At 29.7% G+C, this 72,089-nt stretch overlaps 3 protein-coding genes and 2 long non-coding RNA genes across 10 annotated transcripts in view; 3 read left to right on the top strand and 2 right to left on the bottom strand.

Moving 5' to 3' along the window:
* The window catches only part of LOC148234507 (uncharacterized), a 7,284-nt gene extending 3,952 nt beyond the window's left edge, over positions 1 to 3,332 (top strand). For both annotated transcript variants that reach the window (XR_015810046.1, XR_015810045.1), the window contains exons 2-4: positions 1,112 to 1,261; positions 1,323 to 1,414; positions 1,484 to 3,332. This is a non-coding gene — a long non-coding RNA (uncharacterized LOC148234507). The remainder of the gene's footprint in view (positions 1 to 1,111; positions 1,262 to 1,322; positions 1,415 to 1,483) is intronic.
* A 1,979-nt stretch (positions 3,333 to 5,311) lies between these two features.
* LOC148234508 (LETM1 domain-containing protein 1) lies at positions 5,312 to 10,567 on the top strand. Its single transcript, XM_088188000.1, has 4 exons — positions 5,312 to 5,442; positions 7,514 to 7,876; positions 7,947 to 8,235; positions 8,881 to 10,567. Exons 1-4 carry the CDS (start codon positions 5,387 to 5,389, stop codon positions 9,190 to 9,192), a joined length of 1,020 nt encoding a protein of 339 aa, XP_088044126.1. The 5' UTR covers positions 5,312 to 5,386; the 3' UTR covers positions 9,193 to 10,567.
* Positions 10,568 to 11,629: 1,062 nt separating this feature from the next.
* Positions 11,630 to 12,997, top strand: LOC148234509 (uncharacterized). Its single transcript, XR_015810197.1, has 3 exons — positions 11,630 to 11,707; positions 11,784 to 11,993; positions 12,051 to 12,997. It is a non-coding gene; the product is annotated as an uncharacterized LOC148234509 (long non-coding RNA).
* On the bottom strand, positions 12,998 to 16,507 carry LOC148234510 (uncharacterized). Of its 3 annotated transcripts, XR_015810196.1 has the most exons (9): positions 16,354 to 16,507; positions 16,158 to 16,241; positions 15,139 to 15,195; positions 14,727 to 14,831; positions 14,492 to 14,531; positions 14,381 to 14,425; positions 13,852 to 14,037; positions 13,707 to 13,744; positions 12,998 to 13,139 (listed from the first exon to the last, which is right to left on the bottom strand). XR_015810196.1 is itself a non-coding variant. In XM_088188501.1 (8 exons), exons 1-8 carry the CDS (start codon positions 16,373 to 16,375, stop codon positions 13,125 to 13,127), a joined length of 552 nt encoding a protein of 183 aa, XP_088044627.1. In that variant the 5' UTR covers positions 16,376 to 16,507; the 3' UTR covers positions 12,998 to 13,124. The 3 variants fall into 3 exon arrangements, 2 of the variants coding, with proteins under 2 accessions (XP_088044627.1, XP_088044626.1); XM_088188501.1 differs by lacking the exon at positions 14,492 to 14,531; XM_088188500.1 differs by lacking the exons at positions 12,998 to 13,139; positions 14,492 to 14,531 and having other exon boundaries at positions 13,491 to 13,744.
* LOC148234511 (autophagy-related protein 9A-like) lies at positions 16,354 to 34,863 on the bottom strand. Of its 3 annotated transcripts, XM_088188499.1 has the most exons (16): positions 34,767 to 34,863; positions 32,967 to 33,185; positions 32,631 to 32,901; positions 30,555 to 30,675; positions 30,349 to 30,473; positions 30,051 to 30,178; positions 29,788 to 29,972; positions 29,189 to 29,367; positions 27,232 to 27,363; positions 26,859 to 27,162; positions 26,710 to 26,788; positions 26,121 to 26,305; positions 25,947 to 26,054; positions 23,140 to 23,271; positions 20,910 to 21,085; positions 16,354 to 16,383 (listed from the first exon to the last, which is right to left on the bottom strand). In XM_088188499.1, exons 2-15 carry the CDS (start codon positions 33,103 to 33,105, stop codon positions 20,930 to 20,932), a joined length of 2,244 nt encoding a protein of 747 aa, XP_088044625.1. In that variant the 5' UTR covers positions 33,106 to 33,185; positions 34,767 to 34,863; the 3' UTR covers positions 16,354 to 16,383; positions 20,910 to 20,929. The 3 variants fall into 3 exon arrangements, with proteins under 3 accessions (XP_088044625.1, XP_088044623.1, XP_088044624.1); XM_088188497.1 differs by lacking the exon at positions 16,354 to 16,383 and having other exon boundaries at positions 19,777 to 21,085; XM_088188498.1 differs by lacking the exon at positions 16,354 to 16,383 and having other exon boundaries at positions 19,777 to 21,085; positions 34,723 to 34,863.
* Between the last annotated feature and the right edge of the window lie 37,226 nt (positions 34,864 to 72,089).

The raw sequence follows: 72,089 nt of genomic DNA on the forward strand, positions 1-72,089 counted from the left end.
ATAAAAACAGTTTTTTCGCCGGCATCCTTGCGTATAAACCAGATGCTAGAAGTTAAAGACGTACAGTTTCTACTCTTATTTCATTTTCACTAGCTTCAGTGTACTCTGTTCTTACATCCACCGCACTTTTAAAACGGTTATCTTCTGATAAATTGGTCTTTCTTTATTTTCCTGAGCCATGCAGTAGCGTGCAAAAAAAATGCTTCACCTTCAAAATCATATATAAAAACTATTATAGTTTAAATAAATTTATAAATTTTTAAACTATTTAATGGTTTTTTGAAGAATTACACATAAAAATATAAATTCAAAAAATTAAAAATTAATGAAAAATATAAAAAAGGATTTGATAACATTTTTAGAAACATAAGTAAAAAAACTTTGAAATTCATTAATAAATTCAAAAATTATTTTTAAAGAAAGAAACTTTAAAAAACAACTTGCATTATTAGTAATAAGTTTTTATTTATATTTTGTTGCACCCCCTTTACCCATCAACCCTGCTAAAACACGCGACGCCGTAGAATTAATCAAGGATTCAATCAATTTATTTTAAATATCTTCGTACCAAGATTTTTCGATCATTTCTTTTAGTTTTTTACACTATATGGTTTTTGCGCTCTAATTTTCTTCTTTTTATTTTTTAAATATTTTCAATAGGCTTCAAATCGGGGTTGTTCTCGGGCCAGTCCAACAATTTAATTCCACATTTTTCCTTATAATCCGAAATCTTTTTATTAAATAATTAGTTTTATATTAATTTATAATCTCATTTTTAAGACTATTTTCGCCCAGACACAGTGCAGAATCATCCATGAAGATTCTGTAAAATTTGAGCCCAAGTGCTTTTGTAATCTGCCGTCTTTACCGTTCCGTTGATAAAGTGTATACTTCCCACTCTGAAATACGAAAAGCATACCCCTAATGAACACAAAAAAATCAGAGAATTCCAGCAAGCGATGATGGAAATATCTTATTTTTTTACAATTACAAAAAGTGATTTTTTTTGCATATTATAAACCTGATCAATTTTACTGAATTTACAAAAGGGTTAATGGAATATTTATTATGTTATAATTTTCATTAATATGTGTAAACTTTATTGTTGTAGAACCAGGCATTCAACATAATGATAAAATGTGGGATTCCATTGACACAACGAAAAGTATGGTTAAAGTAACATCCATAAAAGTAGAGATAATAGAAGACGACATAAACGAAGAGTATAATATAGACAACAAAGATGATATGCTTGAAATAGGTTAAAAATATATGCATACACATTTAGTATATTATAATTAACAAACAATATTTTTTTTTAGAAATGCATGACATTAAAAATATCTTTAATAAAAATACTGTCGCTACGAACAACTTGCACCACCAAGATCCATCTATTCATATGGAAAATCATGTAAATATATTATATAATATTTGGTATTGAACAAATAGAAACAAAAATTAATTTCATTTATATTTTTAGATGCAAAAAAGAGAATCATATGAAAAACTCTTTGGTGATGTTCAGCACAACAACAAAGATAAGGATTCACTTAGGTTTAAATGTAAAAAATGCAAAAAATCATTCAAAACTAACAGGAATCTTTCACAGCATTTAAAAAATGTACATGGTGATAATCAGAACTTTAAATGTAACATATGTAGTAAATCATTCAAATGTAGAATTTACATTATAAAACATTTGATGATGCATAATAAAGTTTCTGTATTTAAATGTAACATATGTGAAAAAACGTACAAAACTAAAGGTGTACTTTCACACCACATGGGTATTCATAATGAAACTTATGATTTTAAATGTACCAAATGTGAAAAACGGTACAAAACTAAATGCGTCCTGACACAGCATATGAAATCTCATAATAAGAGTTATAACTTTAAATGTGCCACGTGTGATAAAAAATTTAACACTCAAGATTACCTTAGCCGCCATACAAAGAATGTTCATAAAAATTATTGGGATTTTTATTGTGATAATTGTGGAAAAGGATTCAAAACTAAACATGTTTTGACATCTCATATATTTACGCATAGAAATGATTGTAGGTATACATGTGCAAACTGTGGAAAATCGTTTAAAACTAAACACTGTCTCGTAGGCCATATGAAAGTTCATAGAACATCTTCTGACTTTGAATGTTTTAAATGTGGTAAAGCATTCAAAACTAAAGTTTATCTTTCAAAGCATATTAAAATTCATAATGATAATTACAATTTTATATGTAATATATGTAGAAAAGCATTCAATACTTACAACTATCTCTATCGACATATGAAAACTCATTCAAAAAAAGATAATATTCAAAAACAAATTAAGTAAACATTTTATTGCTAGAATTTGGTTTCAAATTGAGAATTTTATAATTCTAACTAAATATGTATTTGTAACAATATGTGCTAAAAAATATGTTTTTCATTTTATTGATTATAAAAATAGACAAATAAGTGAACGATACTAAAAAAAATCCTTTGTAGTAATCCGTCCAGTTTATTACACTAATAAAAGGAGAGGTATTGTCATGGAGTTTGACGATCAAAAAGCATTTGTGGTGCAAAGATAATATTATTAAAAGTACAGAACATTATTGTTGTTATTTTTATATATAAAAGAGATGAATTGTAATCTAAAAAATCCATAATTATAATTCAGAACTCAAAATAAAATATGTATTATAAATCATAATGTATCATAGCCAGTAATATAAATGTAGTAAAAGATAAATATTAAATAATTTGTCAAAGCAATTGTTAGAGACGATTATCTATATTTTTCATAATTTAATTGACTGCATAAAAAAGTGTAAGTTTGTATGTTAATAGTCATTATATCTTTATGGCAAAATCATGAAAAATTGTTGTTCAATGTAAATATAATTCTATAGATAGTATTAAATTTAGTTGTCCTAAATGTACTAAAGGTGTGCTATACTATATATGTGCGATTAAACACTAAAAAACATTCCCATGCTGACGGCAAGGATCATGTAAATATCTTTTGAATGTTAAACAATTATTATCAATTGTTTATAATTTATAAAATATCTTTGTACACTTTCATTTTACTTTTTTAATATAAATGTATTGTCAGTTATTTTTGGTTAGTAAAATAACAAACCTTAATAGCATAACATTAATTTCATGCTGTTGTGTAAATTGTAATCATGTATTAGATATAAGTTGTTTGACAGTAAAGCTATAGTGTGATCATTATTATATTATATATATGCATATGTAAGTGCCTAATTTAACATTAATACTCTTGAAAAATTAATAATTTTTCAAAAATAAATTTGTCTGAAGTTATATCATTATATTTTATCTCTTATTTAAAACTTGCAACGTTGATTATTTATATATTGCTTCTGTTAAAATTTTAAGCTATTTCTCATAAAAACAAGGTTAAGTTTCAAATTTTATTGCCCGTCCACATCCTCTGAAGAAATTACAGAAATTCAAAACCATTTTTAAATCTTAAAAATAATTAACAACTCCAATGTAAATATAATCATCTTGGATATAACAAAGATTTGTGTTTTATAAAATGAAATTGATCTAATATGATCACATTTTTACAAAAAAAATAATAATTAAATGATGTTAAATTTTTTTTATTTATTTGGTTTAAAAAATATTTGATGTTTTTTATTTTTATTTTTTAATAATGAAAATGCGTTTTTTTATATCTTTTTCAATAAAAATATTTTGAATGCCTGGTTTCTGGAATTTCACTAATCTTCAGTCCCGACTCTCGGGATGTAAAAAGTCCTCGGATACAGTCACAGAATAGAGAATAAATAGAACGGCCGTTGCGTACAAATACGCATATAAAAATATAAGCCGTTTGCAGCGCCAATTTAACTTAGTCGTCGAAGGCCTGAACTATTACACGACAAAGCCGTATCCGTATCTATCATGTGTATATATTTTTTAAGAAAAAATATTTTAAATAAGAGTTTTGTCATATTTAAAAATTAAAATAAACAAATGTACAATCTAAAATTTATTTATTTCTGCTATATTATTATATATTAAATTTCACCCGCCCGTGCTATACCGCTTTGTTAGAGAATTTCACAAGAGAGATGGGTGAGTATATCCCTTTTTCTCTCGCACGGATTCGTTTGTACGCGTGCGAGCGAGATGTACATATGCGCATGACAACGAGATAGCTAGGGCAAGGTGCCCCCCGCTCGCATCAGAAGGCGTTTCAAACGTGCGTCAGTATTTGTTTGCTTGTCATTAGGAGAGCTACGTCAAAGCGCAGACTATTCCTGCGCATCTCAATTATTTTTCGACTTAACGTGTATATTTAATATTTTTACTTCGGTAAATAATTTTAATATAAATTAACTTTATTTTAAAGAATATTTATAGCGATGGCCGAAAAATATAATGATTCCATTGAATCAAAGCCCAAAGGTGTAGAATTTCTTTCGGATAACAAATACGTGATTGAAAAGTTCGAATGTTTTTATATATCGAAGTCGAGGCATGTTTGGAGCTTACGTTACACATACGTGTTCGTACTTTCGTATCGTGTATTGCTTGTCACAGATCTGTGTGTCAAATGCATTAAGTAACAAAAAGCCTGAATTGCTAGGCATTTAGAATTTTTTTAAATTATTTTTGTATGATATATGTTTATGTTTTATCTTAAGTAATTTAGGCTTAATTTTATAGATATGTTTTTTATTATTTATTTTTTAATATTAATATTTGTGAAGAAAAATGTAAAAAATATGTGTTTTATTGCGAAAGTTTGAAAAGTCGCGCGTACTTATCGTCATCGAGTCTGAGTAAGAAATGCGTTTGTGTGTGTGTGCATAAACAATGACACAAAGACATAGCGTGGTCTCGTTCTACGTACGATTAAAATATGTCGGTCTTTCAACAGATAAGATTCGCAAGTTTTATTAGTATTGATAGAAATAACAACAAATAAAACTGCCAAACTTCCTTAAATACAATATCTTAATAAATATACAATAAACTGTCTATATACTGAAAAAAAACAGTAATTACATTTTAAATTAATTTTACTTAATGAATCTACAACTTTATCAAGAATTATTTTTTCCACGTAATATATCTAAACTATTTTTAAATTCATATAATCTTATACAAGCATTTATTTTTTCTGATCATTGCTGAATTAAATAATTTAGTGTCTATAATATTGTTTTATTATTTTGTAGCCTCTTCATAAAAACTAGTATATTTTTATAAATTGTTTTTCCCGGTTTTCCGTCCTGTGCAAAATACTCAATTTTGGCATCACTTGTCATTAAACGGTTACTTAGTAACAGCTTCGAAGTGTCACATCACTTGTATTGATATTTTTCTGTGTTTATAATAATATCCATAAATGTTTTCGAGAAGGATTTTCCAGCAATACGAGCTGAGCAGTACAATATTAAGGCGGTTTGTAAATTAGGGTTTATTTTGACCCATTTTCGTTCATTAGTTTCATTGTCAAGTGTAAAGTATAGGTTATGTCATCAAATGTTTTTGCTCCTTTTGTGAGTTTCGCTCTATGCTGCAATTAAAACTCAATACGTAACTGAAAATAAACGTAAAACGCATTAAAATTTAAATGTTATGTACATGATATGATAATTAAAAAAAATTATTTATCCATTTGATTTTGACGTTTGACATAACCTATAACGAATGAGTATTTTATTATATACCTAATGTTCTAGATTTTAATATATTACCACATTATTAAATAAAAATAAAATGTATTTTAAAACATGGACCGGTTTCCGACAAAGCTTACTTTTGAAAATTATTGAACTTACATCTAAAATATTAATTATGGCACCAAGAAAAAATTAAAATAGCTCTTGAAAACATGACAGACATTATAATTTTCATGATGAATGATAAGGGATCATTCAGCCTATCATAAAAATCATGACAATCTGTCGGCATAACATCCTTTAATTCCTGCAAATGACTGTACTCAGTCTTAGATATTTTTTGTGGGGCTCGATGAAGCTGAGGAACATCTGACAAAGGAGATACATAAGAATCCCATAATTTTTCGCGACTATCATCCGATTCATATCTGAATTGTCGCAAAATGTCAATAATTTTCTTACAGCAATATAATATATCTAAAGATTTAGATTGTATAATGTTGTATAACACATCAGTTATTCCAAAAAGTTTTGAAAATATATGAATGACTTTTCTTGTTTGAAAATTTTCCAAAAGCTAAGAAATCCTCATGCTTTTATTACGGTGTCGGGGTCCCATAGTTTACATTTTATCAGGACGTCTCGAGAAAAGTTTATAAATTCATTTCTGTATTGTTGAAGTGTGTTACTTAAACGTGATGTATAATTCCATCTCGTAGGTGCTTCTAGCTACAAATTCTTGTAAAGCATATATTCGTTTAGAAGATTTCGAAAACAATGCAGACAATCCATTTAAAGTTTGAAAGAATGATTTGTACTCTTCTATATTAGAAAGACCTTGTTGTAATGTTAAATTCAATACATGAGCATAACAATGTGTAAAAACGGCCAATGGATAAGCTTCAAGAACTTTGGCTTGCAAACCATTAATATGTCCGCTCATTGCACTTGTCCCACCATAAGTCTGTCCAACCAATTTTTCTTGAATTTGAAATTCTTCAACTATATTCAAAACATGGCAAAATAAACCAGCAGCTGTTTTATCAGAGCTAACGTCTGTAAAGCCAATAAACTGCTCGTGAACTTCACCTTCATAAACAAAACGTAACTCTCAATCATTCAGTTCTTTCAAATGTTGAAAATGAAAAAGTCTTGTATATTCACATTTATTGTCATTATGATTCATAGACAATTTGGAAAAAGGCGGGTGTAGTTTGCCAATTTTAATTATCTTCAATTTAATCTCATAACTTATTTTTGAAAACGGAGTATTTAAAATATCTTTAACACTATTTGTCATTGTTGGGGTAAAATAAAATATAAATATTAATAATAAATACGAAAATATACTATTTTTACACCAAATTAAAAAAATAGTAACTTGTTATTGAGGAATAATTTAATATAAAAGCAGAAACGCGAAAGTTGTGAGTTCACTTGTGTGCTACCGGTCAATTTTGGCATACCAGACGAATTGCCCAATACCAATATATACTGTACACTGTACACGATAACACAATATTCAAGCGCCTACAAATGCTACTATATGCAAATATATCGCTTCATGCTCCAGATGATTTTGCGGGTGTGCGGCGCACTCCTAGCACATCCTGAATTTACACCCCTTCCTAATATTATGAAATCTTCTTTGTTTTATCATATACTATACATAGCAATCTACGTATTCAGTTTATGTAAAGAACAACTTACTGTAAAGTTAACATTTGTTAGACTTAAGGTAACTTTGAGATTATAAATTGTACTGAAAAAATGTAAACCATTAATATCCCTAGAAGTAAATTACTGTACATGTAATTTTTTTTATATCACTATTTTTTTATTATTTTTAGAAACATCTACGGTTCGCCAGTGATGCTCGAAAACAATGACAACAAAGAGAGCAAGTTGAAAGGATACGCCATGACTGGCTACATGCGATACATGAAACGATACGAACAAATGTTGGAGAAAAGGTTTCCATCCGCTATGAATATCTACCGAGTTTTTACAGATGGAATTAAGACGTTCTTTCAAGACTTAAAGGTCTTTTTCAAAGTCAGGTATATGATATTTGGCGACGAGGAAAATTTAAACACATTGACTAGGAGACAAATCGAACTTTACGATCAAATGCCGCGCGATATGTTGAAGGTTGCGCCTGTGTTGATACTGTCGACTTTACCGTTTGCGAATTATATAGTATTTCCAATTGCGTAAGTATTTATGTAAACTTAAAATATGTTTTAATGGCCCAATTAATTTACCATGTGTTATATCTTTCAGTTACATGTACCCGCAGAAGTTCTTGACGTCTCATTTTTTGTCAGTACAACAAAAAGAGAAGTTTTACGCGACAGAGTTGAATAAAAGAACCCAATATTATAAAGTTATGTTGAAATGCTTAAAGAGCCGTATGAATGCAATCAAAGACCAAAGTCTACTGTCGAGCTGGAGCGAAGTAATAAAAAATCTTGAAGATGGGCTTCCTCCTAGTTTGGAGCATTTGAATGACTGTAATTCGTTATTCGTTTCTGGTCCCTATTGTATTAATAACCTGCATATTGGGCATTCCGTAAGTTAATTTTTATTCACAATGCAATACAGGCCCAATAATTATTGAAGAGTTGGACTATTTCAGATTTTTTCTACCATTTGATAAGTTTTGCTTGCGATATGTTATATTATATTTATTTTCTTCATTTTTAAATTATATAAATTAAACACTTTTTTTCACATTTATTGCTACAAAGAGGACTGATTTATATATTTATATATATAATTTAGTTTAATTACAGTTGCAAACTAGACGTGATTAATTTGTAAAAAATGTATTTTTATAATGAAAATTTAATTTTTATACTGTAAAAATTCACAATTATAATCTAAATTCCAATAAATCGAGCTATCATATCTGTGTACAGCAAAAAAACTTGCGCAGTGCTCTTTGAATAGTGATTTTATTCTCAATTATTAATAAATAAAAAAATATATATTATGAAAATTTTTGACATCTGTTTCTTATTAAATTGTAAGCTGTTTATTTCAATCTATATAAGTGTTCATTGTAGTGTTAAAAAGAAAAGTTTTTTAAATTATTTTACTTATGTCTTGTAGATAGCAACCATTTGCATGGTTTTAAATTAAAAGTCACTACATATTTTGCGCGCATTGTTATGTTACATTACAGCTGGACAATATATTTAATTTTATATTACAGGGTTGCTTAATGAGATCGCATGGAATGACTCCATTCTTGAGGAGGGCGTCTAAGCTGTGGTACAGGGCTCTCATCTTGAAACAAATGGATGAAGCTATTCTTCGAGAGGGCGGCTTAGACCCGATTCCGTTAGACGTTTTAAAACATTTGTGCTATATACGAGGACTGGATGTGTCCGCATTAAGACAGGATGAAATATTGGCCTTGTTGGATAAGTGGGTTTGCTTGTCGCAAACAGTTAACACTGAGTCTTATTCACTGCTTTTACACGCACCGACGTTGGTGGGATTTCATTTATTAAAGACCAGCTAATATGTAATGAGAATGTAGTATTAATAGAATAATGTAATGTTAATAGAATTTCAACCTAAATGATGAATATGATCCATATATTTTTTTGTAAACACATTATTAATTTAATAATAGTCTATTGAAGAATTTTTGTAATTGTAAAATGGGATACTCAAATGATTTTTTCAAAGTCTCAGCTGTTTATGGTTGTTATAAGGTGTGGTTCATAAGTCAATTAATCATATAAAATACTAATACTTTCAGGAAAAATATCAAAAAACAATTTATAAAATTATTGTTTTATACGTTATATAAATTGATTTCTAAAATCACGACTCTGTTGTTTTAATACAATTGAAAAGATTGATACAGTCGTTGAATTGTCATAAAATATATAAGTTTTAAAAATAATTTATTAAAGATGTTCTTTACATCCATTAATGTAAGTAGTACAATTGAAATACTTTTATTCGAACCGTAACATCAATTCTGTTCATTTAAACAACCATCCTATTTATTTATTGTGAAAAAAAATAATTAAAAAAGTGATATGCGTTTGAAGTAACATTCGTAATTACACTTTAGTTTTTAGATTTTTAAATTGGAAATTTCCATACACACTTTATGATTCTACCGTTGATTGAATCAAACCAATGATCTGAATGATTTTTGTCTGTTTTTTGTCAATAACATTTTTTGTTAGATTGCTTTATTTTTGTATTGAATAGTTTTCATTAATAATGTTTTTCTGTATTGAATAGATTTTATTAACATTGCTTTTTAAAAACCAAGTTCCTTAAGCTTAAAGCACTTTATTATAAAATGTATTATACTTGATAAATTATGTATGATCCTTTATATTAATTGAACCAAAGCGTAATAAGTGTACTTATTGTATTTAAAATAAAAGCGTTCCATGTTGCAAACATTTCCAGCGATTGTTGAGTGCCAACGATCAAATGTGTACTAGTCATGATCTGTTTTTATACTAATTTTGTTAAGTTTAACTGTTAATATTAATCAAACATCTATTAATGATGACGGTAATTTAAAAAGCACTTATTTTCAAACGTTGTTAAATTTATTAAATATATATATGTATTATTTATGTGTTTAGTTCCAAATACCGATAACTCAATATCATGGTTGATAAGAAGCACATTTTTTATTATATTAATATGGTTTTGAAATTTATTAGCTATTTCGAAAATCACTCAAAATATCATTAGTTAAAAGTTATTTTATTTGCTTTTGCCATATAATTGAGTTATCATTGTTTGATATTAAAAGGTTATCAGTATAAATTGAATGCTAGCACCCTTCGATTTTACTTATTTATATACATAGGACCTACAATGTATTGCAAAAAGGAATAGTAAAGTACAAATTTAAACAATTATTTATTTTTTATTCTCTCGTATACGAAATATAAAGTGATATAAGATTTTATACTGGCAAAATTAGGCGAATAAATTCAATCTGATTTTCAATCGTCTAGATTTGGTATAACAAAAATATAAATCAATCACAATTAGAAAGTATGTGTTAAAACCGAAGGCTGTAAACCAAGAAAAAAACATTAATCATCAAAACTACAAAGATTAGCGCCCGCCCTCCTGGGGGGAGCTGCAAGAATAAGTGAGGCATAGGTGCTCTAGCAATAATACGACGGTGTGTTGTAACGACTGGTTAATGACCTTAATTTATTTTAACATTACTGCAGCGGCTCAATTTGTGTCTTATTGCCACCCCTCACCATTCCGCCGCAAAAATACCAACAAAATAATCCAAGTACCGCTCGCATGTTTCACCATGTTTATTGATTAGCAAAACCCCAAACATTCGAACACCCTGGCAATTATTGTTTCGATGTATTAAATATTCTAATTATATCATTACGATTCAATACAAGTGATAATGTTTTGTAGATATTTGTGACTTTCTTGTTTGATTATGAATTATTATTTTTTTGCAATTCCAACTAAATCTTATTAATCAGATTTTGACGATGGATGGTGACAAGTATGACAAGTACCGACACAGATTGAGCCGCTGTAGTGGTATTTAATATTGCTGTCGTAAGTGAAAGTGTGGTCGTTACCAGCTTTTAGGCTTTTCTTATGGTTCCCTTTGACACATTTTGCATCTGGACTTGAACCTACATCCGTACCATTGAAATACATAAAAAGTTGATTAATAAATAAAAAACCGTAGATATTGTTAAATTTGTGATTTTTTTTGAAAAATATTTTGAAAACTGAAATGGATCAACCTTCTCATATATTTACAATAAAATATATTTTTAACTAATTCTGTAATTCAAATTATTGCAAATATTTATTTTAATAATAATAGTTACTAAGCAAATAAATGTAAATTATCAATTTATTTAACAATATAATATTTTAAAAATATAAATTTCTGATGGTCAGTATTAACGCTGTTATTACTAATTATCAAATAAATGTCAAAACATAGAGGTTATAAATAGATGCAAATTTCGGCTTTTCTTTTTGGATGACAATATCGAAGAAATGTTAGAGGCTGGATTTTGACCGTTGTGATTAATCGTTTTTTTTCGTTTATGATAAAATTTAAATCTTATATTACAGGTAGAGGCGAAAATATGATTGTTAAAGATTACAATCATGCTATTTTTTTTCTAACAGTCAGCGCATGTATATAGTGCTCAACGCGTGACAATCACGTGCTTTTCAAAGAAAGTTTTGTGAATGGTTGTTCACTTGAACGGATGCACCCTCGCATACTATTTCAACAGGGTAATATTGGTTTGTTGTTCGCGAGGTTCGGAAATCCTTCAGGTAAGGATATTTTATCTACATGCAAAAAAATTATATTCTATTATATCTGTTTTTTAGGCAAAGGAAAGAGACTCACATCGGAAATCTCGGACTCTCACATCGGACAACGCACCGTATCAATCTAGAAAAAGTGAAAATTCCCGCTGCAGCTAGTACAAAGCTTGCTATAAAAAATTGGCTATCTTAAAAAATATTAATTTTGATGAAAATATGTTAAAAGTAGAATTTTTAAACGTAGTAAGGAAACATAAAATGGTTTGAGAAATGGAGAAAGTGTTTTAAAGATGGGCTGAATAGTCTCATAAGATCAAGTGTCCGTTAGTCAAGATATCAAAGGACACGAAAATATTTTTTTTTTGTTACAAATATCTCGCTTCCTATACTTCTTACACAATACTTGTAAAATATAATATTGTTTACAAGTTTGGTGAAATTCATTTTTGAGATATAATGCGAAGAGCGGGAACCGCGGTCCAAAGTCACAAAAACGATTTTTGTGACCTTGGACCTTTAATATCTTGACTAGCAGAAACTCGATATTATGAGACTTTTCAGCCCGTCTTAACAATGTCAAAACAAAGGTCTGTGCAAAATTTCAGCTATGTTTATTTTAAATTTAAACTTATTTTGGACTTTAAATTACTACTTTTCTTATGATCACTAACACATACGATGTTAGTAGACCGCCGCCAATAATTTAAAAAGCAGATCGCCCGTGGTAATCAAAAGTTTGGCCACTATTTTCCACTATTTCAATATTATGCTAGTAAATTTCACATAAACATCACTTTCAAGGTTTTGCAATCTATACAATATTTTCACTATTGTGGCATTTATGTATGTAACTGTGACGGCCAAAATTTTGATTATCATTATCGGGTATATAGAGTCATATTTATCTTTCTGAATTTCACCAATATAACAATAATAACCAATATGTTACAGTAGTTAAGATGAGTGGTAATAAAAGAAAATTAAGTTTTTATAAGTAAAAATAAAAAAAATACATTTAGTGTTTTATTAACTAACAAAAATGTTTGAACAAATTGCTTTTAATTTAATTTAAATTGACTGCCAACTTTTGCGATTGAATCTACATTTAGAGATCGATGTGCCTTCCATAGTATCAGCCTAAAAATCGTCATCCTGGAAATAAAAGTATGTATATAGAAACACACATATTACATATATACGTTTTAATATTAAATAAACATAATTCTTGAAAATATTTCTATGATATATGACGACTATTAATCCTTTGAGCGGTATTGCCGTACATGTACGGTTTTCTTTCACTGTTTTGCAGTACCTCAGATGGTTATATATTTACATATATAACTTAAGAAATAATAAATTAAAACTATTATATTTATATAATTTTTTTTTAATTTGATTTAACGTAAATGATTTCTATAGAAAATAATACTATTAATATTTAAAAAATATTTAAAATAAATTAACGAAGTTTAATAATAGAAAAGTGTTAAAATAAATTATTAAAAAATACTAATACAAAAATTAAGTGAAATACAATAAATCAACGTTGAAAATCACCGAATTTTTAATAACAAATAATTATGTAATAATACGTAAAATTAACTCTCCCCCAGGTGTATACTAACAAATTAATAAATATGTATAAATTATCTTACCACTCAAATGGTTAAATATAAAATAATGAATATTTTGATTTAAGAAAAATAATATAATTACCTGCATATCATTGAAATCATTAATTTGTTCAGTTAAAACTGGAAGCAAAAGTAAAATATTAATAACATATGAGAATACGAATTAAATACAACAAAAGTGTAAAGTTAGAATCTGTATAGTATTAATAAGTAGTTAAATTAATTACAAAATCTCTCCATGTTATTTGAATTTCTTATAAGATCGTAGAAATCGTCATCTCTCGGTGACCCGTTATACTCATGTACTGCAGAAATAGTAGGTAATTTATGGTTCCAATCTTCAACAAAGATCATATTATCTTCGATCTTCTCAATGTATATTTTCATAGGCCCCTTGTCACTCCATTGGATGACTATGAAATTAGAAAAACTTATTAATTTCTGTATCTTTATATTTAACATTAGGACATTAGTAGTGATGATCTATCTGAGAAACTGTTTTCGATTTTGGGAGGTGTTAATGTAGATACAAATAATAAAATAACTAAAATAGAACCTTGAAAATCTAGATTATACAAAAAAATAAATAGAAAAGATAGCAAATTTTATGAATCAGTACAAAGAGTATAAAATATTTTTGTTTAAAGGTTCAAAACTTTTAAAATATATAGACTATGTAGTTGGATGATTAGCTTCAGGATGTTTTTTTTGTACTTGTCACTCGTATGAAATAGATAAAAAACCCAGTATGAATACCTCTGTGCATGTCTTTTTTCAGGGATGATCCGAACTTTATTATACCTGTAGCAAAATAAAAATATGTTAAGGTTTATGTTATTAAAACTATAAAATAATTTATATACTAACTCGACTATCTCTTCATGCAATTGCCATTTTGGGTCAAATACTGAAATTTCACGATATATAATTAATGTTAGCAAACATTCGAATATCAAGTGGTAGCAATATGTAATGAATTTTAATTTTGGTTAGATTAATTCGGCAACGTTTATTCTTTACTGCGATCTGTGGTTCAGCGGTATCTTTTTCAGTGTTTGAGCGCATTAATGTATTAAACATAAGATTAACAAAAAGTGCTTACTGAGCGATTTGGGATCTATAATTTTTATATTTGCAGACCCTAAATCGGTATCTACTTTGAAATAACTACCCTCGATCTTGTTATGTAAAACTGTAACTTTGCTTCCTAAAAAAATAACATAATAAGATAATACATAAAATCATGTCCGACACCACAAAAGTGACAAAACTATTTTTTATAAAATAACATCAACTTTGAGTTGTTAAACTTACATAAGCTAAGATTGCAAAACACTGCATTTAACTGAAATGAAAGTTTGTAACAAAATACCTGTGACGTTATTATTACGATTAAGAATGAATAAAAATTGTTTTTTTATTTATGTATATTATATGTATATATTTATAATATTTTAGTTAAGTAACTTTTGTGGGTGTAGAGTATAATAAATTTAATTTAAGTAAAATCATACCACCAGTAGTGTAAAGTCGAAAACAGTTTTGACCTAATAGATTTATGGGGGTATTTTCTGAAAGTAAAATGTATATGTTATTAATAATTTGTATTTTAATATTTTTTATTTTAAGAATAAGAATTTAATAAGCATAGATTTATTTATCATATCTGTGATAAAACTGCAAATAGTCTGACACTTTAAAGAAAATATGCTCTACTACTGCTCTACAAATATGCATTTTATTCTTCTCAAATTCACGTCTAGGAAGTTCACAAATGTTCATGTGATCATTTTTATTTAATCATGTCGACTATCCCATTTATACTAAAAGACAGAAATAGTTACGTTACTTTTACATTAGAATTCATTACTATTCGTCTTTCACATATGAATTAGAAATAATCTTATTTGTGGAGCACATATACAACTACAAAAGCATCCATATGAGCTGTTTTTGAAGCACAGCCTTGGACCATATTAACAATACATTTTTATCAGATACACATATTGTATTAATGAAGTTAAAGTACACAAAAATCCGATTTAGATGTCAGTGTGATATATAAAATAAAACTATGATGATTCCCCTGGATGGATAAGTCCCAAACCAGGACGGTTAGACTGAAAGTCAGATGATGTCAAACTGCTCATTACACAATCGGTTAAACAGAGAACGGTCTCAGTAGAAAAAAACAGAGAAGGCAAACTGTTAGGCTGGGAGCGCACTAGGCAACTTGGCTGCCGCCGCCAGAAGACCGTAGCGTCCGTTTGCAACTCTGTTAGCCAGTGACGGACGCTACGGTTGCGGCCAGAGCAGCAGTGGCTGCCGCCTACGCGGCTTATCTCACGCACCCAATACATTTCTATGAGCTGTCTATGTCTTTTCTAGCTGCGGCAGCCAAGTTGCCTGGTGTGCGCCCAGCCTTAGAGTCAACGTAAACCGATGGTGGTATAAAGAGATTTTAATGATCAACATATCAACTTAGTATGCTTGAGTTTAATTAATTAAATTAAAGGCGATAGAACATACTGACCATCTACTGCCCCGCATGTCCAAAACATTTCGATTCTTGTATTCACAATTCTTCTCTGCTCATACAATATTGGCATCTTTCTACCTAGTGATAGAATAAATTTATAAATTATTAAACTATATGTTTTTTGATATACTCGTATGTGTACATAAATTATTTAAAACAATAGAGAATGGAAACTATTCAATTAGCTTACCTAAGTGTATAGAGTTGCTCATTTTGCTGCCTGTAACAAATAAATATAATGTAAAATTAAGATTTGAGTACACACGGCTGCCTTTAATAATACAAGTAAGTTGTGAATTTATATATTATTTTATCTGGAAATAGTGTGCAACAGTTAGCTAAGCATATCTAAAGTACTGTTAAATATGTCTAATGTTTGATATTATTAATGCAGAGACAACAATAAACATTGATATAAATTTGGCATCATTATACTTTTCATGTTACATTACTGTGCATGTCACATCAAATGGATATGAAATTATTGGTTGGGTTAGTATAATATTATGATGATCAGAATATGATATGCTTTCTTTCTGATATATTAAAATAAAATAAAGTTTAAGAGCGAAGAATTCTAATTTATTTATAAACTAAAAACTGTTTGTAAAATCTGTAAAAATACAAATAAATGACAAAAATATGTTTTAAGGAAGATTTTTTATTGCCAAAAAGAGCAGTTTTCTCCACTGTTTCTTCTCTGTGGCTCTTTCTGAGCTTCATATTTTTCAGTAATGGTTTTTGTGTGTGAGAAAAACTAGAGAAGAGATATGGAATAAGAGCAAGGGAGCATTTCTAACGCTTTTAGTTGATAAAACTGTCAAAAAAGTTCAGAAATGTACCTAAAGATGCGTCATTTTTTTAATTTATAAAACATTTTTGATCTTTGCTTTTTTCTATTATTTTTAAAGAAGCTACGATTATTTAATTTTGATCAGTCGCTATTTTGAAACAAAATTGCAGATCAGATTGATTAGACGTCTTCCATAAATTATGTCACAGGTTTTTCGTGAATTTTTTACCTCCCCCCCTATATGTCACAGAATGTCATTGAGCCAGACTCACACTATCACATTTCCGTTGACCCCCCCTTTAACCTGTGACATAAAATAACAATTTTTATGCAAATATAATTATTATTAATAATAATTATAATGTCCTTAAAATTCGTTATAATCCATATTATTAAAAACGATATTTTTAAATTTATATTGTGTAACGTTATAAATCTCATTAGTTTTAATGGAGTTTTTTAAATTGCTTAAAGGTTGAAATAAGATGGCGGTTCAGGCTCGCGATATTCATAAATTATGTAACAGGTTTAGGGGGAGGGGGTCAGTGGAATTGTGACAGTGTAAAACAAACAACAGTGGTCTGGTTCAATGACATCTTGTAACACAGAGGGGAGCAGGGAGGGGGGGGGGGTAAAAATTTACGAAAAACCTGAAACTGCTTAAGATCTATTTTTAAAACAATTCTTGTTGAGCTACATATAAAACTACACAGGGACATCATTTGCGGGAAGGGAGAAGGGGGCATTTACAATTATATACATTGCATCTGGAGACGCTGCTGGCTATGTCACCGTGGCGTCTTGGTGAGATAGCGGAATTAAGTTTGGATCTGAAAATATGTTATGATCAGTGGTGCAGTGATAAAAAAATAAGTGCCGGAGCGTTGAACTTACACCCCCCACCCAATTTTTAAAAAATAGCCAATATTGATATTTCAAAATGTTTTTATTTATTTTTAATGTTTTTGTGAGAATAAAAAAAACTTATTTCAATATTTCAGTAATGTATTATAGAATTTTCCTAATGTAATATGTGTATTTTTTGTTTCATGATCGCTACAGAATAAAGTGTTATCAAGAAATCACTGATAACTTATCAGTCTTCGCATTTGTTTTCGCAAATAAAGTTTAATAAATTAACCTAATTTATTTGACAGATGTTATTTATATTTTATCGAAGTTCGCGATCTTATGTCAACTGAGGTTGCACTCCCTTGAATACGGTCGATACATTCGGTCAAAATTTAAAATAAAAGGCAATCGGCTGCAAAAGTGTTTGTATGCCACAGAAGAAAGACACTGTGTTGTATGTTTATAACTTTGTACAAACAATCTGTAGAATTGGACTGCATATTGTTACTTTGATTTATTTGTGTTACACGAGCGCAGATAGGAACAAATTTTTTCAGTTTTGATTTTGTTGTTGTGAAATTTCCGGTACGTTTTAAAAATATTGATTTATAAAATGTACATGAGCGCGCTCTTGCCTCTAAAATGTGCCAGAGCGCCGTCCCCACTACACCACTGGTTATGATATGTACCATTCTAAGATTGAATTCCAGCAATAAATTGATTTTTATTGTTTTAACATATTATATTATTTTTATATACAATACATATTTTTTAATAGTTTTTCTGAATTGCTATTTTTGAGCCGCAGGTGTGTGCCATAATTAAATACTAAAAAAACAAGTCTTAAAATTAAAAATTGCTTTCTTGTCGAAATTGTTTTTTAGTCAAATATTCTTTCTTTGTCGAAAATTACTTAGGAGCTCAGAGTTCAAAGGGTTAAGAAATCTATCTAAAATTAAAGTTTTAATCAACGTCACATTGGACTATGAAATCTAAATATTGTTTTATAATCTAACACACAACAAATCTATAAATCAATGGCACGAGCACAAGGTAGATTGTGCTCGGAATTCATTTCCAATTTGTTTATAGAAATATATTATGATTTGCAAAAGATAAGCAATCAATTAATTTTTCAATAATTACTATGCTAGTGATAATTATATTGCCAAATTATACTTTTACAAACATTGTTTATGGTCAGTAGATTAGTTATATATTTATATTTCAATAGGTATATAAATATATTGCTCCATTTTCTCAAAATATGATGAGAAAATTTAATTTTAATATGTTATTGATTTATGTTCAAAACACATGAATATCGACCAACAAAGATAAGGTTGTGTTTATAAAATATAATATTGTGCATAATATGATTAATGATCAATGTGTGTTTGAATGTGTATATACTTATGATAACATTGAGCATGTTTAAGTGGACTGGAATCAAAACTAATTATGAGAGATAATAAGCAATATTTTATTGGCGTTTTTATTTAATGTTTGATATATTGGTAAAACAATAAATACGAGCTATTTTTTAATTATTGTATCATAGTTTTTTAGGTTGAGAAAGAAAAAAGAAAAATATTTTAATCAATTATATAGCATTTCTTTCCATCTTGTTAATAATTTCTGAATTATATATCTTGTGTGGATTTCGCATGTTGAACAGTCTTGAAATATTTTGATTTCAGTTTCGGTTTCAATTTCTTCAAGTGATTTGGCAGCAATTAAATATTTATATATGTATTAGAAATCCACCGCACAACTTTATGGATTTAATCTGTCTCAGGGTTTATCTATTGTTGAATTGAAGTTGTTGTTCTTATAAAAAAAATTAATTCGTGCGTACAGACCCCAAAGTTTTCGAGTAGTGTAAAAACGGAACACTACCTGATAAATATAATGTAAATAATATTATATTTTTGGGATTAAGGTAAAACATGAATATAAAAAGCGATATAAATGTACATAAATAAAAACATGTATTTCTTACAACGACAAAATTACAATAAATGAGAAATTACAATAACACACTTTATGTATTGATTGATAAGTTATGCGTTTAACATTTAATCAATAGTCATATAAAAATACATAGCACAATTCGAAATGTTCATAATAATATACATGTAATTGAAAACACACAAAACATGTTCTATGCCACTCATTATAAAATGCCAAAACATGTAGAAATATTTTTTTTTGGTAAAAACGTCTTTAATTACTATAATATCGACATAAAATATAATACATTTTAATGTTTTTAAAATTTTATAGTATTTGTGAGTTATTATTATTATTATATCCACGCGTTGTTTGGAGATCAAATAGTTAAGGCATATGAATATATAGGTGTTTATAATTGTGTTATAAACATAGATTTTTTTCAATTACAAGACAATAATGAGATTTCTGCGTTACTGTCTAAAGAGCAATAATCTACGAAATTATTGGCACAATCGTGCTAAGTATAAAAATAATAAAGTGGGTCTAAAGATTACAAACTAAATAGAAGTTAGAAGTTGCATAATAACTGGGTTTATAGTATTTTTTTACTACTATGTGTGGAAACATATTTACATAAACATGAAAATCCAGTGAATAACAAATTGTGTCTAATGAAAATATTAGATTCCAGTTATTTTAGAATGTGTTTTTTGTAATCCTATGACTTTTTATTATCCAAACAGGTTTGGAGTTACCCTGTGTTTTTGTATACAAACAATTAAATCTATGTAATACTATTATTACATGTCATTTCTATTAAAACAACAATAATAATTATAAAGTAAGGCCGCATTTTAAATAGTGGAAAGGATGCATTTTTATAACACTTACACTTAGAATTAGGTTTCATATACCCTGATTTGTAACTTTGTTCTAAAAATGGTGATCAAGCTTATATAACTACAACAGACTATAATTAATTCATTTAAAATCGTATATGAGACGCAATGAAAAGTATATTCAGTTTTTGATTTTAAAATACATTATTTTCAATATTTTTTAGGTAACGCGTTATTTCACGTTCAATGTCCAATATAAAAAAAGTCTCTACCCAAATGACTAGGTAATTACACGTGCAACTTAACTGGGCACTACTGCGCACAGGTCACTTGTGACGCTTTGGCAATAATGGTGTATCTTCTTTGCTGGGTGCCGAGGGCGTCAAAGCCATAGGCTGGTAGCTCGCAAACGAAGTACTTTGCTGCGAGCGAGGTTGGCACTGACTGATTGACTCTGAGCCCCTATGCGAACGATGTAACATCTGAAATCAAAACAACTTTAGTTTTTATTTGATAAGAGTAAGACTATTGATGTCATCGCTAATGAGTAATTTATTCTGAAACCAGAGAAAAATAGTCACAGTTTGACCTTTCAAAGAGGAAAACTGATAAAGTGGAATATCATTCTTATATATTCAATGTCATCAATAATCCTGTTAATATTATGATAAAATCACTAGTTATTTTATGAGATTCAAAAATCACAGAGATGTGTTTAAATATGCAGAATCTTTATTTTAAATAGATAAAAGCATATGTAGTGATAAAAAATTATTTACATGAAAAATGTCAATTATATATATTGGACACTCTATGAGTTAAATTTAGAGAATTTCGATACCATATCGTCGGTGATACTGCATTACCGCTGATCTACTACTTGAAATTCCGCATAGCTGCAGAAGAAGCAAATTTGAGATTTCGCGCCAACGGCATCATTGGCGCATTTTTGAATTTTAATAAATTAGAGTAGACGCAATGAAAGCAAAGTTTATTATCTGAAAACTTCTGACAAGAAACTGAGAGTATGCCAACGTATGTTTTTGGGAACTTTTAGTATTATGGAATGGACAGTCAGGTATTGGTTGGGTGATAGAAAACAGATGGGAATACAGGAACGTTCTATGGAATCAACAATAAATAATAGCTCTGAACAAATCACGAAAAAAAGCTCGGTATTGAATTTCTCCATGCACTGTCAAAACTTTCTTCACACTATTATAGAAAATCTAGTCAAAATCTGTACTTGGAACCTGTTATTCAATCTAAAGCTCAATTCATTCGGTTGTGGAAAGGAAACTCAAAAATCGGGAAATATTTCTTTCCAGCCAATATGCAATTATAGCAAAGGAAGCTAGATCTAGACCCATTCCTTACGATATAGTTTTACCAGATTTTATCTTTTTCAAAGATTACAGCAATAAAGATTACCACGTTTACGACTATACGTTCTGAAAGAGTTGCTAGTGACAGACGCGTTACTGATATAAGAGTCCCTAGGTATGTTACATCGATCGCACTATTGATTACAAAGTTATATTTTCTGATGAGTTTTCCCTATTACACAGGCGCCCTAAACAAATCGAATCTCTTTTGTCAGATGTTCCCCAGCTTCATCAAGTCCCACAAAAAATATCTAAGACTAAGGACAATCATTTGAAGGAATTAAAAAATGTTATACCAAAGATTGTCATGATTTTTATGATAAGCTGAATTACGACGAATGATTTCTGACTAATCATCATGAAAAATATAATGTTCATCTTGTTTTAAAGAAATTGCTGTTAAGTTTAATTTTTTCATGGTGCCATAATTCATATTTTAGATGTAAGGAGAGTTTAGTTTTTGATTGTGATTTTTTTTAGATTATTACTTAAAATAAATTGTATGGTACTAGAAAAGAGAGTAATGTTCATGTTTGCTGATAATTTTTGTTTTTCTTTGATTGTATTGTGCCAATGTATTGGCTTCGTTATTATTATGCTCTTGTAGTTGGATAGTTTTCATCATGTAGTTAATAAAATTTATTTTTGATTAATAAAATGTTTGAAATGTTAAATACCATGCTATGTTAAATATTTTGCATATTTTACTAGGTAATTCCATACGACAAAACCGCGTAAGATAAACGAAAATTAAATTTTTTGGGATTGGGCAGTAATTCGATGATCCATAAGCATTATATTTATTTTACTAGACATCTACAGCTTTCAAAATGTAGTACTTATGAAGTTTTATTCACCTCCTGTAAAGTTGTCATTTGTAGTTACGCGGTATTGCAATTAGTACTTCAACGGTAATGAGGTATCACCGATGACATATTATTTATTTTATTTTATTAATTTATTAAACTAATATAGCTAATTTTTCACTAAATATATATATATATATATATATATATATATATATATATATATATATATATAATTAATCACTTAGATATTCATCCGTTAGATCAGGAAAAACTAAGAAAACCTAATTTGTTACGATCGATCAGAATTCTATTTATAATAAATTGCAGTAGAATTTTAAATACCTTATTCAAGTGTAAATCATGAATATGAAGTGTTCCCACTGACATTTCCAACTCTTCTTGGGTCCGACTCTCCACCTTATCCACAAGCTTTTCTTCCTTCAAGTTATTATCCTCTTCAACATTTTCTTCATCCTGCGAAATTATTATAATTAAAATCATTGAAATTGTTATCTTCTTCTGTATGTATTTGACAATTTTTATATTCTACGTTAATCAAAATTCTTTGCAAAAGTGAGTTTTCTCTTACAAATAAAACCACTCCAAGGTGTAAGTTAATTGCACTTATCTATTGAGCCAAATATATTTTATAATAATGTGTTTCTTGCAATAAATATATTTTGATATTTGGCTCTATTAATTCATGGGCGTTCTTTATATTGAATTTTTTTTTAAAGTGACCAGACATCTGCAAAAATTTTGTCCTCCTTTTTTGGCAACAAATTAAATGGTCCAAATTTAACCGTTTATAAACCAAAGTGTTTGCATAGTGTGTCACCTCAATACCACCTATTTTTAGAAGTAAAAAAAAATATATGTCAGGTATTAAATACTTGTTAAGGGGTTTTATAACCCATAAAAGCCTCTGGATCATTAGAACACATTCGAAGTGCTAGGGTTGTAAGAATAAAGCATTAGAAAGATTAAATCAACTGTGAGGGTTCTTCTTCTTGAATCTTGCACACTTAATTAACGTAACCATGATATAATAAGGATGAACTTGATAATAGTGTAAAGGAAGGGACCGCACAAAGCCCTCGTACGTCCAGAAAAAAGGGTTTTACATAAATAATACGCAATTATTCTCCGATGCATTGAAAGAATATTTCTTTGTTGCGAAATGGGCACGGAAAACAATATATTATCGGATGACAAAAAACACCGTAAAGTCACATTATTCCCTTTGCACCATTCGACTTCGGAAGGATGTCATTTTTTAGAGACGTGGACATATTTCTTTGGTCGAAGAAACGAGTGCAACAATTAGCTGGGTGGTTGCTGCGTGGTTGTGATTAATCAGCAAGCTTTGCAACTCTTGATACTTAAGGCTGGTCTCTGCCACAAATATAATACAAGACTATTGAGGACCATCCACTGGACACCATCCCTCCGCCAGCTTCTCCACCACCGCTCGGATAAAAACGATATTCATCCACCATAGTTTGTTGCAATATATATAATAAATTGTTACTATATACTATTTGCGGTAACACAGTCAGTTCGAGAGCTATCCATTTAATCATTATTCATAATTTGGAGATAGCAAGTTTAGTTTTATGCCCCTACTATTAGTTCTAAAGCACACGATTTACTTATCATTACTCCGGATTATTTTTTTTATAAATTTGTTCAAAAAATAAAACAGGGTAATGATAAGTATATTGAACGTATATCTGTTTCGTGTGCTTTAAACTCAAAACTGTAAACTCAAACTTCCTATCTCTTTCTAAATTATGAATAATGATGAAATGGATAGCTTTCAAACTGACTGTGTTAACGCAAATATAGTGTAGTTTCCAACAGCGTCTTTCTGGCTGCGAAGTCGGGCTTTGGGTCAGAATAAAAATCAAATCTCAGTCAAAATTTGATTAACAGCCTGGTTATAATTATATTATTCAGGTTCAGAAAAAATATCAAACGGGTAAAATAAATAAAGCAAACGGTCAGAATAAAAATAAAAGACGATCATGTGAATTAAAAAAAATATTAAGACATTTATAAAAATAAACAGGCAATAAATTATTTATTTTAGAAATATCTTATAAAATATCTTTCTACCAAAACTGCTAAACAGGTTAGCGATCAAGCATTAGTCAGGATATTGAACACTTCATGAATAACTCTCAAAGAATCTATTTAATTGTATGTAGAATGCGAAAATTTTTAAGTTGGTCCTAAAGCACATTGATAAAGACCATATATTATTATGCTGGCCATGAACTGAATAAATATCGACTGAAAAAAAAAAATTCTGACCATCTGTCAAAATAATTCTTTCCATTTAATATACATTCTGACCAATCCAATTTAAATTCTAACCGTTTAATTGTAGCTCCGACCAATTAATATAAATTCTGATCATCTAATATTTGTTCCGGTTCCTTATATTCTGACCTTTTAATATAAATTCTGCCCGGAAAAATTCGACCCTTTTTTTAATGTCCTTTGATATTTTTAAAATCTGGTCATAATGTGAAAGAGGTTGGTAAAATATATATTTATTTACATTAAGTGTTATCCGAAAAAAATATAAGAACATTTGAGGTTATGTTTCTTCTTACAAATATTGTTAGTTATATCTAATGAAAAGTGGTATTTTACCTTAAGAAATCTCTTAGCAATGTAACTTATAAGCGATATTGTAGAATGACTGAATGAGTAGCAGTTTTAGTAAATGATTTATGTTTATGATAGTTATGAAATGTTCTTTGAACATTTCACCTCCACTTTTATCACCTTGTCAACTTTCGTAACCTTGCGTCTTTATTTATATTAAAACTTACAACAAATGGCTTCAAAAACAAGAAATCAAGATAAAAATAAATCAAAGCAATGTTTCGGTTGAAGAGATGACGGAAATTACTGTGAAAATAAGCCACCAGTTGAGTTTTTGAATTTCTAAAATATTAGTTTTAGTTAGAGCTACTAGTTTTAAATCTTAAACTGGTAACTTTATTATTCTGCTGAGGAATTTAAACTTTTCTTTAAGGCAAGAAACCGTACATGTATATTTTTAAAATTAAAAAAAAACATTGCATATGACGTTGAATAATGCAATTTAAATTGTGTTGATAAATATGTCTTCTTACCATGGTATTGAAAATTCTGGATTTGTGTCTGAGTGACATTTCGAGAGTGGCGCTCATGGCTCCGCTGATATTACACCGATTGTAGTACGAGCTCAAAAACGATTTATTCTGAAATGTTTTAATATTATTTACAGATTAAATATTTGACATAACTTTCGAATTAACGGAACACACCATTTGGTTGACTGTAGAATGCGTTCCCGAGAGGTAATTGTTAGTGGCGTTTAGTACTCCTTCTCGTAACGATTGCATGTATCGTCGCTGCGAAGCGTGAGGTATGCGCCATGCTGGATTTCTAACCGAGAATGCAACTAGTGACAATTCGGTTTTACCGTCCTCGGCTTGATTCAATTGTATCTCTGAAAAAATTGAAAAATTTAATTATAAAAACATAATGTGACATGCTATAACATTCCAGGGATATTCATCACAATACAGTAAGAAAATATTTATTTTTGTATAGCTATGGAAAAAATTATGATCAAGCAAATTAATGTATACGTTTTTTTAATACATTAACTATACATTTTTCAGGGGGTTTCAACCATTCTAATTTTTTATAGAAAAAATATTTAATTATGTAATACATATATTATAAATCTAAAAAAGTATTTTGTAAAGTGCATTTTGGCTCAAAAAGAAGTACCAGCCTTGGTCCCACTTACGCCAATGCTTTTATTGTGTTTAATTTTAGGACAAAAAGTAGGAGATAATTTTTAAATCCAGAAAGTAAAATTCATCGTAAAACATTAGTTCTTCTTACCATTACAATCAGGCTCAGTCATATCTTCTTCAATGTAAGTGGCTGGCCAATCAGCATTTCCATGTTGTTTTATATCCATCTATAAACATAATAATACTAATATAAATAACACCAACAAATCAAATACAAGCAGCAAATAAAAATGTTACCTGAGCAAAAGAGCACACGTCACCAATACCCAGTATGTTCACCGTGAAGTTCCTATAGAAGTCTACGATATCCAACGAATGAGATCTCATTTTGTACAATATGTACGGAGTGACAATCGGACTGACTAGCTCCAACAGTAAATACATGAATCTGAATTGGAACAAGTTCTTGAAGTGTGTAGTGACCGTTCTCGTGTGGGCTTTGCCCCTCCAGTTGGACGGTAAGTAGTGAACATAACTCAAAATTTGTACTAATAATTCTTCGCTAGTTTGTTGGCATTCACCCTCTTCGTGCATAAAGGCCCTGAAATATTTTTTTATGATGATTTAAAATATGAAAAATCCATAATGTAGATAAATCATTAGAGCATACCTGGCACAAGCGACCAGTATCCCCAAGCCCGTCATAAGTGTAAGCATATGTTCAACAGTTAGGACTACTTCGTTGTAAATCGATAAGATGATCAACACGCCGAGAATGCTCGCAGAAAAAAATGCAATATTTCTGTAAAACGCGATATGTATTTGATAAAGTTTGGAATTTTTAGAGATGGGTTGATAATATACTTTCTCGATAAAAAATTATATAAATAAAAATTTAACTGTAAAATTACACACCGAATTTAGCTATATTGTCAGTGATATAAGGTCGTGTATTTTAAATGGTAATGTTTTTATAAAATACTCAAATAATTATTGTTTTGAATTTTAAAGGTGCATCACTTCGAAGTTTTATTATGAATATTTCTGGGGTGGTTCCAAGAATGGCTTTCTAGGAAGCTAACACAACAAAGGTTTGGCCAAATAACACGCGAGAAATCCTCATGTAGAAACATCCAAGAATAAGATCACAATACCCACGTAGACATTTGAAAACAATTGTCATTATAAAAGTCCAACATTCCTAGAAACAACACCATGACAGGCAAATATGGAAGTCAAATCAAATTTGAATAACTAATATCCTGATTAATAAATTAGCTTACTTAGTAAATATCGCTTGCTTTCTTCTCTATTGCTAATTTTACTTAAATAATGAGTTCTTATATTTACGTATTCATCAGCAACAGCTCTAATTAAATGCAAATAATGATTACTTGTAAGGACTTGTTCAAACATATGAATTTATAATGATTTAAAAATATCTCCTACTCCTACAAATGATTTAAAAATTTTACTTACAATATAATCTTTATTATATTTAGGCAATTTTGATTAAGTAAATATGTCATTAATGTTTCACATTTTAAACAAACTGTCTTAACGTCATCAGACGGCGATAACGAGCCTCCTTGATTCTTATGATTTATAAAACTATTATTATTGGAAGAGATTTAAGATTTTTTTAAAACTCGCAGTTAAAAAATCTGGTAATAAATTTAAATTGTCAAAATTTTCATCAGTATCATTGACTTCGGTAATTCTATGCCTATCTGATGTTATAATATATTAATATGGTTGGATGAAGATAATATGCTAATATTTTCTAACAGAACGTAATTACCCCTAAACGAGTCTCTTAATTCTATGTGACGGACGTAAAATATTTTCAAGCCATATTTTCCGTAATTTTCCGAAATCTAAAAAACGTATAATATTACTAACCTTAATATGTGACAAAAATATTTACTAATGAAATATTATTTTAATCATTTATATTTAATTTGATATTAAATATAAATGCGAAGCCCTAGTTGTCACGTGTAGAGTGACGTGTTTTGCACGCGTCACTTTTAATAACTAATTCTTAAAATAAAACAAATAATTGCAGAATGTAACCTGTGAAATTATAAATTACATGCCTTCTGCTGTATTGCATTATTTTACACAAATATACAGAACAAGTAGCCATATTTTATGAAGTTCGTTGAATGCACAGAGATAAGCACCACCAGCCACACAGGCGCGCACAAGAGGTGACTGACCGAGAGACTATCTTATTAGATTTTTCTTTGCACAATTTTTTAGTAAGCGTCATCACCTCTATTTATTTCTTTACTCTATGATTATCACAGATTATGTTTTCCTAGATTTTACTAATCTCACGGATGGATATTGTGATGATTAATTTAAATTGGGCTAGATCGCACATATTAATTATAATAAGCTTTTCTAATGAGCTACTTCAGCTCACAAAGAATATCTTATATGTTTAAAAAAATCTTTCGAATGTGTCTGTTATGCAAAACTGATACAGTTATTCCATGTTAAAAATCTTTTACAATCTAAACTTATACGTGTATTGTTGTATTTCTTTTACAAGTAAAGTGATATCGAGAAACTATCGAGAACCCGTCACTGAAAATATTTCAATAATAATTTTACAATACTTTGCTATAACAGTCGAGATGGGGTCGGTCAAATTGTTCAGATACTTTGTCGCTGGCTTGTATGCCCTGTGCAGCCTGTCTTGTAGCTCGTGATCCAATTCATTGAAGTGCCGTAGAGATAATTGTGAATATAGCGACCAGGTACGAAGTCCCAGTGATCCAGGCGATCGTTTTATTAGCTGAAATTAAGATAAGACAAAATTTTTTTTTAATATATCTTATATATAATATATATGGAATTCATCGCGATGAGAACTTACTGTTTGATATTTCGTCAGTTATACTCCTGCTATGGTCACGAAACGGGACTATGGCAGGAGTATCACTGCCGAAATATCGTACAGTAGTTCTCATTGTTATGAATTCTGAGATTAAAATAATATAAATACACGCGAACCTAAAAAAAAAACACATGTATGTATATATATTTGTATCAATGATATATTCTATATCAATATATAAATATTTAATGAACAAAAATGTACAACTCATAACCACTAAAATTTAAAGGATTTAGTATAGTAAAAAAGAGATCATTTTTTAAATGATTTATAAGAAGTCAAAAAATTTTAATCCCCTCTAATATATTGTCTAATTACCTCAGCATAATTAAAGAAGAAATATAATATCTGCCATGCTTGAATGAGCGGAAACAACAGCAAATTTAGTAAAGCGAGTAATGTGAAAAGCCTTTTCAATTCCTGTGCCTGCTGAAGTCTCTTGGAAGGATCCTTAAAGGAATCACGCAGGTGCCAGCAGTTCTCCCATGGACTCCAAGGACAATCTTTAGCATAAATAAAGCAATACTTAGCTCGACATAAAACAAACAATAAATATAATACAATCCACAAAATATAATTACAAAATAATACAAGCTCCAAGTTGTACTTAAGACCCTTGGACAAATACGGGATGCTTCCGAGCCCGGGACAATTGAGATGCAGCGGTAAAATATTTTTGTTAAGCATGGCTATCATATAATTGTTAAACCTAGAATGATAATAATGGGCGTTAATACCTTATTCTTCTTTTTAATTATTCAACTTTTTAAAAACTGGAAAAGAAATAGTTTATCAGAGAGAGAGCATAAGTAAATTTGAATTTGCTCCATCAAAATAAGCCATAGTTTTCCAATTGACTAGAAATATTATAGTTTTAACCTTAATATTCTTTGGTATACGTCCAACTCGTTTATTTGATCTTTGTGAATACACATTTGAAGCCGTTGCTGAGCTTTTTTGACACGTTCGAGCACCGTAGACCAACATATCCACGATATGTCCTCCTATGAACATTTCATGAACGATTAGATGTTTGTTTGCAACAAATATCAAATATTAATATTAAGTGAATAACGAAACTCAACCTCTTGGATGCCCAATGCGTTGCTATAGAACATTTTAATATCATAAGCATGATACAGGTTGTATGATGATCTTGCCAATTTGAAAAATCCTACTAAAGTGCAAATAAAGATGACAATCCACCTGGAAAATGCAAATGTTATTCTTAAACTGGTGATGAATATATTATTAAAGCAATGATTCGACAATATAAACAGTAGCAGTATTCGAAAATATAAAAAATATATATATAAAAGGTGTCATACCTGTTCAAAACAGTACAAATTAACCATAGATAAATTATTATAAATATATAATTTAAATTATTTTTAAACTGCTTCAAAATATTGTATTATATAAAAACAAACTGTACAAATTTGTCTAATCAATTATAGCGCATAATAGTAATATTATTGTATTTTATAAATCTAATATTGTGCTTATTAACACTTAATCGATGGGTCAGGTAGTAGCTAGCTATCGTGTTCGCTGATGGTAATCCACAGGACGGGTATAACCTACCTTTATTTCGAGAAGAAATACAGACAGAGGACAATAAAGAAAATTATCCTATTATTAATGAAAGTGATGATGAAATTACGGTGGTAATCGATGGAACGTGATATTAGATGACACTGACAGTAATTAAATGCATAATTATCCGATTCAAGATGTTTAACTTTTTTTATTTCTACCATTATTGTATTTTCTTATTATAATTAATAGGTTTTTATTAATATCCTATGATAAGACATACTGCAGAAAAAGTTTAATAATTTATAATTACTTTTTATTATTTATTCATTGCATTTTAAAAAAACAACTCAAAAAACTGCTGCGTTTGACTGCCCTGGCACTCGCAAAATCAAGAACACTCTTCGCGCGCGTGTCGCAATAAGAACATAGAGCACATGCTCTTGTTTGCATACTAAATACAAGAAAATTTAATACATAAAAATGGTTGGAAAAGTTTGATTTGCTGATTTCGTTAAATTCCCAAAATACAGTTGAAAGAACCTAACCTCAAATTTTGTATGGGTGCTTAGTCCCCTATAACGTAGTATTCCTATAACAAAGTCCCAATCTCTACGCTATAGAAGGGTCGAATGTATATTAAAAAAAATTAAAGATAAACATTTGGATTGTTGAATTTTTAACTTCGATTAATCTTATTACAAGACACTACTATTATGTTTTATTAAGATCTTTTTGAACAGATTTAGACAAAAATGACGTTTTAAATAATAAAAAAAGTAATTAAAGCGAGCATATTGATTTAAGTATTTAAGTTGATTGCTACATTGAACTTGGTAGTTAAAAATTCACAATCTAAATGTTTACCTTAATTTTTTTTAACAATATATTAAAAATAGTTTTTGTCTGGAATAATCAATATTAGTAAAAATCCTATCTAGAAAAATCACCGGAACACTTAATGTGATAGGAATTGACTTAAAAGATGAATGCTTTGCTTATGTTTTGGCAGATGAAAATAATTCACCAAAAGACGTCTACAGGCAGAAAAAGGCAAGCAAAGCTAAGTACGAAATTAACACAACTGACAGGGCAGTTTTGCGAGAATTTCGCACAACCAAAGTTAAAAGAAAACATGTAACTTATAATTAAGAAAAAATAATTGATTTGTACATTTATTAAAATTCCATTGGTATTAGATTTAATCTGTGGGTCATGTGAAAATTAGAATTAAAACCAAATTAATTTATTTAAAATTAAATTACAAATATATTTGATATCATCAATTTAGTCGTCGGTGGGTTATAAACAACTAATGTGAGTCAAATTAAATTTTATATATAATTTATGGCTTTGTTATGCTGAAAAAATCACACAATCAAGGGAAAAATAGTAAATGTCTCATGGATTACCAATAGCTCAATTTAGCAGGTAGACTACCTGATTTTTCGGGTAGAATGTTATTGAAAATAAATATGTAAAAGAGCAAAAAAACAACAATCATAATATTTATAATCATGAAAAAACTAATGCATATTTATAGCTTTACATTTATTTAGTCAATCCTGAATTTTTTTTTTTTCTATGTCTTAATTTCATGTTTTGATATACTTTGATATACTGACCAAGAAAACGGAATTCTATCAATGCAGTTTGGATATACTATGTCAGCGAATGTGACGTTGTGGGCCTTGACGCTCGGATTGTTCAAATCGTTACTGAACAAAACAGGATAGTTCACACAGTATATTAGGAAAGTTACAAAGAATACTATAAACGTGTGCTGTAATAGTTGAAAGAACTCTGCTACCACCATCGGTATGAAACCGCCTTTTAGATAGTATTGATACATTCTAGCAAAGAAAGAATCTAAATCTTCTATATGAGTCCATCCACCTGAAATAAATGTTGAATCATATGTATTTATATTATTTTTTTAAAAGGTTATAATGACGAATTACCTCTGTTTTCTTGCACAACGTGTATTATTAGTCCGGTGTTTTCATCGTGTTCGACTTCGTGATAATTTTTTTTGGTGTTGACTTCATTGTCATTGTTTAGACTTTTATAACCCAAGTCCCTCATTGTATATGATGTCATAACGATAGTATGAGTCTATTTATAAAAAATATCGATTCATAATTATTAATCAATAGCTTTGCCACGATCGCTTCATGAATCTGTAATAAAAAAAAGAAACAACTTTGTATGATTTTTGCATGTTTTGTAAAACATTGTTGTAATTAATCAAAATGTATTGACGCAGTATAAAAAATAATACATATACAGTAGAAAAAAACGCATTACTTTTTGAAATCGTAAAAAAATAAGGTATTTCCATCATCGCTTGCTGGAATTTTTTGTGTTCATTTCGGGGTAAAATCTCCATTGTTTTCTAGTAGTTACCTTGTCAGTTGACTGACAGCTTTCGTAGAGAAAATATTTAAGAAATTTATAATACCGAATCACTCGCAATTAAGTGAAAATCATTGCGTTTTCAGCAATGGGGTTTACGACAAGACAAATTTTGCAGTCTGTTGGTTGTAAGTAATCGACAGTTCGAAGACTTTAAAAATAAACATCGTAACAGGTTCGACAAATCGAGTTAAGGGTAGTGGGCGTAGAAAAATCGCCTCATCTGGTAAAGATCGGCTGATACGTCAAATCTGTTTACGGATTGGCGTAAAACAGCGGTAGATATTACCAGTGAGTTCAATGATACAAAAAACAGGCAAATAAGTTTTAGTAACACTTTAATAGTATAGTGGAAATCTTTGTATATAATTAATTTTTACTTAGGCAATTAAAATCTAGAAAGCAACACAACATGGGATTTTACAAGAATTTAGATTGGTCTGCAAAAACAACACATCAAAAATCGTTTGGATTCATCAGCGGCATACAATTAAAAGTTAGAGTTTTTAAAAGCATTGTTTATGGCAAAATGACAATATTCTTCGACAAAAGTATTGTATAAAGTATTTGATTAATTTATTAAATTGTGGCAAAAAAGTGCTTTTGCATTTTGTAAATTAACTGCTGTTAAGGGGAATTTTTTATATGTTATTAAATACAGTGTCATTATTTCCAAATAAATAAAATAAAATCTAGACAATAAATAGTGTTTTTATTAAAAAATAAAATAAAGTATAAGTTTATTTCTTTTTTTTTATATTTTATTTGTTTGTAGAAACTAATGCAAAATTATGAGGATATCAAATACTAATTAACATATAAAACAATTAAGCTCATTTGGTTTTGAGGGCATCACTTTTTATTTATAAGCAATGACTAATACTAACTGATAAAAAATAAAGATATGATTATATTGCCCTACAGAACAACAATGAGATAGTAAATATAAACGCGCAGTATATAAACAAATAATGGACGTTATTATTATTTAATTTTTTTATAGATTTTCATTTTTTCAAGTATTTGTATGCTAATGTTGCAATCTATGCATTATCTTTAATAACTTACTTAAAATAATGAAAATCGTGTTGTATAAATATTTGGATTGCGTCCAAGGTCACGCTTTGTTTAGCAAATTACGCACTTGCTACAATTCGCATCAGATTCGAATATAGTCTCGTCTGATCAGAGGTTTTAACAAAGGCACAGGTATATTAAAATAGCATTTATTTTAGATTTGAGAATTTTCACGCTGTGACAAAAAATAGAGTTGTGGGAGCAAAGTAATATCAAGTGGCGCACATTTTAAAATAAATAACATATATTTCCGATGCGAAGTATCTTACGTCCGATGCTAAGCTGCCATGGTGGAAGCTGGACCGAATTTAGATGTTATTGAATGTCCATTCACGTAGTTGTCAAACGAACTGTCATGACAATACCAAGCGATCCAATTTCATTGTTGCCAGCTGCGAAGCAGTCTCGTTACATCGAGTCATGTTACAAAGTAAAGAGCAAATTAAAGAGAAATAAAAATCTTTCAAAAGAAAAATTGTGAAATCTAGTTTGGATGTGATTCTATAAGAATTAAATTAAAAACAGACTTTATTAAATGAAATCGACTATTTAACAATAATTTAGATCGCCTGGTTTAATGTAAAAGATTATTTATAAATAATTACATTGAAATTTCAAAATATGTTTTACTGCTCAAACTATAAAATGACAAAATTGTTAAAATTAATTTGACAGTTGCGAAACGTCCATTTGCTGTTCAAACACAGACCTAACCTAATAAATTTTATAACACAAATTATAATTTTAGAACTTTTATTAGGTCACGTTCAAAATACAAATTATCAGAACTCATCTCTCAGAAAAAATAAGCGGAAGAATAAGTAGACAGACAACGCATTTTACATATTGTTCCATAGTTTGTCTGTATTTCAATATTACACTATGTTTTAAAAATATGATAGCTGATTTCTAATATAAGAGAGCTGATCAAAGTATATTCATACTGAATTTTGGTGAATAAGAGAGCGCAAAAATAATTATCACTTCTCAGAAGTCAAAAATCACGTCAAAATCAATAAAATCGTGTGGGTGCCATCGCAGTGAGAACGCTCAGTAATGAGTGTTCCAAAAGGCTGACCAAAGTATTTTCAAACCAAATTTTGATCAATAGGAATTTGGCCAACACGATTTTATTGCTTTTGACATGGATTTTTGACTTCTGAGTAAGTATTATTGTTTGTTGCGCTCTCCTATTGGGAAAAATTCGCCTTACTTGTGCTTTATTTGATTCTCATTCATAATATTGTTATAAAAAGTCTTAATATAAACGCTTGATAGAGCGTTTTCACCGCGATGGCACGATTTTATTGCTTTTACCTGGACTGGAAATTGACTATATGGCAACACTGGTAAATATTATGAGTAAATATTTTTAATAATATTTATTGGCTAATTAAAATATTTAGCATACAATTTGATTTCAGAACATATGTTGCAACGGTGGCAAATTTTTATATTTATTTGCAGCACAGAAATGGCTAGCTCATACCTATTATTATTTATTACGATGGTAAAAAATATACAAAATTTCATTTTTGTAATGGGGCCCGGAATCATTGTTTTCTATTGGCGGCCCTGCTCACGACTGTCATGTTACAACGATAGATTAAGTAATAATTATAAAGAACAATTCAAGTTTTATATATAATATAATAGTATCATAAACCAGCTATAAATTATTTTGGCTGTTTGTTTTGCAGAACTGAAGATAATTATATGTTTGTTTTATTTATATAATTTTTGATAGTGAGTCAAATAAAAACCTTAGATATGCGATACTATTTAAAACTGTGAATTAGCAGCGAGGTTACTTATAGTTTTGCGAGTCACCGAAAGGTGGCAGAATGCAACACAATCTGTCTATTAAAAGTTTTCTAAGAACTTCGCCTGAAACATATTATAATCCATTATATATTGATATTTACAATTATGGTATTTTATTATTTTTTTATTTATTAATATATTGCTTTTTACAATTATGGTATTTTAATGATCATTATTATTTTTTCTAAAGTATAACATTTGATGATATGATTATAAATAACACCGGTGCTTTTATATTCACATTGATTGTTTCGAAAGATTTTTATTGAATTTTTATATAGGCGGCGAAGCAGTTGTTCTTAATCTTTTTTTGGGATTCTACATCAAACTGACCGCACTTCCGGAGCTTTCCAGTTTATGGTATACCTTCGCTAGGGGTTTGCGGACTCATTTTATTTTTGGTTCAGAAACGAATCCTAGGCACTCACCGGGATGTTGCCGAGGCGCACAAGCGTATGTGCCTTCCTCTCTTTTCCTCCATCTCCCTCTCTCCCGTGTGTTTTATATGTAATTAGATTGAATAATTCAGACAAACCACAATAAGCATTTACCTCTTTCCCCTTGTTTAAACTCGTACAAACGCGCGTTTACATCAATACAACTTGACGTTAGCCGAGCCCCGCACTTTTAATTATTCACACATAAATACAGGCTCTCCTTGATAACTTTATCTTGTTGGGATTTAGCCGACTCCCTCGCCGAAATCGCATAATCCAATTTTTCCCATCGACAGTCATGGCATTTTATCCCATGTCTCTATGAGTTGTAATCAACGTTAAAGAACCGCTACCATGAGAGCAAATCTAATCAATTATTATTTTTACGGATTATCACAATCCTTTTAGCGACAGGCGAATATAAATTGAATCGGTTTTAATCGGTTGGGGTGTAATACAAAAATTAAAAAAACTATAAGCAAATATCTACAAAATATAATAAATACATTAAAATAAATAGAAAATCGTTACACAATTAGTAAAATTCAGATATATATAAAATATTATATGTAAGTAAAAGATTTTTGACAGAAAATTGACATACAAAGGAGTAAGATTATTTGACTACTAATAACATCACAATTGCTCAGTTATCATAAATAATATTATAATATATGTCAGTCTCTATTAACGAAGGTTTGTGTCATTGATTTTAAAGGAAAAATAACCGCGAATAAATCAGAGGGTTGGTGCATAATGCGAGATTTTCAGAAAATTAGATTTTTATTTTATTTTAATTAAATTAAAGACATTGTATCAGTCGTAACAGATAATGGGTCATAGTGATAAAACAAATAAACATATAAAAACAATACACAAAAATATGGATAAAATTACAATAAAATTGTATGAACCGGACCAGCTCCTCACAGCTGACATTAAATATGTCAATGTGCAATGCCGTTCATAAAATTCATAAAATAAAGTGCGAATTATAATTCTCGATTCAAGAATACTGCGAACAAAAGTGTAATAGAGATCACGAACAACAGGATTTACGGTAATTTTACCGTGTGGACATTTTATCACATGGACAATATTTAGTGAGAAAAATTTACCCACATATCCCTTTCCACCTACCACTCCCTTTTCCACATGTCATGCACAAATAATATCACGCAGAAATAGCATGTAAACATTCGAAATAATGTAAAGGTCGAACTCTTGGACATGATTAATAGTATATATATATTTTTTATATATTTATATATATTTTTAAATAGTAAAATATATTGACAGAAAATATTATTAATAGCTATTAAGATTAAAAATTGTAAAGATTATAAAAAAATATTATTATTTTTCTAGTTTATTTAGAAAGTTAATGATACTTACGTTTTTTTAATATATTGATTTAATATGTATTTCATTTAAAATTAATTCAATTAATTTTTTTTATTATATTGTATTTAATTATATAATATTTAGTTATTTATTTAATTGTACTTTTATGTAATTTAATTTTTATTTATTATAATATATTTTTACAAATTAGTTTTATTTATGATATCGTTTATTTATTTATCTATAAAGTTGGAAAACTAGATGGTTGTGAACTAGGGAGAAACTGTTTTCATTTTTTCAGCAAAAATAATGTTTATAATCTAAGATTATCATGTTTTATTTTTTAAATAATAAATAATATATCTGCTTTGTATTGAATTTTAGATTCCATCGGAATATTTGCCTACATCTGTAAACATTGAAATTTTTATTGATGTAAAAACGCTACATTAATAAAATTTAATATTATATATACGTTTTGAGTGAATTTTTTTTCTCTAAATATTGCCCATGTGGTAATAAATTCACACGGTAAAAAGACATAAGATAAGAAGTCCGCACGGTAAAAATGATACACGGTGAAAAGTCGTAATGGTATTTTATTAAACTGTAACTGAAATATTACTACAATATAATATCAAAACTTCTATAACGTTGGAATTAAAAAACCTCGAAGCTATGCTTCCCAAGTGCAAAGAGGTCCATATAAAAAATGTTTTAATAGTATTAGTATTTTTTTATTACGTACATATGTATGTTAGAATTGTGGTCCCAATGTAGACTCGTCAGCCAAAAAGGTTGGTGACCGCCGTCGAGTATTATAATAAGTTTACCGCCGGTATTTTGGGATAGGGGGAGGCATAGGTGTAGTAGAACAAATTGGCCAAGTCGCCGCAGTACAAAAGGTAATTTTTCAGACGTCCCGCAACTTAGTGGAGATAAATGGAAACAGTTGCATAAATGGCCATTCACTTATTTTCACGCTAAAGTGTGCCGCTTTGCGGGACAAACTAAGCAGATTAAAACTTTCCTATTACTCTACCGACTATACCGACCATCGCAAATTTGAGATAGAAAAGAGAATTTTTATATATAGTATTCACGTATTCACTTTTATTATCCACGTATACGCTATTGATGAATCAATATAGAGACCACCCCCTTAGTGAGGAGAAACAGAAGCTAGAAATTATTACAAGCAATTGATATTGGCCATACAATCACGAATGGGTGAATAGTATTATATTCAAGCTAGGTATTAGTTTAAAAGATAAAAAAATATCTTAGATACTATATTCAACAAGATCTTACAAATTTAAAACATATAATAGTAACAAGAACATAGCTTATTTTTTAATATTGTCCTATTGATATCAATCGGACTACAGATTTCATCAGTATATTCTGTTATAAAAATTAATCACTGATTGCTGTAACATTTTCACTCATTATTTAATAAAAAAAAGATTCATGCACATAGCCAGAATCATCTGAAGGCGAATATAGAAGACCTAAGCTCAATAAATAATGCATATTTGTTATTACTGCTTTTATAAATGTAAAAATTACTTACTTTGTAATTGCAATAATTTTCGTCTGATTCCGGTTCGAACATTTTAAGCACTTAATAAATACTACACATTTAAATTCGAGATTCGATTCATTGGAATCATTATATCTTTCGGTCATCGTTATGAATATTATTTTTAGTAAAGTTAGTTTATATTCAAATTATTTAACGAAGTAAAAATAATTAAGAAGTGCAGAAATATTCTGCGATTCAACGTAGTTCTCTTTACGACAGGCAAACAAATAGCGACGCACGATTGAAACGCCGTCTGATGTGTGCGTCAGAGCCAGTCACACGCACTTGTGTATAGAAGTAATTTTTATTAATACATTTCAAGTGTATTCAAATTACTTCATGGCCCGCCAAAATTGATGCTCCGGAATCAATCTTATTGCCAAAGTTTGGTTCTAGTCTTTTCAAAAGCATTTTTTATAATTCTTTTGGTAAGATCCGCTAATATTTGGTAATTATTTAATATGCTGCAACAATATTAAGGTCGACAAAAATGTTGAGAATCGTCGATCAAAGAAGGAAATAAAATACAAAAACCACAACAGCATAACACTTAACACAACGAATTAACTTTTTGCTCTCGGCGAGCATTTGTTAGGATTTATCGCGCACCGTTGCCGATAAGTTAACTCGTTCTCGTAAATGCGGTTATTTTAACCTCAATGAATTCGTCGGAATTCATTTGCTGCATTTTACCCACTTGGGGTTGAAACACGAGAATAACCCCAATTAAAAAGTTATTTATAAGCTTTTTATTTTGGCTAAAAACGGTTTTAATTGATAACGTGTTACCTAGCTGCGCTTTTTGAATGTACTTAGTTTTTTTGCTTTTTATCAACGATTTATTTATTTATTTAGCTAAAATAACTAATTGATTATACAATAATCGAATTTAATCAAAACGTAATATAAACATAATCAAATTATAAAAAATAGTTTAATATTATAATTTATTTCATAAGGCACGAAAGTGTTTCTTTATTCCTTTGAGGAAACCAGCTACATTTTTATTTTTGCGGATTGTCCTATTCTGACAATCAGCAAAAAAAAATATTGTATCTACTATGACCGAAATTCTGCGAATTTCGGTCATAGTAGATACCGCTGATAAACATTGTATTCACATATGTTTATCGAAGGCGTAAAAGCATTTTTAATTGATAATAAGCGTATTATTGTGTGACATTTCGAAACAAAATTAAGGCGCATAAAGAACGCATAAGCGCTCAAGTATACTAATTGTTTCATTTTAAGATTATTTTATCATAGCTTTGTTCACAGTAATTTTTCAAGTGTTTTGAAACTGTTAATGGATACCGTTCAATATATATCCCTTTATATACCCAGTTTTTTTTATTTCGACGGAAAAATCTCCCTTCGTATAAAGTCCAAAGAAATAATTAGTATTATATGCTTTTATTATACTTGTCTTGTCCTTAATGACTTATTTCATCGTAACGGTTACAGGTGGTCCTAATTTTTATATTTAAAATAAGCATATATGTTGTACCCTAATAATAAAAAAAATCCACATAAATTCCGAATAAATTTAATCGACTTAATTGCAGCTGGTTGTAATAAAATGTATTGCTAGTTGCAATATAAACTTTCTTAAATAGAGAAACAGAGTTGGCGTATGTGCATTTTTTCCTCTGAAATTGTACACCTGAAATGCTAGTTACACATAAACGTCTTTGAAGCAGCAGTTACTATTTATCAATATTATGTAAAGTTGCTACTGCTATCATAGTATTAATTGATGTTTTTAAAGATTTTTATATCATGATAATATGACTACGTATACGTATGAATGGAGTCAACTGTAGCTTTTTCTAATGATTTTAACTTGAAGAACTTGTAGGTTTAAACTATATAAAACATTTTGGTTCATGCTAAAATTACTAAGCAATTAAACCATATATTGTTTATTTCCAGTAAGCAATCATTTTAAATATGTCCTAAAACACTAATCATAATATATACTATTCTAAATGATCAACTACATTGATCTGAAACGGAAAGTATATGAGAAATTGTAAACTCAGGATTGTAAATAAAGCTTGCAAATGAATAGATGCAATTTATAGATTAAACTAATTGCACATGCTTTGCAAAATATAGTAGATTCGATAAATATCAGAAAATTGTGTAATATCCATTATGTATGACGTTATTATTATGGTTCTATGGATAGTACATAATACACATATTTGTGTGTATGTAAAAATACAAGTATGTATAAACATATAGATAGACACACATACACACAAATACACTTGTTAGGTTCGAGCCCTGAAGGTATTTCAACGAGCGTTGTGTTCAGAGCAAGTAATTCACCCTCGCAACCCCACATACACGAACTTTGTTTAATTTCACTTTATGACTGCTATTTATTTTCGCCATGGGGCTACTAGCTACCAACGCCCCGTCAATTTCGTATTTTCTGTTTTTTTTTTTACTTTGTTATTATTATTATCATTATTATTACAAGCATCGTTCCCATTGAAAAGTCAAGGAAATTTTTTTTAATAGATTAATAACCATTTTTATAAAAATAATCATGACAAGGTCGCATTATTTAACGTTTTGGTGACGCCAACTGGCCGCCAAGATCATACGATTAAACGCCATTGATTTTTTTTGTGAGGTTACGCCGACAAAACCGAAACGTTGGAGCACATAAAAACCAACATCCGCCAAATTATAGTTGATATACTGCCCGAAATGTACATAATAGTCATAAAAAATAAAATTTAATAAAAATAAATCCTTTATATTTTACAAAAATTTGAGTGATAATGCAGCTTGTAAAAACTGCTGTATATATGCTAAATAAATGAGTTTTAAATATATTTTACTGCTAGTTGATGTCTTTGCTTATTGCATACTTAATTTTATTTAGTATCAAATTTTTTTTTAGTATTAAATTCCTCAATTACAGAGTTAATATGTTCTCTTCTGTGGCTATTTATATATTGTTCTATACGTCACACATATTTCTAAATCATGCAAGACTGAATCATCAATTTTATTATTCTGGCTTGTTACACATGAGAGTCTGGAAAATATATAATAATAATATTTTTAATGGTAACAATAAGTAGATTGAATGTTATTTGTAAAATACATGTGTTATTTTAAAGTGTCTCTTATTCGGATCCTTTAGATAGGTATGTTCTATATACTCTTTTCGCCCGCCCTTGTCTCATAAAACGTATGTAAACTGCTTTACCAATACGGCGCGGGGCAATATCGAACGTGTGCGTGCTCCACGTAATGTCCCTTTTGTATTCAGATGCGCATCGTCTTAAAAACTATAAAAAGCTTTATTTTTGTATGCAAGGGCTCATTGTGCCGTTACTGCCTCGCATCCGCACTCCTTCGCCCGAGGCGAAATTGCTTTTCGGATACGGAAATTACACTTTTTATTCGCGGCCCTCCGAGATAGAGAGAGATACACGAGCCGCTCTGACTCTTAACTGCTCTCCGAAGATTAAAAATAACGGCTGCAAATTGATACACTCAGGTATACGCGATATGGCCACTTTTGATTTCCAGCCGGCCCTGTTCTTTAAGCACTTTTTAGAGCGATACAAGAATTCTTCCTCGCCGTTCCCTCGTAGATGAGGATCGTGACTAGGGAATACAATAATTTTCTTTCCTGGTACAGCTTAGACTCATTTTATTGTGAGTGAGGTATCAACTATATGTTTGTTAATATAAAACTTGTGGGCTAACTCAGAAGTGTGCTCCCCGAGAGGGTCGCAATATTAAAAAATACATATATAATTAAAAGAAAATAATACCAATAAATTAGATCTTAGGCGTAAGCCCAATGCGTTACAACGGGCAAATCTGTACCAACCGAGTAAGTAAATCAGACATAATGAATATCCACAAGTATTAACCACTAGACTGAAAAAGTCTGGGAGTGGTGAAATATATATTATTAATTATAAATTATTATGTGCTGTACAATTTATAATCAATAGATGTTACTACCCCTGGGGTTCATTTTTTTTTAAATAAAATCGCATTTTTATAAATAAAATTTTGAGTCCAACTGCCGGGGCTCGAACCCGCAACTTCAGAGTTATTAATCTGAGACGTTACGTCCTTAAATAATATGAAATAAATGAACATATTAATTTTATAAAAAATATTGAGAGCCTCTGAATAATATTAATATTATATAAAAAATGTGTAAAATAAATTAACGAAATTTAGTATTATAAAAGTGTTAAAACATATTAAAATAAATTATTAAAACATATTAATACAAAAAAGTAGTAAAATAAATCAAAGCAATAATACGTTGAGAATCACAATTTTTTCTATAATTTACTATAAATGCAATATAATATAATATTAAATAGAAAAATGTAAAATTAACTCTATACTAACAAATTAACTCACTACTTAAATGGTTAAAAAAATGAAACGCTTTATCAGTGCATTTTTTCAGTCAAGAACAGTAATGCACTTAAAATAAAATTCTTAATGGGACGCATTTTTATGCTTTTGCATTTGAATAAAACACAGCATTTTATAAAATATTGTTTTTTTTTATGCATGTGCTGATTGTCAAAAAACCGAGATAGTACACGATCTGCGCTACGTCGCTTGGCACTCCATCTGGCGGTTATTGCGACTGTTTCCTGTTCTTCTGTGTTGTTGCCACAGAAAGGAATATAAATTTTGATTTTATAATTGTATTTTGTTATTAAACTAGTACTTGATTCTTATCGAATTGAAACCTTATATTTTTGTTGAATTAACTAAGTCAAAATAGTTTCGTTATACCTCCGAAGGGTTTTGGAGAAACAAAATTATTTCATATTATTGTATAAAGTACATCACAGATAACGTTACATAGCGTAAGGCATTTTTTAATGATTTCAGTGCGCACATTTACTTAAGATAAATAATATTTAATGCATTTTGCTATTAATGTATCATTTATTTACAGTAGATATCTTCTCATTGAAATTATACATTACTTCTAATTAAAGCATTTAAAAATTATATGTTAATTAATGTCTTAAGTTGAATGCTTTTTTTATAAAAATATTATTTTAATGGCATTTCGATTTCTTTTAAATGATTTGCAAAGTTTTGCTATACACAAACTGAGGTCGATGCTTTGATAAGGTCAAGATAATTAGAACACGCGTTATTAATGAACTTTACGTTAAGGTCAATTAAACTATTGATAATAACACATTTTATAATTATTAAGCATTTTATACACATGTTATTGCAAATGTTAATAATGGTTCAATAATTAATTTTTATTGCATCATCTTCAATTGTAACTATTTGCTCTTATTTTTTTATTACCTCTATGATATGAATCTTAATTATTGAAAAATGTGAATTATAAAAATTACTGTCCCAGTGGGGTCTAGAAGCAAAATAGCGCCGACAAAAGAACGCAAAAAACAGTGCCACGTCAAAACAGCGCAACGCGTTTATATAACAGAACAAAAATATAAATAATGTATACTAAAAATTGATAGAGCACAGTGACGATAAAATAAGTTTTGTGGCGTTATTTTGTCATTATTTGTAACTTATGAACATCTTTTGGTTTGACACATTTAAACTTATTTAAGTCAATATATTTCGATACTTTTTGTATTGGGAATCTAATTTAAGTATGAACAGTATTTTGAGTTATATATTTATCCTACTCCTATATTATATTTAAGATACATAATGAATTTAAAAGCACAGTTTTTGAAAGTTCATAGCAACATTTAGATGTATGAATAAGATATAGATATGGATATGTAAGAAAATTTAATGATTTTCATCATGTGTCTTATTAAACATTTTTTTCGATCATCGTCGAAAGAAAAACACATCATAGGGAGACTCCACTCGCACACATACTCGCTTAGGATTTGGTCCTAGTTATATTCTTGCTCAAACATTTGCCTTTGGAAGTTTTGCAGGTCTTTGCAAAGGTCCAAAGGAGGTTTGCTCTCCGTGACATCTGCGTATTAACGGCCCGTCCCCAAGGGTCCAGCCCTCGGCATGTTTGAACACACTTTAATTATAATCTTGCCCATTTAGCAGACTCCCCTACAATAATACACTTTTATACAACCAATTACGACGTACATTTCATCATAACCGTGTGTAATGCGATAACCATTGTTGTGCGTTATGCGAGCGCCAAGGACGTTAGGGGTGTATCATATATGTTATTGCTATACCCTTATTATCAAGACCCTTTCGAATATTTTAAACACAGCAGTGGTTTATATCATGACTGTTAAATTTTTATGAATTCTGGTTCAGCTGGTTACCAGACAAAAGGTCGAATGCTATCGTAGCTGAGTTTGTGATTATTGCAATAGATTTCAATACTATTGAAATTTATTTAATTTAAGGCTATCTACTGCTCGATGGCAATTTTAATAAAAACATTATTTTAAATTATTTTTTCGTTGAAAATGTAGGGTTCATATTAGGAATTAAAATAATACCGTTATTACCGATAGATAAAACAGTCGATACTGGTATTGCCATTATTATTTTTAATTTAATTAATTGAGCGAAAAATAATCTGAGTATCAGGAGCAAGAGCACCTCTCGCCAATTTATTCCAATAAAATATATTGCTAATTATTTTTTGTCAATCAAGATTATCTGAAAGATCCATATGATAAAGAAGTGCGTAGAAAATTGTAAATATGTGACATATTTTTTTATAAAACTGATTGATTATTTTATTTTTATTTTAATATTAGAATATCGAAATAATATTTATATTCGAAAGATTTATCCCTCTAATATTTATTTATTTCTATTCATGTTAAAAGTAACATTAATTAAATTTAAGCTATAAATGTTTATGTAAATATTATAGAATGAAAAATACGTGAATAATGCATAACCCTTTTAGTTCCACACAATTTGGCTTAACATATGCGAAATTGTTTCTTTTTTTGAAAAAAGTTATACATATGTATTTTACATTTTTTTGGGTATATTCAATGATGTGAGGGTTTTCTCGCAGGGGTTCCAAGTTAAGGATCCTGTTCCAAGATTTCTACAAGTATTATTGACATGCAAAAATAATTTCTACTTCCTCACGAATGAAATTCAAAAGATTTTTACGTTAGTAATAAGAAAAATCCACTGGTAATACATATCTGAAAAACGATACGACTGTGAATTTTTCGGCGCTGAAAGGTTCATCTACATAAATAATCCTAATCGGTTAACATAGACGAGTAAGAAAATATTCAGACGCATTTAAACATTATTATAAACCAGTATGTCATTTCAGATTTTTTCAGGAAAGGGGACGACGTCAGAGGTCGTTTTTTTAATACTTTAATTTCATTAAGATGCATATTATTTAATTAGACATGCATTTTTTAAAGAGTCTCTAATTGAAATCCACGTCAAAAGCAATAAAATCGTGCCGTCGCGATGGAAACACATGATTATCAAGCATATTAAGAATTATTGTAACAATATAACGACTTACAATAAATGAGAATCTAATGAAGCATATCTAAACCGAATCTTGATGGGCGCAAAAATAATTATTCTTTCTAAGAAAGCAAAAATTTACATAAAAAGCAATAAAACCGTAATGACTCAGAAAAAAACATATTAAATGTTCTAAAACTTAGGTTTGGGTTTGAACAGCAAATGGTCGTTTCGCAACTGTAAAATTGTGTTTCATAGACATTTTAGAGTAGCATATAAATTCACTAGTACCTATCGGTTGAATTATGTTTTCGTTAGTATTTGGACTTTATTTATACTTTAACTTTATTAAAATTTTTTTTAGATATCAGTTCAGTGTTCAAAGACTATTCAAAACGAATTACTACAAAATATGTTACAAATATTCTATTCACTCCTATATTCTATTTATTGTATTAATACATTTATTAACTGAGAAAAATTTGTCAAGCGCATTTTTTAAATCGTATTTTTTTAAATTTTGTCACGCTAAAAATTAAAGAATGGACTTTATAATTAAATAAATATTGTTAATATATTTTTAAATAACATATTCATTTATTTTTGTTTTTTTTTCATTTGGTTGTACTATTAATAATAAACATATCCTAACCTGTAAATATTACATTGGCTATTAATCAGGACCTTTATATTTACTATTGGTTCAGAAATCGCTAATATTTTATTACACATAATATTCTTATAAATAAAAAATAGATAAATACAATTTAAAAATTAATTGTTCGCAGCACCCCTATGATTTCAAGCCACGAGCCACCACCGTGAAACACTCATTTGACAGGTAGCCATCATAACGCATTTTCACCGTGAAATACTCATTTGACAGGTAGCCATCATAAATCACGAAATAACGGCGATCTCTTAAATAAATTCGGAATAATCAAATTAGATTAGCAGAAAATTCATTTTGCAGCAAAATGTTAGGATAAATCTTGTCAAAAGTTTTTTTTTAAATATATAAAGCTGGCATCTAATTAAACTAATTTATTAAGGGACTCGGTCATATCGTTAAGAATAGAAAAAATATATCATATGGAGCATTAATGGGATGAAAATCAGGCTGTTGCTCCATCAAGTGAATATATGAACTCATATACATTTTGTATAACAAGAGCTGTGCTTATTTTATTATATTTATTGTATAATAAAATGAGTGCATATATAATCTGTTTTTTTTTTATAAATTATTTTATTTTTAACATTTCACTACTTTATGAGAATATGTAATATCGTTGCAGATTTTTAATAAAATTTAGCTAGAACTTTATTTAAAATGTGACATTGCATTGCTATTGAATAGATTTATGACTGAACTATTAAAATCTAACTGGTGTGGTACATCGATTCTTAAATATTGTCATTGTTCACCCTCAGTCAAGGACTTCTAAGCCGATTTAAACCGAAAGCAATTAACCGGTTTTCGGCCATCAAAAATAATTCTGTCATTCGTTACAAGAACACTAAATTGTTGAATCAATTTTAACAATAAGATTTAAATATTTAACAGCTTACCTTCCTGGTTTTCTTGCCGAACTTTTCTTAGTGGCCGGGCGATTTCGCAGAATAATGGCAAACAATTATCTTATAGTATAATAAGTTATATTATAGTATAATAATAAGTCTCAATTTAAAATGCACTGTAATAAATATATAAGGTGTTGATCGCGCCGATCAATACCTAATTATCTAATATTTCGAAAAACAATTGAATAAACAAAAATGGTAGTTTTATTTATTTTAATGCGCATTGTTTTATTCGTTCAGTTTCTGTTAAAATTTGAATCGTAACAGCAGAATTAAATTCAAAAATTTTCTTTTGATTAAGGATGCAGAATTCAGTGTGCAGAAAGACATTTCATCGGTTTGCACCTGTGGTGTAGATCCATCGGGAAGCTGAAAAACGATCAGCTAATAATTATAAAAGGTGTGGAAGATAGTGTTGTGCTTGCTCTGCACATGTAATAATGAAAGATACAGTTTACATGTGCAGAAATTGTGAAATTCGTCTTTATATTGACGAATGTTTTTATACGTATCAAAAAATATTGAAATTGATAAAAAAGTGTAAATAATAAAAATAAATATAAATAGTGATATAGTGTGGTGCATAAGTGTAATATAAAAATAAATGTGTCAGTGACAGTTGTAAGCAGAAAAAGGACGCGGAAAAATTGGTGAGTGCCAATTAAGCAAAATAGTGCTGAAAAAACAACGCAAAAAAACGGTGCCACCTCAAAACAGCGCAACTCTTTTATATAATATAAACGGGGATGTTTCGATTTCTTTTGATTGGATTGTTTTTATATTTACCTAGCCAGACAGTTCAACCCTTAAATTTATTTCCGTTCAAGAAGTGTAAGATTAATTAATATTTTTTATATGAAATAAATAATTATGGTTCATACATTTCATAAAAAAATTAACGAATAAGACGACTCGATTTACAAAAAAAATATAATTTATTTTTTATTTGATAGTATACTAGCATCTCTGATTATCATATAGAGGCAAACTTGCTGGTACTCAAGTATTTTTTTAATAAAAGAAAACGCTCTGCGATTATAACATTTTTTTAATTCTAAAAATTGTTTGCGTTGGGGGCGTGTAGTAGAAAATATACCGTGGCACGAAAACGGTTAAGATATTTTTCTGGGTTTTATTTGGTTCTGATTTCATAGGAATGGTGGGGAAATTTAAAGCATCTTATTTTCTAATTCTCATGAGGTCATTATTTTTTTATTTTAATAAATGCACTAGAGCAACATCTATTCATAAAAAGCGAGTGTTTTCAGCTCCTTGTAAATTAATTTTAATATTTATCCATAGTTTTTTTTTATTATATAATAAATATGAATATAAAAATTTAAGATTTTATATTATCAGTAAATTAGATTTGTGTCTTTTAGCATACTTAAAGGAAAGTATGTTGATAAGTAAAAATACTACTTTAACCACTGTCCTTTTATTTAGTTTTGAAGTGTTTCTAATATCTCTTCATATTAATGTGTGTACTTTAGGTTTTGGTTTGTGTACATTTATGTACATAATTTAAAATCTCATTTTATACAAATATTAATATTTTTATTTATTTAACTTGAAAATATTATAAAAATTGGGCTGGGCGCGTATAGTACGCCTTAATCTGAAGAGCGGTTACAATTTTTATTTTCGTCGAAATGATCGACACAGCCCACGGCAACGAGCTTTCTTTCGAAGCTAAGGTCTTACAAGGCGTACGTGTTTGTGTTTGCTCTTTCTTTATTATTTGGTAGTCGGGTGTTTGTGTGGAGGAGATATAGTGGCTTTCCCGGCGGGGCAATAACAAAGCTCTCAACAAGATCTATAGAGGTCATAGCCGCCCCCGCCCACCTCCATACATACACTCCACATACACAAACGGTGCATAGATTATTCCACACATAAAGCACGGAAACCGACCGTCCGCTCCTCCGTGTGCACGCCGTAATGGAATTAAAATATTCAAATGATGGATCTCTGTAGCCGGCCCTGTGTGTGCCCTTCCGAGCACCGGCCCTGCTTGTCGAGATGAAACCGTCACAAGCTTTAGGCCGAATCACCGCCTGTCAAACGGACTAAGCGTTAGAACGCGTTGAATAATGGTAAAGATTTCAAGTTCAAATTTTGAATCTGTTGTCTATACAACTGCCATGTGTTGTGCAATGAAACATATACTAAAATACTATAAAATCGTATTACTATATATATTTTTAATATTAGTAGTAAATGTAAGATCTAATAAAGTGTTAGACTTGACATTGTCTTTAAGAAATATGGGCACTTCTTTTCCAATGGTATAAAAGCGCTCTAGTAGCTCCTTTCAATAGATTTTCATTTCTGGTCCCATCATGTTTATGTTTGTCAAGAAGAGAAACATTGAATAATCCGGTGGGAATCAGGCTATTTTACTACAAACAATAAAAATAAAATTCAGTGCCATGTTTGCATACAAATTACATTTTTCTAGAAAGTCACCGCTACAGAAAGATCCAGTCTTGTTGCTTCCTACAGTGTAGCTTTGGAGCTAGCGAAAGCAAAAATAAACTTTTTAGTGACGGTGTAATAGTAAAAAGATGTGACGAAGCAATTTAGCAACCTTGTGCTGGACAGCCCTGCCTTAGATCATATATGATGGCGAACCTTTTTACGTGCGCGTGTCAAAAATTCACAAGTTTCATTTATTGACTGTCTGACGTGGCGAGCTTTAATGGAAATAAAATGAAAAATATATTTATTTTGGAAATTAAAAAAAAATAAAGCTTTGATATAGTTTTATAAAAATAAAATCATATCAGTTATTTTTTTTTATATATTTAAACTAGTCTCGGTTATGATCATCAATTAATTTTACTATATAATTTTACACTATGTTCACTCATTGGTGTCCAAAAGTTTTCTGTTCTACACTACACAATCACTAATAATAAATAAGTTTCATTTAATGATAACTAGACTAGTTCAAAAACATAGTTCTCTTCAGTCGTCATTTCAAATTGTCTATATTGAGGAGCTTGCTGCCTCGATGTTGACGTGCTGTTGGAGCCTCGTTTCATGTTTAGAAGCACTGCTACGTTTTCCACATTTCGTAACGCTTTATTTTGAAACTTGTTAATCATTTTAACATGGCAGAGTTGTATGCCGTAGATTCAAACTGGTTTCAGGATTTGGTTGTAAATCTTGATTTTATTGCATATTGATAGTCTGGAGCTTCTTCCCATAAGCTAATATAGATTTCTATATTTTATTTCAAATTATACTTTTTATGTTCCTTCCTCCGCAGTTGGTGTCCAAAGTCATGTCAATGTATTAAGCTGAATTTACAAATGGGATAGTGTTGCCATTTATGAAAATTTGCAATTGATCACTCAACTGCAATTAATTAATTACCAATCAAAAACTTCAACACTCTTAAATTAGTATGTTTCAATTTTACGTAAAATATCGCAATGTATAAAACGTTTAGAAGCTAAACCTGCATCGAAATAAAATACAAAAAAAATAGTTTTTTTGCTTCAAAACAAGCAGTGTATCAGATCGATCGGATTTTCGAGACGCTTTTAATTCCTTTGTTTTGACTATTAAGAATTGAATTTTTGGTATCGTATAGAATTATTAAACACACCCTTTATATTCGGTATGAAAAAATAATATATTTTTTTTTACAAAATGGCGGCTAATTTAAAAATTGAAAGTGTCATAACTTTGCGAAATAAAATATTACTAAAAAATGTTTTATGCAAAAAGTATTAAAAAGCTAAATTTGCATCTAAAAAAATTATATTTTTTTTCTTACAAACATGTTTTAAGGTAAATTGATCGGACCCCCCATACGAGCTTTTATGCGACTTGGCATATAGTTAACGCTGTTATTTCGTTCGCTTTATAGATTAAGACTTGAATTTTTGATACAGAATAGAGCTTTCAAATATCCTTATGATACTGTTTTTTGCTCCGAAACAAGGTTAGTGTTATGAGTCGATCGGCCCACCATACAAACGCTTAAGTCTTGCAATATAGTTAAGGTCAATATATGCTTAAGAATTGAATTTTGGTGACAATGTAGAATTCTTAAGCATCCTCTATATGTTCGCTAGCAAAATTCAATATGTCATTTTTTTGCAAAATGGCGGCAAGTTTAAAAACTTAAGCACTCATAACTCAGTAGGTTTGCAACTTTATTTTTATTGGTAAAGTTGATATGTACCGATTTGAAGTCATTCAACTTTATTTTTTGTTCCAATTGGTGATCCTATCAGCGGCTTGTTGAAGTTTTTCGGTAGTATTCGCTATTTTTTTCCCACTGTCAGAATTGCTCTACCATCCGCGAATGTTGAAATTATGACATTCTTTATTTGTGGCTATCATACGTCTACAACAAATATAGTATCGCCCCTAGGACACTTTCTTGTGGGTCTCTTTTCATTTAGAATATTCATTTTTTGTATTATTTTTGTAATAGCTGAACAAATATATTTTTCTCTAGCGCATTTCATTCAATATAACGAATTTTTTCTTCGGTCCCGTGAGCTTCGCTATACTGAGATTTCACTGTATATGTTTTGGTGATTATTGCTCTAAGGACAATTACTCTCATAATGGTTGGAATCTAGTTAGAATTTTTATTAGATTATATTAAAATAGCGTCAGTGTTTACTCCGAGCGGTGGTGGAAAAGATGGCGCTATAATACAATGGGTGCAAAAAGACAATCTTCTGGCTCCAAATATTCCTTTTTTATCAGAAAATCTAAAAAAATCTTCACAGTCTTAATGATTTGAGATTATTCAATAATTAATGCCAAAATTAAATGTAATTATAAAGGTGTGACATTTTCATTATACGATCAAATAAATGTATAGGTAGATGTGACAAATAATTTGTTTAATTTAGCTACGTTTTCGACGATTAAAAATAAGGCGATGATATTGATTATTATAATATGTGTAAGTGTACGTGCAAAGTTTCAGTGATATATGTAAATAAACAAATACATAAATACACATACTTATTTTATGCTTACACTCGGATTCATCTAATAAAAAGCTTGATCCTTTCGTGGAACGTAGCTTGGGGTTACACGGACTCTAAAAAATCCAATAACTGAATAACAATAAGCCCTGGATTTACGGAGAAGATACTGACGTTGACGTGATAGGATACACGTCTTTAGTGTGAGGTGGGGAAACATCATCGGGGATATTCCGAAATTGGAACTGACTCTATTTGCCGCGCTACTTGGGCGCATTAACATCGACCAGATCGGGATGGGGCTGCGTAAAATGACAAAGAATATATAACAGACAGGTTGAGATCACTCTTTGTTTAATCTAATCTTATTGTGCATAAACAGGAGCAGATCTTTGTGGACAATAAAATTGACTTTAAACTATCATTTGCTACAAATCATTAGTTTTGACTATGTATTATACAATACGAGAGTGAATCCTAGACGTACTTTCATTAAGTAAATAATAATGTGGTAGTTTTAGTGGCGTAGTTTTATGACAGGTCATAATAATATTTTAATAACACATTAAAAATGAAACCGTTCAGATAGTATTATCTACGTAGCGTTCATGTTTCTGCGATTCTTAGGGTGATTAACGTCTCGGAATGGATGTGCTTTTCTATGTAATATTTTCAATTCAATTCACGAATTCTCTTCTATTCTTGTTTGAAATATTATGTGTGGATTTACTTGCAAGTTAATTTCTTATTTTGTTTGTTCGAAATAGTCATTAAAATAAGCTCTAAATTATAACAAATTGTAAAATTGGTTAAAACCTCCAAGAAAATTCTCGAGAGCCGGGTATTTTAATGCCCTACTAGGAACGACACTAGTTGGATCTAATTTCGCGTGGATTCATGATCAACTAGATTTTTTATGTTTTATTTACATTTAAAGTTGCTACGTCATGCATTTTAAAAGTCGTAAATTTTTAGATTGTAAAAGGATTTTTTTATTGACTTAATTTCATTCCAAATGTACTAATTTAAAATCACGGAGTTCTTTTATAGTGGTACTATTTATATGGTACAAAATTTAAAAAGTTTGAGTGACATACCTTAGAGTCCAATCGACGGCTACGATGGCTTCAGTTCTTGGGTCAACATAATCTTATAAAAATGTAAACCAAAGTCTTTTCGGAAAATACTCCCAGTTGTCGTTGTTACAAAAAACCTACTTCTATAGAATCGATAAATTTGCATCTTCTGTGACATTGACCGCTTAACTTTTTGCATTTCTATATGTAATTAGAATGTGAACTTTTATTTTCACGAACTGTTTAATATTCACAAAAGAAAGTAGATTATTTATATATTTATTTTAATTGCCACAATATTTTTAAATGATATCGTCATTATGTATCATATGATTTTAAGGTGCAAATACTAAACGGAAAAATTGTACATAAAACATTAAATATGTTAAATCAATAATATAAATTCGTACATTATTGACGAAAGCTCGACAGACTATTCGTACGCCTTAGCTCCATAAATCCTCATCGGTTCCATTGTCGGTCTTCAGAGAGACATTCCAGTTAAGAACAACGTCCCGACAGGAGCTGATACACGTGACGCCACTGTAAACATCAACCAGATTATTCCACGCGCCACTAGGTGAGATGCAGCAGCAGGTGAGGTAAATCGTTTCTAAATTTTAGTTATTAAGTCCCCGGCGAATTAGGTAAGAGTCTTTTGAGCGTTCGAATTAGGGGACCGGTTATGAATAAGTTTCAAAGAGCCAGAGGGTCCGTTCCTCTCCCCCCTCACTCTTTCTCTCTCTCTCTCACTCGCTTCTCGGCTCGATCTCCTTGTCCATTATGCCGTCAGCCATTCAGAGGTGGTGCATTGGTTTTTTACGGTCCCTGGTCCCTACCCTCCGGCGACACCTCTCGGTCTAGGAGCCACGATAGGCCCCAATATTGGTGCCGTTGAAAGATCTAATGAATTATTCAAGAGGGCGGCTCCTTGTCCCCGGGGGAGGTACCTCTGCCTCCTCACCGACACGACCAAACCAAACACTCGCACAAAGAGAATGTATACGTGTAATATGTAGCACATTACCTACCCGTTGAAAAGTCAATGGAAATCGAACTAAATTGGCAATTTTCACCTGTTTCGCTATAGTCTCAGTAATTAGTATCGAGTGTTTTAATTACATTTTAAAATTCATTCATTAGGCAAACTTAAACTTTTTGATCAAGTCCAGTCAAATAAGTCTCGGAATGAAAGATAGAAAGCTGACATTTTTGTGTTTTAAATATGGGCTGAAAAGTCTCATATGATCAAGTATCCGCTAGTCAATATACCAAAGGTCAAAAGTCACGAAAATTGATTTATTTTGTTGTTGTTGTAAAAAAATAACCATTGGCACAAAAAATATATATAAATTATAAGCTAATCAATACAAAAATCCAACTCTATGCTAAGATAGATCATGATAAAATATTTTAATAAATTCAGATTAACACTTTATAGGGCAAAGGCCGAATATATGAACCAGTCTCAATTTCTAATACCATCCATAGTAAAGTCAACCATAGTATCTTAATTCTTTGGTTAATAAATTGATCCAATAGCGTGAAGTTTGGGTTATTTCCAGAAAATAAAAAAATAGTAGTACTCTTTGCAATATTTTATCGCCATGTTGTAATGTCAAAACATCAAATTTAAAAATCGTAAAATTGACTTATAAAATTATTAACTCCACTTTTCATTATTTATTAGTTATTTTGATTCTTAATGAAGATGAAATTATGCATATTATGTCATATTTTATTCAATATTAGAATATTCTTAGTATCTCTGTTAGCTCATTTTGCCATAAAAAACTTTCACTATATATATTGTAATTACTTTTGAGGGAAAGTGAAGCGAAAAATCTTCCAAAATGATTTTTTTTATAAAAATACGTCAGTTATTCGTATTTTTTATGATACTTTGCAGCATCATTGAATCTTCTGAACTTTTTAGTTCAAAAAGTTTTTGTGTTTAAGCCTATCTTTTAGAAGCGATTTACCGAAGGTAAAAATCGTTTGAATGCGAAACTGTTGTGTTTATGTCATGTATAAACAGAAGAAACAGCTGTGGATTAAGTTTTGATCATTAAGGCATTGAAAAGCAGGGCCGGTACGAGGGTAGGGCGAGCGAGGCACTTGCATTAGGTGAACGATGGAAAGGGCGCTGAATTGGTCAAGTCAAAATACATTTGTAAATTGATCAATTTAATTTTTGTAACAAAAATAAAAGATAACGAATTCATGCCTAGCAGTAGCCGCTTGAACTTGTTACAGCCCAATTCCTATAACCCATAATGAATTGTTTGGCTGAAAGTATTTAATCATACTTATGAAATACTCCCCACTTGCACCAGTTTCTCTGATTGAGATTGCACATCATTTTATTATTCAAAAACACGATAGACAGTGTATCAAGATTCATTATTATCATCACCTGAAATTGCGCAACAATGCGGACTGAACTATTGGTTGACGCACGGTGGGGTATTTGCTCGATCTGGGCGGCCAAAAGTCGATTATGCTAACTTTAACGCAGGTAGTAAAAAAAGGTTGCTCTATAAAGCTGATAATTGTACGAATGACAATCAATTATTCTTACACCCCCTGCTTAACGCTAGCGCCCTCACGATCGGTCCCTTCGAGTGCACGCATCGTTTCTCAGCGTCTATTGCATATTCGCACATTGGACAGTTATTATTATTTTATATGAATACAGTTAAAAATGCAAACCATCGATTTTGTTTCTACTTTAAATAACTCTTCGTTGCTATAGCTGCTATAATAAATACAAAATATCGTTTTGATTAGATGCTATTTTTTATAATTTTAAGTGAATTAGTTACATTTCCAAATTCAACACGATTTTCTTGTTGAAAAATCGAAATACTTTTTTTAATGCATGACCATACACCTGATGTATCGCATCACGAACAAATGTGCCAATTATTCGATACGTAATTAATAATGAAAAGTCTATTACGATTGAAAAAATCTATAGATTTCATTACGACTAAAGAAAAAATCGAGTGGCGGCTTAGCCAATGAAATTAATGATAAATTAAAAAAAGATGGACTAGCACTAGATGTTTCAAAGATCAAAAGTCAAGGTTATGACAATGGGGCGAATATTTAATTGGTGTGGCTCACAGCCATAATTTGGTTTGGACGGCGGGGGGGTTTTTAAACATCAACCGTCCAATTAAAATTAGTATTAGAAAATTAATTATAACGGTGGCTAAAAATATTGTTTTTATCAAAATACTACTTATATTACACTAATATCATTTTTATAAAGTTGTATTTAAAAAAAAAATTTTAGATTAAATTTTGCCATGATGTCAATTTTAGATAGAAAAAATATCTGTGAACCATTTTTGTTTTGATGCTATCTGTGAACGTGGGATAATTTTAATATATGAATTTGCTTATCGTAAAAACGCGTGAAAGGGCTCACTCGTCACAATATATTGTTAACAGAAAAAATGAGTTAAAGGATTAATAGATTATGAAGTTCCGATTATTGTCAACTCTCGTGGGTTATAAACTTGAAAGCATCATAACATTTTGAATTGAAATTTTTATTTATGAATCACTTAATTTAACTACAAGCAGAATTTGCTATTTTTATTTTCGCAAAAGTGAAGAATAAATATTTTTAAAAACAAACCAATAACAAATAATAATTAATTAATAAAATAATTTATTCTGTGTAATTGGTGGAAGTGAAATAATTTGATCACATGTTAACCATTAAACAATGTATAACAAGCGATACTAAATCACTGATGGTAAATAATAACAATAGATTTAAATATGTTTTTTTTTTATTATGTACAACGGTCCCCCGATTATGCCATATCTATTTTTTGCAGCTACTCGCATTTTATTTTTTTGTTAAATGGCAAATTTTGGGGGATGCCGAAACGAAATGTGTCACTGTGAAATATTATTTTCGGACTAATGATACACCGCTCTCACTACCCACTTAATTTATAAATGGGTTTTGCAAAATAGAGGAATAACTGGGTAATTTTACATCTTAAAAATTGTGTGACGTATACATCAGTGGGAACATTCTATGTGTGGATACTAAAGATCTCGGAATCACTTTTGAAAGCATGTGGAGATTCTCTCTACATGTTAACGACTTTTGCAATAAATATTCCAAGAAGCTTAGCTTTTCTATGTGGAACGCATTTTATTTTGATGATTCATAAGTTATTTGTAAATCGGGATCTAAATTGGGAGTCGACAATAAAACTATTTAGTTTTGGGTTCCGAAATGTCTTCTAGAAACACGATCGCATCCTTTTCTGATCCTCTTAGAGGCCGTACTCGCGTATGGTTGTCGCCACTCAGCACATAATGCCATTTCTTTAAACATTTTTTATATTTCGTTCCAAATAAATCAATACATTTTGATATGTAACAATCTAATAATGATTTTGAAAAAATGAATTAAAACTATTAAAGTGTTTTTAATAAAAAAAAAAATAGTTCATTTTTTGAGTTAGTTTAGAATATTGTAGCTTTTGCTGTTACATCCCCCACATGCAGATGATAAGTCGCACACATATCCTGCAATATAGGGATCGATAGCTAGCTAGAAGGTAGCTCTGTGTTAGCTGCGAGGGTTTCTGCGAAAGGTGGTCCACGCTAAAAGGGTACATACACACATACAGAATGATCCGAAAGCGCAGAGGCGTCAAGTGTCACACGGGTCCCACAGGGGCCTCTGGCGCCGTCGCTACACCGAATTTCGATGCGGAACGCCGTTCCGCCCTTAACGATTTTCGATTGATGTGCATACATGATACGTGTTAATGGTGCCGGCTCGTCGACGGCGTTGCTGCACCAGGAAAATATTGTACTTCAGAATATATAGATAAACGGCTACAGGATGCTTAGAATGGAAAATCGCACGCGTACCGAACGAATTAGGTCTCAATGTTAAAAAATGTTATATGGGGTGAAAGTAAAGTAAAGTTAATAAACTTAATTAGATTTTGCAAAGCGAGCTGCTGTTAACTCGGAAAATCAATTATGGACTCCGGTGATGTACACTCAGTATACATGTAAAAATGTCTTTTATTTTATTTAAAATAAATGTATTTTAATAGTCAAGTAGAAACGTAAAAAAATATGAGTAAATTAATTAATTTAATTAAGATCATCGTGTCCGAACAGCTTATGCTCTTGGTTCATATTATTTCTAAAAAAATACTTTATTTTTTATAGTTCAAATTTTCTTATCTTTTACGGATTTAATTTGCTTAAAAATAATTTTGCTACTGCATAATTTGCATTAATTATTGAGTGAGTTGTCATTTATCGAAATATATTTCGGATCCATTTTTTGTAGATGGCACATTTTTGTAATTTATTATTTATTTAAAGCAATTGAACATATAAACTTGTTGTAATTAATATACAACACCATTCAAGGGACACGGCTCACGTGCGTCTCAAGTTACGCGAACCATGCCCACGGACCTAGCAGCTGCCGAGATTCTTACCATATTATTCAACGTGCGGGGTAGGCATACTGATGCAAAAATATCTATTTTTTTATGACACTCTTTTTGGATTTTTAAAAAAAAATAATGTTACCAGTTTTATTAAAAGATAGTGTAGAAAACATACCAAAAAGAATGTTTTTTTTTAATAATTTAATACGCGGACTGCATTATTGAATATTGTGGACCCTTGCATTGGATTTCCCTGTATTGTTTATCCATCATAAAACTAGATATTACTGTATATGTTGATGAATCTATCACGAGACACACTATCTCTAATAAATAATATATCTAACGACATGTTTTATTGTTTATGAATAACATTTCTTTAATAGTATTTTAATTAGGATAATTCAATATCAATTCAGACTTTTTAAATACTCTATCATCTCTTTATAAGATTCTACTTCTAAATCTGTATGATTAAATTTTACATACTATTCTGTGTCATATTTTAATTTATATTAAAATCGGCATTACTACTAATTCGTCAAAGAATTTTTTAAAAACATGTTTAATAATATATAGAATTAAAAAATAATTTTCTTAGCAATTCTCAGAAAATAATATTAATTTATCGTAAACAATTTGTAACATATATCGGCCGATGGGCAAAAAATTATTTCACCCCTTCGGGGGTTCCTCTGCTTTTCATATTATTTATTAATGACATAAATACAACATTTACAAATTTAATGTACATATCTGTTCTTCATTTTATTTATTTTTTGTTTAAATGTCAGATAATTATTTGTGAACTGTAATTATCTAATTTATTATGTAACTATATTACGAAAGAATAAATTTTATATTTGCATACAATTTATTATTGTAATAATTTTTGTATTGGATATTGATGCATTATTATGGGTATAATGTATTTATTATTTGTATTTAAAAATCACAGTTGGGACTAGGGGTCATATAATGCGAAAGAGGGAGCAAAAAGCAAAGCAAACATGACAGGAGTGACAAGATAGCGACAATAAGCGAATCTGTGTAAATTCATTATTGTTCTCCACCCCTCCTGTTAAAAGTGCATCAAGTATCAAAGCGGTTCAGATGAGCTTATGATCAACGTACTGAATTGCTAGCACTAAATAATAAAGAGGAACACTAAATTCAATTTCGTCCCCTTTATTATTAGGGTCAAACTTATCGCGCCGATACGCTGGTTAACGCACACACACATGCAACCAAAGGACTTAAAAGATATTTAAAAATATTTTTTTATATAAAAGATATTTAAAAGTATTTTTAGACAAAAATAAATATTTCTACAATAATTGTAGGCCAAAAAATACTGGTATTTTTTGTAATGAAAATATCAAGGTAGAATAAATGTGACTTTGCAACCAAATAGAGGCTGAAAATCTATTTATTGAAAAATATTAATAAATAATTTCCTTTAATTTTCATTATAGCAATTTACGATATTGAAATTGGTGTTTAATAAATTAGTCTTTCATTTTAATACGACAAAGCTATACCGAGTTGTAATAATTACTTTAAGTCACTGATAATTATTTGTTATTTTAATAATATGAATTGCATACGGTGTTATTAATTTTGCTAATTATTTCCGTAATTATAGTTAAGCAATTATACGTCAATGATATTATACTACATAAAAGCCGAATAAACATTTTCTATCAAACTTTCCATAACAACACTTTCAATATGTCTATCTAGGTGGTTTGAAACCGGTGAAAACCAGCTATATATCAATTTATAATCTAAATCAAAACAAATTTAAAGTATAAAAGCCCCAGTTTATGATTCCGACTATCAATCGCAAACATGGAAGGATTATTGAACAAGCTGATCTTGCTCTTGATTTTCATTATTCCATTTGTCATTGGAATGGGATTGCGTAAGTATAAAAACTTTTTTTTAATATATTATCTACATAATCTTAAGTATAACTATATTCTTTTTATTTAGCTGAAACTTACACAATTTCAAGCAACGCCATATCAAAAACAGGTCAAATATCGGACACGCTACCATATAGACCTCAATTGCGTAAGTATAAAAACTCTTTTCAATATATTATCTACACAATCTTAAGTGTAACCATATTTTTTTTATTTAGCTGAAACTTCAACAATTTCAAGCAACGCAATTTCAAAAACACCTCGATTCTCGTATTCTATAACATATAGTAAGTATAAAACTCTTTTCAATATATTATCTACACAACCTTAAGTATAACCTTTTTTTATTTTTTTGACACAGATAGATCAATTCCAAGCAACCCACAAGCAAAAACAATTCAATACGCGACTACTAGATGCATATGCACATAATTGACAGATTATGAGGATTCATCCATGAAGCATCCCACTGCTGCTATAAAAAATATGTTCTCTTTTGTAATTCAAAATATAATGTTAAAATATTACAAATAAATATTGTGCATTAAATTTATATGTATTATTTTTAAATTCATCCTTAGCCACAAAAACGCTGTAAATCTTACGTTATTGAGAAGAAAGTTATGAAAATATATCAAATAGAATTATGTATATGCAAAACTTATTGATAAGTAGAAAATAAAGACTCTGTATCTATGGAGTTTGATCTTATTCATCATCAGAATAATTCAACGGTCTCAGTGGGAACGTTATGTATAGAGAAACTTCCAAGGGTTGATTATGGTTCTCGCTAAATGAGAGAACGTCAGAGAAGAAAATCAATTAATTGTGACACGGGTTCTGTGGCCAAACTTAATGTAATTTAGAATAAAGAGCAATTTCAAACGTATGTAATATATTTTGGATTTAGATTGTTGCACTGCATACTTTCAGAGAAGCTGCGAGCGTCCGACAGTGGAAAACCTGGCACGAGCATTATCCTATAGGGAAATCTTTGTAAGTGACGATGATGGAATGCGGCCGTCATTGTTCCGTTTACGTTTTTCCTATTCCGCAATTCCATACATTTGAGAATACATACGTATACGTAGAGGGTAAACGTGGGGCAAACGGACATTATACAGTTTTTTCGTTGCCTACTTTGTATTTAAATCCTCGACTGAAACTAAATAGTATTACGTATAACACTAGATAGTTAAAATAAGTATTAGTTTACAAATTTATTTTGAATTTAATTTTTTTTTAAATTTATGTCAATTATTTTTTTATGGAGATACATTTCTATTCTTTGAATCAACTTCAATAAAATAAATATATTCCTTAAACTTATACTGTTTTTAAACAGGTCTGTTTGTCCCAAGTCTACTACATACATATGTGTGTATATATTTTTATGGCCCAGCCGCTAATTGAGTTAAGGGTGCGCGTGCCAAATTTTATTCTCCAACTCGCAACTCCAACCCCACCGCAACTTGTAGTATTATAGATGGTCGTGGATGGGATAAAAAGGGTCCGGCAGGATGCGAGTAGATGGTGTATGATAATGCGAAGCGATATTGTGTTCGCCCTCGTAATGCACAAATATAAGTCTGTGCTCCACCCCGACGTTATAACAATTAAGCACCACTCAGTGCAAATTTCTCTCTTTCCCTGACACATGTACGCACCTAGCCCTGGGGACCTCACCCTTGATCTTATTATAGACACACACATATGCACATTCAGAATGTGAACGGGCCCTTATGCTGTATCATAGTTCAGAGGTCGTTTCGGCGAAAAATGGCATGGTGTATTACTAGGGTGGGCAATAAGTTTTAAGACATTTTTAAATGTTCGCTATCCATTGAAAATAATATTTTAGTCGACTAGATCTTTTAAGGCAGTGATAGGCAAACTACGGCCCGCGGGCCAACTCCGGCCCGCTTGAAGGTTCTATTCGTTCCGCCGCAAATTAAAAACAATGTATACATTACCACCACAATCAGTACCATCTTATAAATGTGAACCAGTGATTTTTACCACGAACCTTAGAAAAAATTCTAGACTGACAGATCACTTCTTAGAATTAATACGTCGCAGTTTGAACCGTAATATAAGAAACTTTTAAAATTGCAGTTGCAATTTCATTTGTCACATTAATATGTGTATATTGTTTTTAAAATTTAGAATAAATTATAATGGCCCGCTAATTTTTTTCTTTTGCTTTTTGGCCCGCTCCCAAAAAAGTTAGCCGAGCTTTGTTTTAAGGAAAAGTGTTCCGGGAGTTGGCTGTTGGTAGTAATGGTGCGATTTTTTAACTAGTGTCACCACAAAACACGACAATATGATCACGGACAAAATGTTCCCACGACAAAGCGTTCATTAACAAAACGTTACATAATATTATTTGATATATTTTCATAACTTGCTTCTTTTTTGTGTCTAAGGATGAATTTAAAAATAATACATATAAATTTAATGCACAATATTTATTTGTAATATTTTAACATTATATTTTGAATTACAAAAGAGAACATATTTTTTTATAGCAGCAGTGGGATGCTTCATGGATGAATCCTCATAATCTGTCAATTATGTGGATATGCATCTAGTAGTCGCGTATTGAATTGTTTTTGCTTGTGGGTTGCTTGGAATTGATGAAGGTCTATCTGTGTCAAAAAAATAAAAAAAAGGTTATACTTAAGGTTGTGTAGATAATATATTGAAGAGAGTTTTATACTTACTTAATGTTATAGAATACGAGAATCGAGGTGTTTTTGAAATTGCGTTGCTTGAAATTGTTGAAGTTTCAGCTAAATAAGAAGAATATAGTTATACTTAAGATTATGTAGATAATATATTAAAAAGAGTTTTTATACTTACGCAATCCCATTCCAACAGTGGCGTAGCTAGGGTATGTGCCGCCCGGGGCAATCCTTAAAATTGCCGCCCCCCCCCTATACATTTTTTGCAGAGTCATAAAATCAGAATTTTTTAAAATATTAAATTGCTTATTGTTAAGCTCTTGGTATTCGTAGATTTACATAAATTATAGTTTATTCAGGGTTAAGAACCACACTAGACGATTCCATCGCGAATATGCCACCCCCAAGCAAGTGCCGCCCGGGGCGGCCCGCCCCCTCCGCCCCCCCAAAGCTACGCCACTGCATTCCAATGACAAATAGAATAATGAAAATCAAGAGCAAGATCAGCTTGTTCAATAAGCCTTCCATATTTGCGATTGATAGTCGGAATCATAAACTGGGGCTTTTATACTTTAAATTTGTTTTGATTTAGATTATAAATTGATATATAGCTGGTTTTCACCGGTTTCAAACCACCTAGATAGACATATTAAAAGTGTTGTTATGGAAAGTTTGATAGAAAATGTTTATTCGGCTTTTATGTAGTATAATATCATTGACGTATAATTGCTTAAGTATAATTACGGAAATAATTAGCAAAATTAATAACACCGTATGCAATTCATATTATTAAAATAACAAATAATTATCAGTGACTTAAAGTAATTATTACAACTAAGTATAGCTTTGTCGTATTAAAATGAAAGACTAATTTATTAAACACCAATTTCAATATCGTAAATTGCTATAATGAAAAATAAAGGAAATTATTTATTGATATTTTTCAATAAATAGATTTTCAGCGGCTATTTGGTTGCGAAGTCACTTTTAAAAATGCAGTTGCAATTTCATTCGTCACATTAATATTTGTATATTGTTTGTTTATTGGTTTTTAAAATTTAAAATTTGTTTTTGTTTTATTGTTTTTAAAATTTTAGAATAAATTATAATGGCCCGCTATTTTTTTCCTTTGCTATTTGGCCGCTACCAAAAAAGTTTGCCGAACTTTGTTTTAAGGCAAAGCTGTTATAAGAAGTTCCGCGAGTAATGGTGCGATTTTTTGACTAGTGTCACCACAAAACGTTTATCGTATACACTACAGTATGATCACGGACAAAATGTTCCCATTCCCATTTTTATTATCAGTTCTAAAAAATTTATTATCAGTTCATTTTTATTATCAGTTCTAAAAAGGCTGTGGCGTCCTTACAGTCATACCAGCAATAATTTTCAGCAATAATTTTCGCTGCACATAATTTTTTCTCTTTTGTGATTTTTAAATTCACATAATACATACAAGAAAATAAATGTAGTGTATTTATAATACATATTTGTTTTAAAAGATTTCGTAATGTCAATACATGCATTTAAGACGCTGCCAAAATTTTAAGGATCGCAATACTTTTTTTACATCTTCGTATGAGTGAGAGGTAAATATACAAAATACACATCATTATGTTGGAAAGGAGGGTTAACGCTACTCCCGCTCTTTCTCCATCGAGGTAAACAGCAAAATAAAAAATAAAGGGTCGCAAGACGACATTAATGACAGATTTTAAATTATTCACAAGTGCCGCGTTTGTTTGTGCAAATTTTGTCTGTGGCCAAGAATATCGAGTTTTGCTTAGTGTTAACACTAAATTCACTTTCTTGCTAGCGAAATAGTATGCGGACACATACGAAAATATCACAAGACTGCAAATTACAAAATCTGACATTTTTTTATATTCTCATAAGATGAGGATTAATGGATTTTAAGCGCATATTTTGAATTTTTTATTTTTTTAATTGGTATAAAACAAGAGGTATGCAATATAATTCATAGCAAATTCTTTTGAAAATCTTGTTTATTTATGATGTAGGTATTGCAATAATGCCGGAATTTTCAATACTATTATTACCAAAAAAAAACAGACAATTGCCATTATTATTAGTATTATTTTGATTCATTACCATAAAAATAATTTAATATTTAACACCAATGTTTAGTGAGGTATATTATGTAGACTATTGTGTAAAAATATATCTGAATGAAAGTAAAAATATACAAATAGTAGAAATAATTTCGTGTATGCAATACCTACTTTTGTTTTCACTTCGCCAGCCATCCCTATCATAAAAAAGGTCGCGGTTATCTCTTTGTTGCATTAAAAATACTGAGAACTGTTAAGTATCGTTAGTTAGATCCACCTGAAATAAAGAAATTGTATACCTTATTATGTTGAAACGTCGCGCTTATACAAAAAAAAAGAATATCGAACACAATATGCATCTTTAAATATTTTACACTAATGTTTATATATCTCCTATATATATATCTCCTCCTTTGTATTTATTCTCCAAATTTCTACACGTTTCTAAATTTCATTTATATATCTAGATGTAGCAAGTTTTAATAAATTACGTAATTTACAAGATGAGAACTTATACTATAAGACCGTCGTGATCCAACATTTACGTCTAATTTATTTTTACATAATTTTTGTTCAGAAACCTAATTTTTCATATATTATTCAATAGCTTATCATGTTTGGAATGAATTTGATATACATAAAGATTGGATCTGCATCTTTGGATTTGCATATAAATTAATTTTGATTGAATAATTAAGTTGATTAAAATAAAATATTTTATTCTCTAAACAATAAATACAAAAACCTAACACAAACTTCACAGAAATTGGCGACACAAACTTGTATTTGAGATAAGTATTAAACGATGATAAAAGGTGGGCTTTTCCGACATTTTATTACGTTCAACGAACGAATTCTGGGAATTTCGGTCATAGTAGATGCACCGATTAACATTCTATTCACAAATGTTTTTCGAACTTTGTTTGTTGAGAGGAAGCGTCTCATTATCTCGCATTTCAAAAATAAATATGGACCATAGATTTTGGAGCGGCACTAGTCACTCGTATACAGATTGTTACATTCTTAGATTTTTTTATAAATATTTTATAATAATCGAATATTTGAATATATGATTGAGAACTTTAGTTATACACCCTAGCTTTACAGGTGGGCCGATCCAATACATAGCAATCTTCATTTACGTGTGTGGTGTATATATTCACATATACTTAGATATATATTAATATAGTGCGCGCAGTCATGTGTGTATTGGTAATTTTCACCATGCTTTATTTTAAATGTTACATTTATTAAATTACGCTTAACTTCATTAAAAACATAATACGCACGATTCGATACATCCGTTCGTAAATTGTTTTTTTTTTTAATTTACTCATTTTTGAACTCGGTAAGGGTGGGATGAATCGCGTCACCCTCTCCCTACCGTAATGACTGTATAATTTGTACGACTGTGAGTGAAAATAAATAAGATTGTATTGCATTATGTGTTTTTTTCGTGTCGGTTGTTGTCGGATTTGGCCCCCGTTAAACTGGGGCGCTACCGGCAAAAGGGGTGCAAAATGCCGACAGATGGATGTACTTTTTATGCCGTCACGGTGCATTGTCGATCTGGCACGGAGGGGTCGTGGGCGCGGGGAGGTAGTTTTGCTTCTTTTGGGGATTCTGCGCGAATTCTGTCCGGCCGCTCTGGGGAATGCTAAATTACGTTTTTATTTCGTCATCGTGATCGTTATTGTCGGCGGGCTGGGCGGACAGTAGTGGGGACTTTCATCGACATAGACACATTTTTGGGATGAAAATTCATAAAATAAAACAATTTTCACAATCCCCAATTATCTTATTAAAAAATAGGATGCTTATTATTTATTTATTTAAATTAAATTAGGACTACTGGGACCTTAAAGGTTACAAAAATGCGTCTCGATAATAAAAAAAACAATAAAAATTATTAATACGATATAAACAAAAATATAATGCTAAAAATACTATAAAGAGAAAATCATAAGATAATAAAATTAAATGCCGGACAAGCTCCTCGCAGCAGACCTTAATCAATGTGCAATGCCATGTAAAAATTTAAAGAACAAAATTAAACCACACGTTAATTTAAAAATCCATAGTAATATAAATACGAGCATTTAATGTGACTTAATTTTCTTGGATTTCAAGAGAGCCTTCGAAACAATAGACAGAAAAATAATGTTAAAGAAATTGGAGAGTATAGGTAAAAGTGATATAGTTTTAAGATGGTTTAATAATTACTTATATAAAAGAAAAGAAAAAGTTAAAATAAATAATGTATATTCTGAAGAGAAATTAGTGTCTTATGGAGTACCACAAGGGTCTAAATTGGGACCATTGTTATTTGTTTTGTATATTAATGATATAGTTAATAACGTGAAAAAATGTAAAATTCATCTATTTGCGGATGACACATTAATGTATTGCATAGGTGATAACATTAAAGAAATTGTAAATAATTTAAATAATCAATTAAGTATATTAGAAATATGGTTAAAGAATAATGTACTTAAATTAAATGAGAATAAAACTAAATGTATGTTTATTAATTATAAAAATCTGTTAGATAATAGTACCAACATAGTAATAAATAACTCTAGTATAGAAATAGTGGATAATATAAAATATTTAGGAGTAATTGTTGATACAAAATTAAATTTTAAAGAACATTGTAATTACATATTAAAATAAATTAGTAGAAAAATAGGTTTATTATCTGGATTAAGAAATATATTAAGTATAAATACAAAAAAAAAAATTTACAATAGTATTATATTGCCCCATTTTAATTATTGTGCAACACTATTAAATATGTTAAATAAATTAGACAAACAAATGTTGCAATGAGAGTAATCTTAAATAAAAATAGATTAACTAATTGTAAAAGTATGATTGATAGATTAGAATGGTTGAATGTTCAAGAAATATTGAGTATGAATGTTTTAGTATTTATATATAAGTTAGAAAATATTATGTTACCAGAATATTTTAATAAGTATTTAATAAGAAATAAAGATGTACATAAATATAATACTAGAAATAGAGAAAATTTAAAGATAATTAAGTATAAGAAAACGAGTACGGCTAGGGGAATTATGTACGGAGGTTTTGATTTATATAATAGTCTTTCAAGAGAAATCCGAAACAGCAAAAATATAACGGGTTTCATAAATGGAATAAAAAAACACCTTCGTTCATATAGAAATAAATTATAATATTAAGACTTTATTATTGTATATTTTTATTTTTTCTTTCTGTTATGTATTTTTTATATATTTTTATATAGGTTTACTAAATTTGTTAGATGTAAAGATTAGCTATTAAGCTAAATAAATAAATAAATAAATAAATAAAATGTAGGAGCAAAAATGTATTACTAAATTTCACAAAACTTGAAGCACCAATAAATAATTTTAAAATAAAGCAAATATTAAGTAAAACCAGTTTTAAAATATATTTAAATGAAATACGCGAAAAAATAATTAAGATCTTCGTAACGTTTTAAAAAAAAAATATATTTTTTTAAATAATCTATATAAAAAATTAAATTTACAATAGAAATTGAACAAAATAAATCTCGCCGTTTAATTGAACTTTTGGACACACAGTTTATAGGAAAAAAAACACACAAATTATTATTATTATTATGCTAATTAACACCAACATACTTTACAACTTAATTTTATAGCGGTCTCCTAATTTCTTAGAGCAAAATACTTTCGGAAAACGAACATAGATTTAAGCTATTTAAAAGTGGCAAAGAAGCATTATTAAATTAAATTAAATGGCTTTACTAATATTCACAACAGAAAAAGTAGATAAAAATGAAAAATTTAATGGTATTTCACATAAATCATATGTTCGAGGGATCGCATAAAAGATAGGGCGAGTACTTTTCAAAGTTAGGGGTGTTAGGATAATTTTAAATCGTAAAATAAAATATGAAAAATCCTACTGAGTGTAAAAAATAAATTTAATAACGAATCAGTACACTAAATTTACATTGGTCATACAAACCGTAGGATTTCAAAAATAAAAATAGAATATAAAATGCTTTGAAGAAAACGTAACATTTGTATACCACACTTTTGATAAAAATCATCATATAAATTTTGGGCAGAATTAAACAAGAATTGAAATCGGGATTAAAAGGAAAATAGCACTAAATAAAAGAGACGACGCGAAAACACTTTTAAATACCTGGTCACTGGTTTTATAGTAAGATAAAGTAATTAACAAAATTCACATAAATATAAATATATTCAAACAAATCTATTAAAAAATGAATGCACTTGTTGTTCCCATAGTAACAAACAAACATACGCGTAAGTATTATTGAAATTGATAAATAATATTTATCGCTCCTTCTATGTGGCAATACAACAAAAACGTCATAAATATACCTAAGTCATATTTTAGTTTCGCAGCAACTAATAAGCCTTAAAGTATAGTCCTAACACGGAAGGAACGATCTGGATTTTTTCAATTTTAATAATACACATTATAAAGATATACATTTTTTTTCGAAAAGAAGAAAAGTCTTCATATTTGTGAAACCGGTAAGCAAAAAACCACAAATTAATACTATTATCACCATGCAAATAATAAATTAAAAATAAAAATAGTGATAATTCAAGAAGAGTGGCAGCACCGGTGTACCCTTACATGACCAGGTCAAGGACGAGAGCGGCAGTTAGTCTCCGAGGATGAAGAATGACAGATTCTTCGAAACGTCAGACGCTCATTTAAAAAAAAGTAAGATCGCGATGGCATCCGTAGCCAATTTTGATAATATATGTAAAAAATATTATTTCATTTTTACGCGATTTATATATAATATTAAAATTCTTTTTTATTTACATGATTTAAATTCGCGTTCATGTCCTTTGGAGTTTTCTCTATATTTCGCTAAAATGTTTTTGGCATCATTGCTTTAATAATTGCGACTTGCAACTGTGTTTTTTTGCTCGTCCACGACTTATTCATAAAAGAAAGAGCATTCAGTTGTGCCAGGTAAACTTAAAATATATTTAATAATTATATGGAAGTTAGTAGGATTTAAATTATTGGTGTGAAAGTGTTCGAGCAATTCCACTCAACTGAAACATTCCTTTTTTCGGTATAATTTAGTTTGGAATGAGTGAATACTAATCAAATACTTCGATATCTTGGTTACAATTATTGCATTCCTTTTCAATCAATACATACATTACACTTTT

This window comes from Plectrocnemia conspersa, unplaced genomic scaffold (assembly GCF_051122295.1).
Source record: "Plectrocnemia conspersa isolate PC_06_02 unplaced genomic scaffold, ASM5112229v1 ptg000006l, whole genome shotgun sequence".
In the NCBI taxonomy this organism is placed as follows: Eukaryota; Metazoa; Arthropoda; class Insecta; order Trichoptera; family Polycentropodidae; genus Plectrocnemia; species Plectrocnemia conspersa.

What these genes read in the sequence shown, in the direction of transcription:
- LOC148234508 (XM_088188000.1), top strand. Translation starts at nt 5,387, where the DNA reads ATGTTTTCGAGAAGGATTTTCCAGCAATACGAGCTGAGCAGTACAATA. An exon ending in AGCAGTACAATATTAAGGCG is followed by an intron (nt 5,443 to 7,513) that starts GTTTGTAAATTA and finishes TATTATTTTTAG; the next exon opens with AAACATCTACGGTTCGCCAG. An exon ending in ACCTGCATATTGGGCATTCC is followed by an intron (nt 8,236 to 8,880) that starts GTAAGTTAATTT and finishes TTTATATTACAG; the next exon opens with GGTTGCTTAATGAGATCGCA.
- LOC148234511 (XM_088188499.1), bottom strand. Translation starts at nt 33,105, where the DNA reads ATGACATCATATACAATGAGGGACTTGGGTTATAAAAGTCTAAACAAT. An exon ending in GATAGAATTCCGTTTTCTTG is followed by an intron (nt 30,676 to 32,630) that starts GTCAGTATATCA and finishes TGCATTTTCCAG; the next exon opens with GTGGATTGTCATCTTTATTT. An exon ending in ACGTGTGCTCTTTTGCTCAG is followed by an intron (nt 26,789 to 26,858) that starts GTAACATTTTTA and finishes TTATGTTTATAG; the next exon opens with ATGGATATAAAACAACATGG.
- LOC148234510 (XM_088188500.1), bottom strand. Translation starts at nt 16,375, where the DNA reads ATGAGCAACTCTATACACTTAG. An exon ending in GAGCAACTCTATACACTTAG is followed by an intron (nt 16,242 to 16,353) that starts GTAAGCTAATTG and finishes TTCTATCACTAG; the next exon opens with GTAGAAAGATGCCAATATTG. An exon ending in GACATGCGGGGCAGTAGATG is followed by an intron (nt 15,196 to 16,157) that starts GTCAGTATGTTC and finishes TTTTACTTTCAG; the next exon opens with AAAATACCCCCATAAATCTA.